At 36.6% G+C, this 72,089-nt stretch overlaps 1 protein-coding gene across 1 annotated transcript; it reads right to left on the reverse strand.

Annotated features, from left to right (window-relative positions):
- Positions 1-5,318: 5,318 nt before the first annotated feature.
- ISX (intestine specific homeobox) lies at positions 5,319-36,441 on the reverse strand. The gene is made up of 4 exons (XM_087935493.1): positions 36,261-36,441; positions 12,762-12,913; positions 8,634-8,750; positions 5,319-5,414 (listed from the first exon to the last, which is right to left on the reverse strand). The coding sequence occupies exons 1-4, from the start codon at positions 36,439-36,441 to the stop codon at positions 5,319-5,321; spliced, it is 546 nt and encodes a 181-aa protein (XP_087791619.1).
- Positions 36,442-72,089: the final 35,648 nt, after the last annotated feature.

The following is a 72,089-nucleotide window of genomic DNA, read 5'->3' on the forward strand; positions in this document are numbered from 1 at the left end:
TAAGGCTTAATCATGTGTCTGATTTTTGTGGGCTGGGATAGTACAGGTATGTTACAGTATTTCTCACCATTTCCTGTTTTTATAGATTAAGTTCCTATTTTCTCAAAGACTTTTTTAAAGCATTTAACAAAAAGATTATTAACTGAAATAATCTAATTTGCTGTGTTTGGGTTCTACTATATCTTTGTTAGCCTTACTAGGTTTCCAGACAGGAGACATGACCAGATGAGCTAATTCTACATTATTATAAAGCTACCTTAATCTTGCAAGTCTGAAAGGACTATTTTCTCCCAGTCCATATAACAGCCTGAGAAATTAGGGAGGGTCTCTTATTAGCCTCTTGCTTCACCCACTATCCATCTTTTATCTGACTGTCCCTAGGCAGTGTCTCTGGGTCCAATCGTCCAAGTTCTTTCTCCCATATCATTACAATCTATAGCTTCCTGTGAGTCATTAGGATTTATATAGATTCTATTAAATACGAGCTTTCTTAAAGTTTATCATAATTTATTGAATTAACATTGTCCAATGTATAGATGCAATTTCAACAGATATCTTAATATTTAAAAATCCTATTAAGTCTCAAGGGTAAGATTAATGTTATTAAAATGAATATTACATTAAGATTAATGTATATCTTTAGAGGGCTTCCAAATTAATTCTTATTAGATATTTCACACAGATAGATAAGTTAATGAGATTTTTTAATGGCACCCTAAAGCTTTAGAATATTTTTGGCAACATTGTGGTTATCTTATGAGAATAGTGGATTTAGTTTGCCAGATGTTCAGTTATATCACTAGATTTTCATTTTAGTGTCTACATTTTTCCTGAATGAGACTTATTATGGTTACTTTCCCCTTTGGACCATTTGGAGAACAAATATGTTACATTTTTGAAATTTTGGTAAGTTTTACTTATTCTTAACTTGGTTCTTCATTTCCTGCAATCATCTTCTGCAATCCTAAATTGCATTAACAGAGGGATACAATCAATATCAAGGGAGGTACTAATACCACTCTATAAAGTCTTAGTAAGACCACACCTAGAGTACTGCATCCAGTTTTGTTCACCACATTATTAAAAAAATGTTGAGACTCTAGAAAAAGTAGAGAAGAGCAACCAGGATGATTAGGGGACTGGAGGCTAAAACATACAACGAACGGTTGCAGGAACTGGGCTTGGCTAGTCTAGTGAAGAGAAGGACTGGGGAGACATGATAGCAGTCTTCCGATATCTGAGGGGCTGCCACAGAGAGGAAGGGGTCAATCTATTTTCTTAAGTTCCTGTAGGCCAGACAAGGAATAATGGATGGAAACTGAACAAGGAGAGATTTAACTTGGAAATAAGGAGAAACTTTCTGACAGTGAGAACAATCAACCAATGGAACAGCTTGCCCTCGGAAGTTGTGGGAGTGCCATCACTTGAGACTTTCAAGAAGAGATTGGACTTCAATTTGTCAGAAATGGTGTAGGGTCTCCCGCTTGGGTGGGTGGTTGCACTAGATGACCTACAAGGTCCCTTCCAACTCTGATTAACTGTTATCTGTTATCCTATCAAATTTGGTATCACTATTTGCTTATGTGCTCTAAAGATCAGAAGATTGCATATACATTTTGCTATGGTTTTAATAATAAGCCAAATGAATGAATGAATTCCACACAGGTATTTATACAGTATTTATTATATGTATATTTCTGTTGAACTTGCTTTGGAATGTTTGTTTTCCCCACTCTGTTGGAATAATTATCCTTCTGGGTTCAGTTCCAAGTGGGGAAGAAAGACACTGGAAACATGGTGACTGCTTGGAAATATGGTTTAATGGTGGATGGGATCACATGCCTTGGGTGAAGAAAGAAGGAAAAAGGCTGAGATGCTGAGAGTCCCTTAATTATATACCCTCGATTTGGGCCCCACCTTAGTGTTTCCTGTTCCTGTGCAAGAAATGTATCCCATTGGCTGACAGATTCCCACGGGCAGGCGTCTGAGCTAACTTTGTAGGCTTTGTCTGGACTGCCACATGGCTTCACCTGAGTGCTGGCTGATGCAATCTTCCCAGCCAGGTGGTGAGATGGGCAGAGGCCTTTATTATGTAGAATACTCTGACCTAGGCCTTAATGGCCCACCCATTAACAAAGGTGAGGGTGAGCTTCTGCTTCTGAGTTTCTACTCTTTTTAGGGGAAATATTCTGCCTTTTTAATATTTCCTAGGATATTTCTTTTTTTGTAGGAGAAGGGTGGGTGCTAACTTCCTACATCTCTATAATCACTAATTAATGTGGACTCTTCCTTGGTATTTCACTGCTTTAACAAGAACTACAAAAAGTTATCAATTTTGAAAGAAAAGGGAGATAAATTTCTTCTGGGCATTTGATGTAATTCCATACATCCTCCAATCTGTTTCCATTTCCAGTGCTCTTTTATATCTCAGAAGGCTATGAGCAAATTATCCCAGCAATCCAAACTAAAACCCCAAAGAATTGTGAAGGGTGAGTTATTTCCAAAGAAGTTCTGGTTGAACAGTTTAGTCCAATGTTTTTGGTGTCTTGAGTTTTAAAGTTTTTTTTTTTTAAATAGGCTAAATCTATCCACCACAGGTTTGCACCAATCTCAACACGAAGGCAGAGGGTGAGGGACTATAATGAACCTCACAGAAAATCTGATGTCTCCCAAGGGTGATATTCATGACACGAAGGGTTGTGGACTAGGAAGTTTGTCACCTCTCAATTGGAGCTTTGCCTTTCCTGGCTCTTTTGAGAGATAGACAGATATCTGACTACATCAGAGAGCTCAGCAATACCTCTTTGGAAGAGCACATGGTATTGGAAGAAACAGTGATATATTTCTTCTTAAAGAGATTTTCCTTGAGTCTGACCCAGTAACCCCCCAAAGTGTATGCTATAGAAAGAGTGGTGGGCCTTCAGTTGCAAGTGCCATAGAAGAAGTGAATTACAACATCATTTTTATTCAAGTTTTAAGTGTGGGAATGGGATAAAAATAAGATGATTTCACCCTGATGCAGCAAGAATTGGATATAAGCACTGTGCAGCTTTTTGCCCTGTTAATTTTCTCAGTAACATCACTATAACAGTTTTACCCTGGACCCTTAGGCTACAGTAAAGGGAGAATTTGGAAGGCTGGAGGTCCTTTTTTACATTAGATCTACTTCTATCTATGCAGTTTCAGATATATGAGGGAATCTATCTGTAGATCATGCCAAAAAGAGGGAGACAAGCTATTCTCCAAAGCACCTGAGGGCAGAAGAAAAAGCAATGGATGGAAACTAATCAATCTAGAACTAAGAAGAAATTTCCTGATAGTTAGAACAATTAATTAGTGGAACTACTTGCCTCCAGAAGTTGTAAATGCTCAAACAGTTTTTAAGAAGAGATTGGACAACCATTTGTCTGAAATGGTATAGGGTTTCTTGTCTGAGCAGGGGGTTGGTCTAGAAGACCTCTAAGATCCCTTCCAACTATTCTATTCTATTCCATTCCATTCCATTCTATTCTAATGCTTGGAACCATAGGGTTCTTTTCTTTCTCCCCAACTGTTTAACATTAACATGAAGCTGTTGACTGCAGGTGTATGTCCAGAAACCATCTAGAACATAAGCATTCCAATGATAGTTCTGGATGGAGTAGTGCGCCATATGAAGAAGCAGTATCACTTGGGATACCCCTAGACTCATAACAATTGCTTGTAATGCAGACCATGGTTAATGGACAATTTATGTAATTTCAGCTGGTATGGCAGTTGTGACCCTATTTGGAGGAGGCAGAAGGTGAGTGGCCGCACAAATCAAATGAATGAATAAATAATATGCATATGATGTGCAAATCCGCTATGCTGTTAGAGATAAAACTGGATTCTTTCAGCTCATTTAAAAGCCCATATGTTCTACATTCCCTCTAGGTGCAGTGCTGAATGTAAAAGACCATTGTTCTGATTTAATATAAGCCAACTTCCTAAATTCTATAAAAGTGCACAGACATATTTGACTTATACATGCTGAGTTCTGGATAAATTCAAATAGTTTTTCCAGTACTTTATCTTCATTATGGCTTCTACCCACACTACTTGTGGCTCCTGGGTTCTTTTCTTATTCATTAAAAAACAACATCTAAAGTGTTTTCCCTCATAAATGTTTTAATCATTTAAAGAAATCCCTTAAGAGACCAAACCAATATTTCATCCAATATAATTCACTGTTTCTCATTCTGTCTGTCTCCCACGCATGCCATCTAATACATTAATATATAATTCATTATTGCACACTTGGAAAATAATAAAGCAGACACCTCAACCCCTTTCTTCAAAGGTAAAAAATAATAATTAAAAGCTACTTTTGGTGTTTCTTACCCTGGTCTTAATTTTTGTATACTTCGTCAAAAATAAAGCTAATGTCAAAAGATGGAGAATGAATGTTTAATACAGTTTGGAGAGTCCAATCTGATCAATTAAAATGCAACAATTTTCCCTGCAGAGAAGAGTAGAATATGCTACTGGCCAATTAAAAATTGATCACTCCTAGTTTGCAATTGCCGGTCACTTAAGGTCTCAGCTCTTCCATAGAGGATGCAATATAATAGTTATTTATTATCTGAGAATGTATATCGTTTCAAGCAGAATATAATTAACACTGACTTGTTGAACTTTGATGAAAAATTGGCCTTATCATTTGCACGAGGTGTATAAAAAGGTTGGGGACCACTGATTTACACAAAGTTCCACTCATTGTTCAAAGCCAACATGAACCTTTTAAATTCTATATTTGAAGGAAAACTTTTGTCTACAGTTTTAATATTCTACCTATAGAATATAGAGCACTACTTGGTACTTCTTTACAGTCATTCCAGTGAAAATAAACTGACAAAGAGTAACCAGATTCTAATAAACCCGTAAATTTCATAGCCATGGGAATTATTCAAAATCCCACAACTATTTACTACATAATACTGGTTCAGTGAAAGAATCTGTTTAGAACATGGGTGTCAAACCTGCCATGTCACATTGCTATCTCATGACATATTGCAACATTTTCCCCTTCATGCAGCTGGGGTTGACGTGGCCTGTGCATGATGCATCTGGTCCATGGGCTGCCAGTTTGACACCCCTGGTTTAGAAGAACCAGACATTGCTTCAAAGATGTTTACACTTCATCCTCTATTTAGTGAAACTGATAGTACCACACCCCATTGCTGGTTTCAGGAACAGAGGGTGAAGAGTATAAGGGGGAAGACAGTCAATAATTAGAGATGATTTTGAAAATGCCAAAGAGTCCATGGGCAATGGGGCCAAGACAGCAGGTCTAATAGTTAGGTGCGCATGGAATGCTCTTGGATCAGTGTGTAATAGTACCCTGAAGGAGGGGTAATACCAGAAAGGCTGTTGCTGGGCATCATGGAAAGGTCCTATTATAAGATAAAAATAATGAATGAAAGAGGAGTTAGAAAGGCAAAATTATATAAAATACGTTCAATATGTACAATAATAATAAATAGAATTTTATTGCAGTTTTAAAAACAAGATAAAAACAATACAAACTGATATAAAGTAAGAAAAATAAATAAATAAAGTGAATTTTTTAGTGGGAAGATTAGGTATCAAAGCTGCTGATATAAAATCATTATCTGCTGGCAGATTCCAATGTTTAGATTGCATTAATCATAGTTTGTGTTGATGGACACCTATTCCCAACTGTGGCAAACCCCAGAAAAGGGAAAGATTAATTACTTCCATGCCACCCCCCAAAAAAAATTTAGGAAGGAAACGAGGGAAATTGAATGTGTCCTTAAAATTTAACTACTGCTATATTGGCACAAGAAAATAGCAGTTGGGATATTCAAGGTATCTGATTTAAAGGATAGGCAAATGTTTTAGAGCACTGGACAATTTAGGAATTTTAAATATATATGGTACTTATTACCCTTTAAAAATGACTGCATTAATTCTTCCTCAAATGGCTGTCATAATCAGGATGGCTTGTTACAAAATCACCACGCAGTAACATATGAATTGTAATCTTCTGTCTGGGCAACTGAACTTATATTCAAACAGCACTGGATTACAGCAATCCTCGAGTTTATTGTCTAGGCATACTTGTTAGGTTATGTAGGACACAAGAGCATTCTTAAAAATAGGATTGGTGCCAGAAAATAGCAATTTACTTTGCAGGAGGTCAACTTCCTATTAATTTATTTATCATTAAACTTTGAAATTAAAGTTAAAGGTGAGTACACATACAATCTAGTAGGCACCCATAGAATCTACTAGTAGGCATAAAGCTGCCAGCACATTCACATCTGGTTGGGTTGAAGTCAGACCTGAATTAAATCCTGGTTCTCATGAGAAATTGACTCTGGGAAAATATTATTTAAAAATGGCAGATGAACTTTGGGGTTGGGTTGGATGGGGGGGGGGGTTTAAAACTAGTTGAAAAGGGGATAATGCTTTAGAACATCTTAGTGCTCATTACATTTTTTGAGAGGTTACAAAATCATATAGGTAAAGGTAAAGGTTCTCCTCACACGTATGTGCTAGTTATTTCCAGATCTAGAGGTTGATGCTCATTTCTGATACAAAGCCGAAGAGCCAGCACTGTCCGAAGAAGTCTCTGTGGTCATGTGGCTGGCATGACTAAACGCCAAAGGCGCATGGAACACTGTGCTCCCTATTTTTCTACTTGCATTTTTTACATACTTTTGAACTGCTAGGTTGGCAGAAGCTGGGACAAGTAATGGGAGCTCACTCCGTTATGCGGCGCTAGGGATTCGAACTACCAAACTGCCAGCCTTTCTGATCGACAAGCTCAGTGTCTTAGCCACTGAGCCATCACGTCTCTACAAAATAATATACCGTGGCTCAAATCTGAGAAAAGTCAGTCAGAATATTTGTATATTTCTCAATTTGGATCTAATTCATAAGAAGTATTATTCAGTCTTCCTAGATATGAAAGTGGATGTTCAAAAGGGGTGGCTATCTAATTTCTATACATTATTATTCATATATTGGAGTAATAATAAATGTGAAGGCATAAATGTGAACATTTATCATTTTAGCATTTCCACTTGTGACTAAATATTGGTTTAATGTTCTTAATACAATTAAAGGTTTAATAAGAGAATAAATATCAAATTGAAAGGCACTAGTGGATTGTCACAAAGAGATTATGGGGTTTTTTTCCTTTAAAAGAGAGCATAGTAGTATTCCTGTGGCTGATTTGAAAAAACATATTTGCCCTCATCTTTTGAACTGGCTGTCTATCAAACAATGAAATGACTAAAATGTTTAAGGTTTTACTTTGTTGATTAAAATGGAATATTTCTTAAAATATATAATTGTTAGTTGACCTGCGGACTTGATGGACACACTTTAGGTTGAAAGTGACAAAGAAAGCACCACTCTGCTGTATTTGAACCTTTGCTTTTTAGTCTTTATTTAATTCTTTAATTGTTCTTATATTTATAATTCTTTTTATATTTGTACTTTTATTACACAGTAAGCCACTCAGAGACATTATGAATATCAAAACAGCCAATGTGTAAAACCAATAAATAAAAAATAAATTGCCTTTGTATTGTAATTTCTTTTTCTATTTTTAAAAATTTGATTAGTACTTTCTGTCTAATTTTATGATTTTACATTTTTGCATTTTGTACTGTATATCTCTATTTGGTATTTTTGATAGTACATTTAGAGAATGTTTCATTTCATGGAACTGTTTCTTTTTAAATTACAAATGCATAGAGAACCTGTCGGGCTCCGAGTTCACTTGGAGCCCATCAGCTCCAAATATGCCTTGCAGCAAGTCAGCAGGCCATGTCACCTTATCTCTGCTGCTGCTGGATCTGTACTTCTGCTTGTGTGCTGGCCAATGGCTTTTGAATGACTCAGCAAAGCTGAGTATGGATTCTGCAACAACTGTGGGAATGGACAATGGAATCTGAAGGAACTGCAGGGCTGCAGGATGTATTCTGAAACAACTGTGGGGCTGCTGGAAATGGCTCTTTTCATGTATTGATGTGGTGCATATTGTTAAAGGGGGTTGGGGCACATATAGATGGTAATTAAGCCTTAGGTTACAACATGGTGAAGGTGGCACCAGGTGGGGATCAGTCAGAGGTGGTATTTAGCAGGTTCTGACCAGTTCTGGAGAACTGGTAGCGGAAATTTTGAGTAGTTCGGAGAACCAGCAAATACCATCTGTGACTGGAGATTTTACAGTATCCTTCCCCTGCCACGCCCACCAAGCCACGCCCACAGAACCAGTAGTAAAAAAATTTCAATCCCACCACTGGGATCAGTTAGTGAGGGTTGGAATAGGGTAGGGATGTAGACACGTTATAGGTTAATAGCATTTAGGGATAATGAGTTAGGCATAGCCAGAATTAGAACTGCATATAGGCCTGAGCGTGGTGAAGTGTGTTTCATGATAATGGTAATAAAAGGAAAGGGAGCAAATTCAAACCCAACTCTAACCTTGCCTGGCTTTTAGCCTTTCTTGTCAGAGAAGAGTATTTGTTGTTTGCTGAGCTAATGAATAAACCACCATGGTATGACAAAGAAGCTGGAGTATGTATTCATTTCATGACAAATCTTGAATACTCAAGGACTGGCTGAGAGAAACTCACACTTACCTTTGGTTTTGGAACTGAAACAAAGCCAGCTTCAGTCTGATGCTTCAGGCCTGCAAAAGTGCTAAATCGTTCATGTTTCCTCCACTTTGCTCGTTGATTCTGGAACCAAATCTATGTACAAGAAAGAATCAAAATTTTAAAATTTGATTAATGACTACTAGTACTATTGCTGCTTCTATTTGTTAGGAGAAATGTTTACAGAAAGCAATACCTTCTGATTTGCCCTAAGATACCAGAAATATAAAAATAGGTATTTGACATTAACTGACAATTGGCTTATATTTTCAGTATTTTTATATTATATAATTTTTATATTTGTATATTAAACATACTGATACATCCAAACAAAACTTGGTGTTTTTGAATCCTGATTTCAAATTTTAATTGGAATTTGGAATTCTAACTTTATTCAGAATTCTGAGATTGAAATTAAAATATTTGGAGGAATAGGATTTGCCTGCCTCACTTCTGCCTTGCAGAGCATTGTGTACTCCCCTGGTGAGAACACACTCATTCACCTGATCTTCCATAAGGGCCTGAAGACCTGGCCCTACTGGTTGGCCTGGAGCCTCAGCAGGAATGTACCAGTCTGGAGGTGGCTATCGGATTAAGATAAGACTTTACCTCTCTCTGTGTACCTTATGCTTCCTTCCCTTATTTATATATATATATATATATATATGTCATTCGGCTTTGCTTGGGTATTTTCCCATGTCATAGTAGTTGTGCTTTTAAAGTTGTAGCAACGTTTCGGCAGAATCCCATCTGCCATCATCAGGCTTACCCGCGAAAACTTAAGAATCGATCGTTCGATAGATAGTAAATATTATATATATATAATTATTATATTTACTTTATTCATTAAACATGAAACTCAGTCAACTGAACATTCAAAAATGCATCATAAATACCATTGACTGGTGCTAAGGGTTGATAGGGGTTGCTGCCAGCATCCTACGTATCAACCAAGATACAAGATTGTTCTACCATATACAAGCTGTTTTCCATCAGATCATTGAATATTAAATTTGCCAGTATTCTTGTAAAAAGTTTGGACATTGTTGGCAGACAAGTAGGCAGTGGACGATAGTTGCTTGGTTCTTTGCCTTTTTCTGGATCTTTCATTATCAAGTATGTTTGGCCAGCTGTTAACCATTTTTTGTTTGTTTCATTTTGAAGTATTTCAGCAAATTGAATGGCCATGAGATGATGGAGGCTGATCTGGTGTTTTAGCCAGTATCCATGCAGTTGTCCAGGCCAGGTGTGGTCCAGTTCTTGATTTTCTTTGCTTGTTTTGCAACCATGTCAGTTGTTATTACAATATCTTCCATTTTTGTTTCGTGTTGTTTGTTGTTGAATATATTTGATCCAGGAGGCAGTTTTGTTGTATTCCACTGGGTTTTCCAACAGTTCTTTCTAAAAGTTCAAAGTTTTTTCTTTACATGGGTGAACATTAGTTTGGACTCTATTTTTATCAAGGGACTGGTAGAAGAGGTGTTGGTTTCTTCTGAACTGAACATTTTCACGATATTGTTTTATTTGTCCTTTGTACCTTTCAATTTTCTTTGCTGTTGCTATTACATGTTGTTTTAGTTCTTCCATGATGTCCATTATTGGTTTTTTTCTCCAGGTTGTATTTTTTTGTATAAACTATTTTTCAGCTTTTTGTTCTTTAGTTTTCCTTCTTTCAAGTACTTTAAATTGCTGACATCCCCTCTTAGGTTTTTTATTTTATTTTCAAATCGAATTTTCCACTTTGGTATTCCAGTGGATTTCTTTTTTGGCATTTTATAACCCAGTTCTGCAGTTATAATGGCAGCTGTGCTATACATTAGTTGGTTGGTTTCATATAGTGTGCTAGATGGGATGGAAGCTAAAATGTTGTTCACATCAATTAACAGATCTTTCACTCATTTGCTATGCACTTCATGAATGGTAGGTAGTCTTTTTCTTTCTATGCTTTCTTTGATGTGGTTTTCAATCTTTTCTTTCAGCATTTTTGCTAGATCACCTAGTTCTACACTTTCAAGTTGTTGCACAGGAAGATCTTCATCCTGTATGTTGGTTTCTTACACTGGTGGTCAGTTTGCTAAGGGATTGAAGCAGTTTCTTCAGCTTGTTCATAATTACGTGTTTTCTTTTTAGCCAATATTTCTAGATATTGCATTTCCACATCTATGAAAACTTTATTATGGATGATGAAACATCTTTAATCCATTAATATTTGTTCAGTTTTGTCACTTTCTGGGTGTTTTTCCTTCCACAGTTGCATCATTCTTTTTGAAATTCCCTGGCTGTTGGTTCTGCCTGGTAGTGATATTTGATGATTTCTCAATTTTCTTTGGTTGTCCAAGTTTTGCGCTTTTGTTCCAATTGCTTTGCAGTTGTACACCCTGGTTCCCTAGCAATAAAAACTGACCCTGTAGCCCCTTTTTTGACAGATGTCCAGGAGCCATAGCATCTGACATGGCCTTGTTGACCCAGGCAATGACTGATCCAGTGTGGAATTTTGTTTATTTCTTGTCATCATTAGTAATGGTAGGTGCCTGGGTTGGTTCACAGTGGCTAAGCCACTACCGATCTAAAGATTGTAATCCCATAACCATAGGACCTGCACCAGATAGCTGAGTATCATTGTTACATGTTTCATCCATAACTGTTTAGTTTCGATGGCCAGGTCACAATATTTTGTGATTTTTTTCCAGTACTTTTTCTTCGATTCTGGCATCTCCTGGTGCAGCGCTGTCAATAAATTGTATGCTTTGGCCCTTGACAGCCATAATATTTGGCGTGTTGGCTTCCAAATGGTGATGTGTCTATATTCAAAAGTCCCCCAAGATCTTCACTGTCTCATTTTCAACAACTTTTTCCACTTTATGTTCCCATTGCTTTTTGGAAACAGGTAGGGCATATTTTTTACACAATGACCAGTGGATTAATTTAGCAACTCGATGATGATAATGATGATGATGATGATTTCTTTAATGAGATTCATAGCCTTTGGGGCTGGTTGGTAGCTCAACAGCTCGAGTCCTAACCAAGGACCTAGGAACTGTTCAGGTAGTGTTGGATTATTATTATACACAAAAATGATAGTATACACAGCAAACAAGATAACTATGCTGGGTTTTGTATCACAAATCACTAGTCAAACACTTCCCAAGTGTTTAGGACTGATGATGATGAAGATGATGATTGTTGCTGTTGTTGTCTGTTTTAATATTTACTGGTTTTTAATTTTGTAAGTTGCCCATACTTGCCTCTAGATGAGATGGGTAGCACACAAACCAAATAAATAAATACCTTTTAAATCAGAGCAAATTTACTTTTCCTGACATTTAATTCATCTGCTTATTTTATTCTTGAATTTTGTGTGTGAAGCTTAGATTGAATGTATATATACAGCTAAAAAGTACACAAAGATATGGTAAATATAATTAAAAAATGGTGTTTAACAATCTACAACTTTCCTACATTTTATACAAGAATAGAAAAATACTACTATTGAAATGATACTTTGTTTTATCTGACCAAAACCCAAAAGATGTATTTTTAAAATCTGATTTAAGAACTTATAAATCAATAACTGTGTAATATGTTTTTTACTTTCCTTTGCTTTCAGTATCTGTAAAATTGGGATTGCTTTGGCATGTTAACAATTTTCTGAGGAAATTCTATGTGGTTAAATTTCCAAACTAATCTAAAAGTAGAAATCATTGTTATTTTATGAGGTTCATTGCTTTGCAGCTAAATGAAACCTCACTTCAGGGGAATGAATTCAGTTACAAATACACAAAAGTGGCAATTGTTTATTGGGAAATCAATTTTTGTTACAGAGAATCTACTTTTCAAGCTTCAATAGCAACAAAAATAGAGTTCTCTGATGTATGATAACTGGCTTGTATTTAATTTGTTGGCATTGCTTCATACAGCTATCGTCAGAATCTTTCATAAACCAAAAACTTTTTTTTTGGTTAGTAACAGGGAAATATATATTATGCTATAGTTTGTTGTAATCTGACTGGTACTTATCAGTTTTACACTTTTTGTTAATTTATCAATATTAAGAACTAATCAGCATCCAGCTGCATTTGTTCTACATTAGAAGGAACTAGAAGTTACCTGGATTCTGGTTTCAGGAAGATTAATTTTGGCTGCCAGCTGGTTGCGGATGTTGATATCTGGATAGTGTGTAGCTTGAAAGATTCTCTCCAATTCCTTGAGCTGCTCTGCTGTGAATGTGGTCCTAATTCTACGTTTTATTTTCTTGTCATCTATACAAAAAGGCACCACAGATTTTAAAAGAAAAACAAACCCTTAATACGGAGAGGAAATCTAAAGGATGCAGAAGAACCAGGTGTATGTCAAGTATTTTTGGCAGATTTACTGTATCTGCCTCCCATTCTGTTTCAGAATGCCTGCACAAATCTTGAGAGTTTGGTTTTGTAAGTGAAACTGAGAGTTAAATCCAGGCCTCAACAATGCTGCCATCAGGCCTAATCCATTGCATTATGATGAATGCAAAATGGTTTCTATGCCTGATCAATTGTTCATCAGAAACAAGTTATCATTCCTCTCTATTCTGGGTTGGTCAGACAGAAACCATAATATTTCTTCCAGATCTGGGTGCCATATTTTAGAAAGGACATTGGCAGACTAGAATCTGATCAGAGAAGAGTAACCAAGGGACCTGGATAAGAAAAAAATTAGGAGAAGTGATTTGAGGCATTTTTTATGATTAATCTAAAGAAGACTGGTGAGGCCTAAGAGCTATCATCAAGCACATGAAGGTTAACATGTAGAACATCTGCAGAACTATTTAAAGCTGTTATTTAGAGAAAGAAGGGTTTGAATTACAGGGAAGTAGACCAATTTCCAGTTCTAATTTCAAGATGGTCAGACTCCTTGACTGGTCCGGGCAGCTTACAAATAAAAAGAAAGACAAGTAGAATGGTGGCAAAAGCTATCCAAACCATCAATAGGACCAACTCCTTTAGTACATTCCTCATTGGAAGTGTTGATGGCCATCTGTCAGAAATGTATTTCTGCACTAGGTAGAGAGTTGGGGAAGACAATCTCCAAGATTCTTTCCAAAGTATATATTCTATGCTTCTAGAAAGTCCATAAGATTGAGATCCAGCACAATTATAAATTGTAATCCACAAGTAGCTTTATTTGCCCTAATGTGTTTTGGAAAAGCCTATTCCATAGAAAGATTTTGGGGAAGTAGGCAGTGGGACAAATAGTACAGTTGGGGTTGTTCCTACTGTGACCTCATGGAATCTTTCACACATAGTCCTAGGATGGGGAGAAAAGTATGAATAAGGTTAACCCAAAATTATTGAATTGTCAGACACTTAACATTAAAAAAGCAGTTTTACTTGGTTCCATATATATTTATTTTATGCTGTTTTAATTGTTTATATAATGTACATTGCCCAAGTCACTTATTGAAATGGCAGCTATAGAAATCAAAGACATAAATAAATTCAAGAAATGACATAAACCTCTGGAAGAAACCATGGACATTCTGGAAGATCAGTTCAGGGAAGCAGGCAGACCATGTAGATAGTCTACAACTTGTTACAAAAGAATGTATTTCATTTGTTTTCTAATGATGCCTAATATAAACTTTCCTTTTGATTATTTTGTCACGTACACTTTCATAAATCTTTCATAGATCTATCTTCAGTTATCTGGTTACTAAGATGAAAAGTGGTATCCACAGTTATCATGTGTATATGTCTTTACAAAATAACAGGCTTCAAAACAAACAGACTTGATATGATTTATTGTGATAATACAGAATTGAAGTTAATTGGTGATAACAATCTTTTCAGCATAGGATTCAATATATAATCAGTTGGGTAGAAAGAGGTACATCTGTCTTGATCTATGCTGTCATTATGATCTTAGCAAAGAATAAAGAGTCAGATTGATTGATTGAATGAATAAATACAACACATTACTAGGAAGCTCCATCTCAAATCCTTGAACCTTTAATATATCACAGGACAAGTCATTAGTTACTTCTCCCTTGACAACTTCCAAGACCGTCAGTCATGCTGAGTCTTGCTAGCATCATGACAGCATTTAACAGTCCCCCCAATACTTCTAGCCATTGGAGGGTCCTTAAGACCTGCCTTTTTACTGAGAGCTGGAATAGGATTGTCTAGGTAGATAATATGGAAGGAGGGCAATAGAGGTGACTATGGGGGATTCTAAGGGTACAGAGTTTTGTTTAATTATCCTTTATTTATTATTTACTGATTTTGCTGTTTTATTATTGTTTGATGTATCAGTTTTACTGTTTTTTTAGGGATAGCCAGAATTAGGCAGAATTGAACGGCTATATAAATATTCTTTAAAAGAAAGGAAGGAAGAAAGAAAGAAGGAAAGAAAGGAAGAAGGAAAGAAAGACAGAAAGTGATGCAGTGATTAAGAACTGAGCAAATGTTCCTTGTGTACATATTAAAAGCAATAATCCTGAAGCTGTAATATTATTGAAATAAATTGTTTTAGAAGAAAAGTTTAATCTATATCATCTAACTGATATGCTTCTGTATTGTAGGAAAGAAAGACATTGTTAGGTATTCTTGTATGGGACCAATAGCAGGAATCCAAAAGAAAATTCATTGGGTTTTCATATTTTTTTGGAGGAGATCTATAATGATGCAGATATGTTCACAGAGAACATCCAATTGCCAGTAGTTTTGTGTGGGGTAGGTATTGAAAAAGAGAGGGCTGCCCCCATCTGTCATGTTTACTATTAACCAAGCACCACAAAAACTTCTTTTATGTACCAGCTGCACCAGTGGTGGGATTCAAATTTTTTTATTACTAGTTCTGTGGGCGTGGTTTGGTGGGTGTGGCAGGGGAAGGATACTGTAAAATTTCCAGTGAGAAGTGGCATTTACTGGTTCTCCAAACTACTCAAAATTTCTGCTACCGGTTCTCCAGAACTGGTCAGAACCTGCCGAATACCACCTCTGAGCTGCACTAATTCTGACTAATCAGTTTCAAGCAGCAATGCAGCCATATCATTTTAGATCAAAAATTTACAGAAATGTATGTCCTCAGTACAATTGCTTTATATGACAGATGGTAAAGGACAACTAGTTCATATTTGACAATATGAACTAGTAGCCGAATTCAATGGATTTCTCTTATATTCATGTGGCTTGTGTGTATGTGTGTGTTCTTGATCAGTAGGCTTGAAAGATCTTTATTAGCACATGTATTGTTACATTTGCATTGAGCAAATTAGCATATGCATTGGCACACATGCATTGAGACATTTCTGACCTATTACCTCTTGTCACTATTCCCGTCACTTTTGACAGGAATAGTTATAAGATTTCAGTGCCAAAGCTTTATCCTACTTGCACCACTTTTCAGCAAAATGAAAAGCTTCAGTTTTCAGTTTACTCTGGGTATCATGTTGTTGGAAGAAATATCTTTCTGGGTTCAGTTCCAAGTGGGAAAAAAGACACTGGAAACATGGAAGCCACTTGGAAAGATGGTTTATTGATGAACAGGATGGGTTCCTGGGCAGAAAAGACACACAGAGTGGAGAGAGTGGGGGGGGGATATTTATACCCTCTGTTGATATTTGAATTTGAACTTGTATTCTGATTGGTTGTCAGACTCTCATTGGGTCATGAAGGGGTAACTCTGTAGATTGTCCTGAGTCCCGGGCTTGGTTGAGTCTTGCTGGATGATGATGTAATGAAAGAGCTTTGGGCAGTTCCTATTATGACTCTTTGTTATGTAAAATAGTCTGGCCCAGGCATTAACAAAAGTGTGGTGGGGGGTGAGTTTCTGTCTCTCTGAGTTTCTACTTCTCTTTTAGGGGAAACATTCTATCTTTTTTAGTATATCATAAAATATTTCATTTTTCTAGGAGGGGGTGGGTGGGTTTTAACTTCCAACAATGTGATTTCTTGATGCCACCTTGAGGGAATTTAGCCTTGATCTTTGGAATGGCTGTCTGGCATTCAGTCTTGAGAGGGAACTTTATGGGTGTTCGGATCAGGAAGAAAGAGAGAGAAGAACAGAGGTGTACTATACTCAGCGACCCTGGGTGGTGCTTCATATATGAGATATCTACCTCCTATGTCCCCTGCAACCAATTTTTAAAACAGGTTTTGTTGTTGTTCTTTTAAGATACTGTTGATTCTTGATTACTGCTTGGACAAGTTTCTGTAGTTTTATTGGTAAGATTTTTCAGATGTGGCTTGCCAATGCCTCCTTTCCAAGGCTATCCCTACCCCTACCCCTAATCCTAACCAGGGCTGAGAGAGAGTGACCGGCCCAAGGTCTTCATCCCTAACATGGAATTAGAATTTAGGGTCTTCTGATTTCTAGTCTAATGCCTTAATCACTACACAAAACTGGTTCTGAAAAGTGTTAGCAAGGATGAATCTGGTGTGGAAAATAGAAGGAAAATCTATTCTGCTCCATTCCTGGCTAATAAATTGGAGGACAGATCTGGATGCTAGCCAAGAATTTAATTAACTGCACAGAATATACTAATAGAAAAGCATGTTAGGAATTTAGAAATAATTTGCTTGGCTCACCAAAGCTAGAGAAGAGCAACAAAGATGGTTAGGGGCTTGGACGCTAAAACATATAAAGAACGGTTGCTGGAATTCGGTATGTCTAGTTTAATGAAAAGAAGGACTAGAGGTGACCTGATAGTGGTGTTCCAATATCTCAGGGGCTGCCACAAAGAAGAGGTAGTCAAGTTATTCTCCAAAGCATCTGAAGACAAGATGGAAACTAATCAAGGAGAGAAGGAACCTAGAACTAAGAAAAATTTTTTCTGGAAGTTAGAACAATTAATCAGTGGGACAACTTTCCTCCAGAAGTTGCAAATGCTCCAACACTGGAAGTTTTTAAGAAGAGATTGGACAACCATTTGTCTAAAATGATATAGAGTTTCCTACCTGAGCAGGGGGTTGGACTAGAAGACCCCCAAGGTCCCTTCTGACTCTTCTCTTCTCTTCCCTTCCCTTCCCTTCCAGATTCCAACTTTATAACATAAGGATAGATTATTCCACCATCAAACATATCAAAGAACAGATTTGCCCCAAGAATAGTTAGTTCTCCCTGCTCTGCCATACCAATTTGTCTTCTTATAACCTCTCCTCATATATTTGATTCTACAAAACTTTTTCTCTATACAAGGTCACAGCAGCAACAACAATACAAGGAATTTGAGTACCTGTCCTGCTGAGCAGTTTTTTAAAAAACCTGGATCACTCAGATTATAATAATAAAATAACCTGAGGTTAGCTGCAAACCAACAGAGACTGAATGGATTGGCTTTGATTTCAGCTGTAAATGAAATTGCTGCTGCTGTAGTTACCGTGAGCTAATCAAGAACATGCTGGTAAGAAAATGAAAAGGTGTATTTTTATTAAACTTAATCATAATAATATTTCTACTTCCAGGGAGGGAAAAGGAAGAAGGGAGGAAGGTGTGTATACTGCCCTGAACAGTGAGTGATAGCATCTGCCTCATGCACCAATGGTAGTGACTGCCTCATACACTGACCATTCAGTCATGACTGTGATGAACAAGCAATGATGAAAAAAGTAATGAATGGAAATTAATCAAGGAGAGAAGCAACTTAGAACTAAGGATAAATTCGTCTGACAGTTAGACAAAATCAGTGGAACAACTTGCTTCCAGAAATTGTGAATGTTCCAACAGTGGACTTTTTAAAGAAGAGATTGGAAAACCATTTGTCTGAAATGGCATAGGGTTTCCTGCCTGAGTTGGGCATTGGACCAGAAGATCATTTCTATCTGTTAAAGTAATTTTTCAACCAATCCTTAAATTTATGATTTTCCCAAGGCTGTAAAGCAAAGGAAAGCTGAAGTAAGATTATAAGCACAGTTGTGGTTTTATTTATTTATTTAGTTGTGGTTTCAAAGCATAGTTGTGTTTTGTTTAAAGTTTTAGTTACTAGTCCCAACTGGTTAACTAAACAAGAACTACTTGCATATGAGAACTTGGATTTACAGGGGCAAATCTTCATTAGTGTTCACCTCTAAACCGGTACAATTTCTTACAGCGCCAAATATTTGCAAGCAACTTTGAGATCTCAAATTAAGAGATCACATAGCAAGCAACAGTACACAAAATCATGGTATAATAATGAATATGGAAATTATAGGGTTATAAAATGTTAAGTGCAATGGTGGTTTTAAGAATATGGCTCTGGGGAAATTACACTACATTTCTTACTTTAAAAGTTTCTTTATGTGATTACTTAGAATTCTTAGTTTCTTTTTTTTAAAAAAAATAAATTGATTAAGTTTCCAAATTTTAAAAACATAAAATAAAACTTTAAACATTGTTATCAACATCAAGACATCTTTTGCATCTCTTCACATTTTTCAGTATATGTATTTACTTATTCCTTTACCATTACATCTTACTCTTACTATAAATCAATATCTTTTATCCTTACATCTCAATCTTCTCCATGGTATATTTACATATTCCCTCATTCTTTTCCTAATTGCCATTTTATTTTCTTTTTATTTCTAAACCACTCATACCAGGCACCCCAGGCCCTATAATAAATTGAATCTTCTCTGTATTTTATTTTCATCATTAGCCTGTCCATTTCTATACAATCTATTTTTTTTTTATAACCATGCCTTCCGGTGGAACCCTTTTTTCCTTCCAGAGTTGTGCGTATGAATCCTTGCAGCAGTTAATATATGTGACATAATATATCCATCTGTTTTATTGCATTTTTGTGTTATTATACCTAATAAAAAATTTCCAGATTAAATTCAGTTTTCTGATTTGTGATTTCTTCTATCCAATAAGCTTCAACAAGAAACAACTACAGAGTAAGATGGCGGAAGAAATCAAATTGATTTTCATTAACATCAACGGTTTAAATTCACAAATTAAGAGGGAAAAAAACAATAACTAAACTACAGAAACTGAATTTAGATATTATATGCCTTCAAGAAACACATATCCAGAAACATCAAAGTAAACTGTTAGAAGCACCAAAGGTAGGAGTTTTATAGGTATCTCTAGCCCAACAAAAAAAAGAGGGGGATAGCAATATACATTAGGAAACATTTACAAGCAAAACAGGTATATGCAAACGAGGAGGGTAGGATTTTGATGTTAGAAGTTTATATAAATTATAAGAAAATGTTATTGATAGTGATATATGCGCCGAATGAGAAACAAGAAAAAATTTATACCAAACTATACAGAAAATTAGTAGAACAGGAATGTGAGAACATATGCCTGCTAGGTGATTTCAATGCAATAGCAAATTTAGGAAAAGATTACAATAATGGAAATCCAGGGAAAAAAAGGAAAAGGAAAACATTACCAAAAGTATTCTATCATGGTGGAAGAATTAGGATTAAAAGTTATATGGAGAGAAAGAAATCCAAACAAAATCATTATACTTACTATTCAGCACCACACACATCATGGTCAAGATTGGATATGTTATGGAGAAATGGGGAAATGGAATGTAATATAAAGAAATAGAAATTGAATCTAACACATGGGCAGACCATAATCCCATTAAAATAATTTGGAAAGGATTGAAAAAAAACAGAAGATGGATGCTAAACAAGGAGATCCTAAAAGAAAAAGAATGGGTTAAGATGATGGAAAAAGAATTGGAGTTCTTTCTGAAGGAAAACAAAGAACAACAAACATCAATTCCAAACCTATGGGACACGACTAAAGCATATAACAGGGGCCTAGCAATTTTATATAATACACGTAGATATAAGGGAAAAAAGGAGAACAATCTAAACTACTAGATACTCTTAAGGAGTTAGAAAAAACACTAGAAAAAAAACACCACATAATAAGACAGCAAATATGGAGAGGATAATGACTAGACATAAATTGAATATGTTAGCACAAGATGAATGGTTACAGGACATGAAAAAGATAAAACAGAATTATTTTGAACACACAAATAAGCCGGGAAGGTGGCTAACTTATAGATTTAAGAAAGAAAAAGAAAAAAAAGCAATTCAACAATTGAAAGACGCTGATGGTACCCTACAACATCAAACTTAAAAGGAAAAAACATATTGTTAAAAGTTTTTTTTGAGAAATTATATAGTAGGGAAGATGTACCAGAGGAAAATATCCAACTTTACTTAGAAGGAAAAGGGCTACCTGTGATCCTGGAAGAGGATAAAGAAGAGGAAATAACAGGGAAATAACATTAAGAGAACTGCAAGAGGCAATCCTGAAACAGAAAAACAATAAGACACCAGGACCGGATGGTCTCCCAGGGGAACTTTATAAAACGCTCCAAGAAAAATTAGAAATGCAATTATTAGAACTCTATAATGAGGTACTGATGACAGCAAAATTACCTAAATCATGGGGGGAGACATACATAACATTGATCCCAAAAGAAGATTCAGACCATCAATTAATTCAAAATTATAGGCCCATATCCCTTTTAAATGTTGATTATAAAATATTTATGTCCGTAATGGCAGAAAGATTGAAAAAAACCCTTAATCAGATCATTCATAGCGACCAAAATAGATTCTTACCGAATAGACAAATCAAAAATAATACCAGAATGGTATTCAATATAATGAAATATTATGAAGCAAACTCAGGAAAACAATTGGCAATGGTCTTCCTCGATGTGCAAAAGGCATTTGACAAAGTTAATTGGCAGTTCATAATACAACAATTAAAAAGCAATTTGGCAATAAATTTATTAAATTGATTTTGACAATTTATACAACACAGATGGTCAGTGTAATAATGAATGGTGGAAACATTCAAGATCAACAAGGGAGTAAGGCAGGGATGCCCACTGTCACCCCTTCTCTTTATTCTTACCTTAGAAACTTATTGGAAAATGTTAGGAAAAATGTAGAAATCAAAGGGGCTTTAATTAAAAAGGAGCATTATAAGCTACAGACATTTGCCAACGATATAGTATTTTTTTGGAAGATCCAGAGGACACAGGAGTAAAATTAATAAAGGAAATAGAGGAATTTGGCAAGGTCACAGGCCTTAAGATTAATAAAAACAAAACAAAATTATTCACTAAAAATTTAAAAGATAAGCAAAAAAAAAAAAGAATTAGAAGGAAAATTGGGAATGCAAAGTGTGAAAAAGGTAAAATATTTAGGCATTTGGTTAACAGCAAGATGCACTTCAATCAAGAAAGATAATTATGACAAATTAATAATACAAGTCAGAAAAGAATTGGAAATGTGGGGAAAATTACAGCTATCACTACTGGGGAAAATTGCAGCAATTAAAATGTCTACCCTACCAAAAATGCTATATCTTTTTCAAACTGTACCAATAAGATTGGATAAAACCTTTTTTAGAGAATTAGATCGAATAATAAGTGAATTTGTTTTGGATGGGAAAAAAGCTAGGATAAAAATGAAATTGTTACAGTACAAAGAGAAAGGGGTGGCTTTGGACTCCCTGACTGGGAAATGTATTATCAGGCTGTGGATATGGTATGGATTAAAGATTGGATCAACCTGGAAAATAGGAGAGTATTGTCGATAGAGGGTCACGACTTGCAGAGAGGATGGCATGGTTTCCTATGGGATGGGAAATGTAAACAGCATGCATATTTTCAGAGACACATGATTAGAGATTCATTAATTCGGACATGGATTAAAAAGAATCATTATACTAAAATACTGAACTGGCTGTCAACTATGGAAGCACAAATCTACCCAAATGCAATGGATCTGGAAAAAAAAGGAGTTACAAAGACCTTTTAGATACACAAGGAAGATTAAAAGCGAGACAAGAATTACAGCAACAAAATATAAAGATAGATCGGTGGCCATACATGCAAATTCAGGCAAGATATCAGAAGGACAAAGAACAATTAGGTTTCTGCATGGAAAAGCATCAGTCAGATAAAATTCTACAAGAAATGGAAAAGAAAATGATTTCAAGAATAGATAACTTTCTACCAGATTTTAAAATTGAAGAGGAGGTGGTCAAAGAGACGGTGGTGGTATGGGTGAAAATGTTGGCCACGGTATAGACTTAGAAAATTGGGAGAGAATGTGGGGATCAAATTACAAACTAATTACATCCACAGCATACAAGGAAAATCAATACAAAATGTTCTACAGATGGCACCTTCCTCCCACTAGATTGGCAAAAAAGGTTAACTCAGACCCAAATTGTTGGAAATGTGGAAAAGAAAAAGGCACTTATTTTCATACCTGGTGGACATGCCAGGAAGTGAAAAAATATTGGAATACAATTAGAATTCTTACTTTCTTTATAAGCTATAAAAAGTGTTTAGAATAAAAACTAAAAAAAAACCTGAGAAGGTCCTTTTAGAAAAAGTGATTGTTAAACTTCTTGCAATAGTTCCAGTTTCTTAATTAAAAGACATTTTTATTACACAGTTAAATTATGAGTAGATTCAAAATGAAGAATTAGGGCATGAGGATAACCTTTACATTTTCAAGAGATATGGGAAACAAAAATACAATAGTAAACTTCTTATCCATGTTATTTCCATTTCTCTAGTGTTTGCTTGCCTCACAGCAGAGTGGTATTCAGTAGGTTCTGACCAGTTCTGGAGAACGGGTAGCAGAACTTTTGAGTAGTTCATAGAACCAGCAAATACCACATCTGACTGGCCCCGCCCCATCTATTCTCTGCCTCCTGACTCCCAGATGATTGACTGGGTCTTCTTTTGTTGCCCTGCAGAGGAGAACAGAGTTGGAAAGCAGGTTAGTGGCGGTGGGGAGGGAATGGGATTTTGCAGTAACCTTCTCCTGCCACACCCACCAAGCCATGCTCACCAAGCCATACCCACAGAACTGGTAGTACAAATTTTTTGAATCCCACCCACTGCCTCATAGTATTTTGCTTTTGAAAATAATAAAGTAAGAAGGTCAATTCTATCTAGGACAAAAATCCCTGAAAATCTAAAAAAGGACAATGTAAATTGCTGAAGAAGGTCTTCAAAATTATGAAATTATTGTTCCATTAATAGAGAAGGTGACTATGCCTGAGAGTGAGCTACTGAGAATTTTCAAGGACAGAAATGTACAATAGAGTTCTCACACATAGCTACCTTGAAAGGCATATATTATTTTGCTGTGCATCATAACTAGCAACTTCTGACTTGTGTCAATTCAAGCAGTGCTGTCTAGTTCTCCTGCTGTTCTTCATTTCATTCTAAGCAATGTCTTCCACTCCAATTGATAAGCGAGCACTGTGCAAGAATGGCTCTTCCCCTCTACACATGGCCTCCAAGGCCATTTATTATATTTACAAGTTCAACAATGGGATGGTGAAAAGTTGGTGGAGTCTTTTTTGATGGGAGTGGGAGGGAAGGAATTCACTGATGGAACATGTGATGATGTATTTTTTTTTTTAATCAAGAGAAATTGACAGTCAGGGTTATTACTCACTCTAACCGAGAATACAGGAAAAATGGTAAAACTATAAAGTTTTCTTTCTTCTTTGTGTTCACTTTTAGGAGTAAAGTAGCAGAAAAAAATCAATCATGTTAAATATGGTCTAGATGGAACACTAGGCCCTCAATGAGGTCAAAACAGAAGAAAAGGTTGAAATCTGAAAATGGATTTTTTAAATTGGCTTCATTTTGTTTCCAGAGCAAAAGTTGAAGGCTACAAGGTGGATTATATGTAAATACCATTTTTAAAAAAATTATAAGGGAGAATGATAGAAAACCCTTCAACTTTTGCACTTATGGATTCTCTGATTGGAATATCTTCCACTTTGCATAAGTATAATCTGTAGGATAACTTTATGGAGTACATCAGGCATAACATGAACCTAGCACTTCTTCGCTACTACTTAAATCAGCTACATCTTTTTTTCCAACTTCTATGCAAGCCTTAAAAAAACATTCCACTCTTTTAAGGTGTCTATATATTAAGGTGACTCTTAAAACAGTGGGACCTGTTACAAGAATACACAGGGGGGCATTAAAAACATGTTTCTTCCTTACTGAATAACAGAAAAAAATGTGCCAATGCTTACTGTTGAGGTATTCCCCATTAGGAGAATGAGTGCACTGAGGGAAACATAGTGAGAGTGATGTTGAATAACACACAACCAGCATACTGATACACTGAATAGTAAAATGTAGGTTTTACTTCCAGTAAATGGGTAAATGAAGTCCAACAAACAGTCCAAATCATACACGGTCAAAGCAGTTAGTATCAGTCCAGGGATAATCCAAAAACGAAGTCAAGTATCCTAAACAAAGTTCAGTAAACAGAGTTTGCTAACAGTTGCAAGACTCACAGCAATCCAAGCAGAACCACAATCAGACAACATGACAAAACAGGAAATGCAAGAAGAGAGAAACCAGGTTTCTGGCTCCATCTTATGGCCATTGGAGAAACCTCAGCCATTTACAATTACAGCATTCTCTTAAAGATACAGCATTAAATTACTATCCTGGTTTATATATTGCCAACCCAACTATTAGGTGACTATCATTCCTAACACTTACATGTAATTTCTTCCAAATAATTTTCAAAGTATACACAGCTCAATAGTCTATGTCCTCACAATATATTTAATTTATACCTAGAGATGATCTGAAGAGTGAGTGGCATTTGGAGAGATGATGATGATGGATGATGACGATGACAATGATCATTGATTCATGAGTGATGTGAAAACATTGGCCTTATCATGAAAACATTGGCTTGTTCATTAGAAAAAGAACAAAAGGAGGACGTATGGCTTCTCTAACTAACTAAAGAGTCTATTTATTTGATTATGAAGAGACTTGGAATTGAAAATATGGTGCCGTAGCTAATTTTTATCAGAGCATCTTCTCACCTTTTATTACAAGAATTAGTTTAGATGGGAGAATGGTTCTAATTGGATACATACAAATAGCTCAGGCTAGAGCCTTCTGCCACAGAAGCATCGCATTTAGCTTCCTGCTGATATCTATTGGGGCACTGAAGAAATGGAGCAGCAGGACGCTGGAATGTTTAAAAGCACCATTTAATTTCTTTTAGACCAAAGCCTTTCAGACAAAAGCTGCCTTACCTAGGCACCAATCACAGACACTTAATTACTGAAGTGGATGGCTGCAATGAAGAGTAGAAGAAAAACTTCTGGCATGAAAAACAGGAAAGCTTTACACACACACAAAAACAAGTGATTAAAAATATCTTACAACAAAAGTGAATGATAAAAATTGGAGTGGGTGAGCATGTATTATAAAACTCAGTGTGTGTTTGTGTGTGTGTGTGTGTGTGTGTGTGTGTGTGTGAGAGAGAGAGAGAGAGAGAGAGAGAGAGAGAGATCCCTCTCATGAAAAATCTATTCAACGTTAACTGTGTTTTGAGAGGTTTCTTGCTGAGCTGCCAGTGTAATGAAAGCAAATGAAGCATGGAAGAAAATAATGTAGGAGTCCAAAAAGAGATTGAATGCATTGCAAGCAAAGATTTGATGGTAACTGATATGGAGAAGCTTTATTCAGTTCTGAAGAGATTACAGCAACATGGCTGAAAATAACTTAGTTAACCTTTGTGCATTAGCTGACTGTAGGGTTTACTTCTTGCAGGTTTCAGTTCCAGGTTTAACACTTGCCACTTTTTTAAGAAAGGAACTATTGTTATTATCCCAGCCATATACTATCCTAAGCATATTTCCTAAAGATCTAGATTTCTGAAGTTCAGAATTCTACTTCATATATTATACTGTCAGGAGACTACTTAATATCTGTTATTGTCTATACCCAACATGAATAATTTAAACATAACATTAAATATAAAGAAAATGAAACTAATGACAACCGGTAGAACATCAGAAGAAAAATTCTGCACTGCAGCTGTAGAGGACCAACTCCCATGGGAAAGGCACACGCAAACAGACTAACAATGGGATTACCCAATGCATCCTATTCAGGGGTGGAATTCAATTTTTTTAACAACTGGTTCTCTGGGCGTAGCTTGGTGGGTGGGTGTGGCTTGGTGGTCATGTGACTGGGTGGGTGTGGCCAGCTCAACATCACTCATGTCAAGGGGTGCTTCTCCTCGCCTGGGGATGCTGCAGCGGTCATAAGTGTGAAAAATGGTTATAAGTCACTTTTTTCAGTGCCATTGTAACTTTAAATGGTCACTAAATGAACTGTTGTAAGTCAAGGACTACCTGAACAAAAATACAAAAAGCTTCTTTGCTTGCAAAAAGCTGCCCCAAATATCAATCATTAGATTAAAAATACCTGCAGGCCAGAGTTACAAATCAGGCAGGGTGCCAGTGCACCTTGAGGAATGAAAATAGTTAAAATGCAGTGATAACTATCAAGCAGCCAACTCTTGCTCATAAAGTGAAACCCTTTAGCAGAGAGCTCATTTAAGCTCTCCAGAAAAAGCACATCCAGGAAAAGCAATCCTTAGATCCATTTGCACCATTAAAAAATACCAGTTGGTCTCACTCACTTTGCAAGATATCCTAAGGAAATCACCCAGATTTAAGGAATGGTCACATGCCAGCCCGCCCATCCCCAGAAAGGCAGTAAAAAAATAAGTGCCAAGCTTGCATCCTGCTTCTTGGAAGTATACCCCAAAAGGACAGTGCCAGATACCACTAAAGCAGTGAAGGAACACCCCCTCCCCAGATAGAAAAAGAAACAATGAGGCAGGACAAAATTCAAACACAGTACAAATAATTAAATCATAACAGTAGCTGTTGCTTGTTGAAGCTGAATAGGGAAAATCATCCCATCAAGAAACACAGGATTAAACATCAACAAGCACAGAATTAACCTTCACTAAAAACCAGTTTTAGACCAAAATTCAGAAAGGGTATGTAAACTCATGTTTGAATGTCAATCTTTCTAGCTAACCTAGAAGTCTTGCTGAATGTCACTCATCTTGGTTCCCTGTCACTAAAAGCTATGCTTCATTATTCAATTATTTCTTCAAAGTGCTGATTGTCCAGGGAAGTATTTTCTCCCCACAGCAGTGTAAAAATCTTAAAACAACCCTTCCACTTTAAGAAAGCCAAGCCTCAGAAGCTCCGGAGACAGGAAGTCTAGGCGTACTGGCAAGAATGTAATAAGGATGTAATAAGAATGTAATAAGGGAAAAAGCAAAACAAAGGGAGATTGCTTCTAATTCGGTTCTCCAAACTGCTTAGAAAGTTAACGAGGGGTTCTATAGACCAGGCAGAATGGGTAGAATCCCACCCCTGATCCTATTGCCAATTGTTGCTATTACAACACAACATAGCATTGAGATATTGAGGAGAAGAAATTTTGATTAAGCAGTGGGAAGTGTGCTGCCCCAGCAGTCAAATACAGGTAATCCTTGATTTACAATAGTTCATTTAGTGACTGTTCAATGTTAGAACAGCACTGAAAAAAGTTACTTATGACCATTTTTCATATTTATGACAATTCCTATGTCCTAAGGTTGTGTGATCACCTTTTGCAACCTTCTGACAAGCAAGGTTCACTTAACAACCATATTATTAACTTATCAATTGCAATTATTCACTTAACAACTGTGGCAGGAAAGGTCGTAAAATGGTGCAAAATTCATGTAACAAATGTCTCACTTAACAACTGAAGTTTTGGCTTGATTCTGGTTGTAAGTCGAGGACTACCTATACATCCCCCAAAGAAATAATAGCCTGTCCAATCCTGTCATTTATCAGGAATTTTAAATCATCATAGTGATGGTCCTTGAGAGGAAAAAAAGATTAAAAATACACAGCTTGAAGTTTTTTTGTTAAGACAAACTGAATGATACAAGGATCTGCAAACTGTACGATCTCTAGAACAGGGGTCTCCAACCTTGGCAACTTTAAGACTTTGGACTTCAACTCCCAGAATTCTTCAGAAGGGTCACAAGTCTTAAAGTTTCCAAGGTTGGAGACCCCTGCTCTAGAACATTTAATTAAGCATGATGTTATCATCATTCCAGAGAGGAAAAAAGCAAAGGCTTCCAGTGATTAGGCCAGATATTTCAGCCATGAGATCTGTACTTCAAAAGGAGTCATAAAACCATCTGGAAAGTGAATGCACCCTCTTGTATTGTGGATTTAATTTTGCCTGGTAGGTTTATCTTGTTTGGGAAACTTTCCTTCTGGACTCACTGACCATTGCTTTATGGGCTAGCATTGGCCTGCTTTTGGCTGGACTTAATTGGAACAATTGTGGGTTTTTAGTGAAGGGAATTGCTAGGGAATAATAAACCCATTAACTCACCACTATGAGTGAGTGAATGGGACAGCACATAGGTTGTCCAAGAAGTGTTAATACTGTTTATAATGCCTTGGTAAGACCACATTTGGAATATTGTATCCAGTTTTGGTTGCCACAATATAAAAAGATGTTGAGACTCTAGAAAGAGCTCAGAGAAGAGCAACAAAGATGATTAGGGGACTGGAGGCTAAAACATATAAAGAAGAATTGCAGGAATTGGGTATGTCTAGTTTAATGAAAACAAGGAGTAGGAGTGATATGATAGCAGTGTTTCAATATCCTTGGGGCTGCCACAAAGAAGATGGAGCCAGCCTATTCTCCAAAGTACCTGAAAGCAGCACAAGAAGCAATGGATGGAAACTAATCAAGGAGGGAAACAGGCTACAACTAGAAATTTCCTGACAACGAGGACCACTAATCAGTGGAACGGCTTTCCTTCAGAAGTTGTGGGTGATCCATCATTGGAGGTTTTTAAAAAGAGATTGGACTGCCATTTGTCTGGAATGGTGTAGGATCTTCTGCTTAAGCCGAGGGTTGGACTAGAAGACCTCCAAGGTCCCTTCCAACTCTGTTATTCTTCTATAGGAAGAATAATCCAGTATGCCTATATCTCATGAAGAGAGGGAACTTTGAACAAGAAGAAACGGGGGGCGGGGGGGGGAGGTGCAAGAAAAAAACTGTGATAAGAATTTTGTTAAAAATATTAGCCAAGAAATAGCCATGGTTGAAATATGACTCTTTTTAGGTGATTACAAACTTGTGAGGATCCAAATATAACTGAATACAAGCCAAGCATGTGACCTTTTCAGATTTGTGGTCTGGCAATGAAATAAGGAAAGGAAACACATGTAATAATAATTAAACAGAATGACATTTCATTTCTTTTTGACAACCATTACTGATTATTTCAGTTAGTTTTAATAATCCATATAATCTGTAAGTGTCGTTATTCATGCAGTGAAGACAAATGTCAGAGCAACGTAACATATTTTTCATTTTACCTCTCTTCTGGGTCAGTTGTTCAGGATAAAACATATGTGTTTACTTACTTCTCTTTTTAGAAACTAGAGCTAAGACAAAAATCGGCCTGCCCTACTTTCATTGGGTTTGCACCCAATGGCGATTGGGACAATTAATTCTAATAATTCTTGGTGGTTGTGCAATAATAAGGAAAAATGATTTCAGCTATAGCTTTCTCTGGTAAAATGAGACTATTCTGAATTTAGTAAAGAGTTATAGTAAGATAAAGGATCAGTGTCAGAATGAACAATTTTCATTATGGTTTTATTATCAACCAAACAATGGTTTTCTTGCCATTCAAAGCAACAATTGTGGGTGGATACATTTTCTTTTCACTTACATCAATGATTTTCAGACTTGGACACCTTAAGATGTGTGGACTTCAACTCCTAGATTTTCCCAGCCAGCATCCAAAGGGCAAAGCACCTAAAGTATTAGTGAACCATAATTGTTAATTTAATTCCTCTTAATTTTAAGAGGAAAATTATTGAATACTGTACATCAAGTTTTTTTAAAAATAAAACAATAATTAAATCTCAGCATTATTCATTATATTTGGGAGTACAGCCAGATTCAAAGGTCAAGCCCTGTACAGCATTTGGTCTGTAAAAAAAAAAAAGTGGCAGTTCTTGTTTAGCAATCACAATTGGAACCAGCAAATGGATCATGAAGAAAAGTGATTAAGTGAAATGGTCACTGTGCTTATCTTACTTAAGCTTCCCTTTGTTTTACAGATTTGTGAAGGTCATAAGTGTAAGGATTGGTCATAAAATCACTTTTCCATCATTGCGGTAACTATGAATAGTCACTAAACAAGACATCACTAAAGGAAGACTGGAATACATGTGTGTCAAAAAGTTCAAGATGTAGTCATCGCTGTGATTTTAACCACAATGTAAAAATCTGGACCATCCAATTTACATAGGGAACCATAGTCCTCATCTGAGGAAAGCTGGTAATTACGATACTTGCAAATGTTTCTGATTTTAAGTTTATTACCCCACCTCCCCTGCACTACAAAAAGGTTAGACAGAAGAGAATAAAAACCTGCTCTGTTTCCATTGATTCCTAGTGAATCTAACAAGATGCTCATTTTAAAAGTACATTTCCTAGGAGAAATTAGCCTTTCCTTCTGGTGAATCCAGTATCTCTGTGCACTTAAATGCTTAGCTCCTGAAATTCTGCTTGCCATATATGCACAAAAGGTATATAAAAATGGCAATTCTAATAAATTAAAGTGACCATAGAATATGCAAAGACTCTATAATTTATTCCATATGATCTCCCCAGTATTTCTCACATTATGAAGATGCCAATCTCCTCAATATTTTTAGTAGCTTCTTTCTATCGAAAACAAAAACAAATAGGAAATTAAGTTTGGTTGAAAACTTTAAAACAATCTCTCTAAGGGAAAAAAGAATAGGTAAAAACCGAGATATTGAGAGTGGGAAGATGGTGTTGAGAAAGGGGCTTTGGAGACAGAATGACATTTTCTTTGGTAAATGTAGCATTTGACTTCCAGTAATGGTGACATTTTAGCTTGGTGCAGACTGAGGAAAATGTTAATAATCGATTGAGAAATGGCTTCAAGGTTTGGTTCAAACTGCTTCAGCATCTACATATGCAGTAAGATGCAGAGGGAAAAATATAAGTAATATAGCTGAATTCACTCTAGGCAAAATTATTTCAAAGAAAGATTAAAGACTGATAGCCAGATGCAAAATGCAGGGGAAGGGGATTCTTCAGCAATTCAGTAAAGAATAATAGTAGACCTTTTAAGATAGAGAAGTAAGGCACACACTCATAAAAATGTAAAGGCTGTTATACATATTCCAACTTTAAAGTGTACATTGAAAATTTTCTGTAGGCCTGCATAATAATGTGAATGACAAGCATGCCTTCTAATGTGATAGAGAGCTTGCAAAAGGCTGCAACAAAATGCATATTTCACAGTAATATAGATGTGAAGGTCTAGCAGAAGAATTCAAATTATTGCTGATTCACCCCAACTAAGATAAAATCCAGAACTATAGATTAGACTGGGAAGTTGAAAAAAATATCCAGAGAAGAGCAATGCTAAATACTTTATTGCTGTTGACAGGAAAGCTTCATGGAAGTAGAGTTGAATTTGACTCAAAGGAGACATTTAGCATTGTTTGATGCCTATAGCTAATGCAGCATCTAAACCAATCTTGCTTGCCTGATCTTAAAAAAATGAAGAAAGTTGAATTCCATAATTGGATAGGAAACTACTAGAGTTCTAGTTAAAAGTAAAAAACAAACAAACACCTGAAAGGCAATATATTTAGGCATTGCTGCCACAAAACTACACATCTATGCAGTTATTATGAGTTAACCTTGATCTGAGCATCTTTTTTCTTTTTGTAGGAAAATATAAAGTATTTTATATTAGGGCCCAAAGATAAAAGGTACTGTGCTTTTGGCTAAATTTCAGATAGCCATGGAATTTAATGGCAGAATTTCAGCCACAAAAAATAGAGCCTTTGTTCAACAAAGAATGCTTGGAACAAAACTGCTTTATCTGCAGGAATATGATATGTATTCTTATTGCATATAATATGATTACTTATTGCAGTTTGTATGCTTCTTAATCCAACAAGATTCAAAGAGGTTTTGAATTAAAGTAGTTCCAGGGTAGTCTTTTTCAGTGACTACTTTACTCTATCATTAAAATACATTACTGAGTAACAGCTGATACCTAATATGCTTGTACTTATTCTGTTGCTTTTCCAGTTTAGAATATCACACTGCCAAAAGTCATGTTACCTGAAAATATTTTCATTTTTATCCTACCCAGCCTATATCTCTAATACCCCTGCTTCAGAGGTGGTATTCAGCAGGTTCTGACCAGTTCTGGAGAACTGGTAGTGGAAATTTTGAGTACTTCGGAGAAACAGAAAATACCACCTCTGACTGGCCCTGCCCCCATCTAGTCTCTGCCTCCTGAGTCCCAGCTGATTGGCTGCGTCTTCTTTTGTTGCCCTGCCTAGGAGAATGGAACTGGAAAGCAGGTTAGTGGGGTGGGGAGGGAATGGGATTTTCAAGTATCCTTCCCTTGCCATGCCCACCAAGCCACATCACACCCACCAAGCTATGCCTATAGAACCGGTAGCAAAAAAATTTGAAACCCACCACTATCCTGTTTTCTATTTTTTCCCCACAGCAACTACTGTGGGGTTTGGGCAGAGAGAGAGTGACAGGCTCAAAGTCATCCAGCTGACATTCTTATTGTAAGTTATTATCCTGAACTGCAATTTTTAAAGGATCAGTTTAACTTGTGGGAGTTTACAAAAGTAATGGCAAAAAGGAATAATGTGTTTTGTGTGGAAGCAGGTAAGATTGTAGATCTTTTCAACTGTGATTTAGGAGCGTTGTTTAGCTAAAGGATTAAGGTTGTGTTTTTTTTAAAAAAAATTTCCCTGAGCACAAATAGGGGTACAATTAAGTGTAAACTGCTTTTTTGGTGAACCCCACTATATTTTACATTCTAAAACCTCTAATGAAGTTTGAGCAATCTGTAACCAACTAGGAAAAGGAAAAGGATCTGGATCATAATGAATTACGGGCACACAATAAAGGTATCAACAGAGCACAGCAGAAAATTCCATCTTATGGATCATCAGGAATGAGATGGAAAATACAAAGAACAACAAATCTATAGATGCATCTAGCATTCTAGTCATCACATCTGAAAAAAAAGTATAACTAGAAAACAGGAGAAGAGGATACCTGACTTATGAGAAAAGTCTAGAAAAATTGGGACTGAGAGGAGACAAAAGCCTTCACGACACAGAGATTTTACAGGAATGCCTTTTTCTCTCTTTTGACCAATGAAGTTATCCAATAAAGCTGATATGAAAGAGATTTAGAACAGGTAAAAACAAGTAATTCTTAACACAGAAAGTAATGAACCTTTGGAATTCATTACCCATGAGAATGATGGTAATAATGAGCTCAGATAGTTTTAAAAAGGAAATTCAATAAATTCATGGAGGATAGGCCTATCAAGAGATATTAGCCTTGGTTTCTCAATAACTTGTTTGAGCTTGAGGAAGCATGCTTCTACATACCAGTTGCAAAGGAATAATAACTGGCAAGGGGCAAGTTCCTAGTGTCTTCTTGTTAGCACCCAGAAGGCTACTTTGAGAAATCAAATGCTGGATTAAGTTAGGACTGTTCAAATACCTATGACAATGGATGTTATTAATAATTAAATATTACAAATACTAACATTTTTGGTTTGTTTTTGGAAAAGATGAAAAATGTATGAAGAATAGAAACTTAAACGAATAATTGCATAAAATTGCCCATGAGTACTTCTTAATGAATATGGATGTTTTTCGTCCCTTGGACATTCTTCAACTATGTAATCTCCCAGAAATCCCCAGCCAGCCTGGCCATTGCTGAAAATTCTGGGCCCTGAAAGCTATATATCAGGAAGGATCCCTTAGGGAAGATAAGAGGATGGTGCATATCTCACACATTTCTTCCACTTTTAGACTCTAATTGCATTCAACAATTTCAAAGCATGTGAGGAGGAGCTATTACATTAAATTACCTAATTTAAATAACAGAAAAACACATTAAAATTTAAAACACTTCATTTTCAAAACATTTGAAGAGATTTTAAAATGGGCTTGAAATGGGCTTCTCCAACTGACATAATATTGTCAGTTTCTAAAATATTGGAATGTGGAATTATATCATAACCACATAATGCATCTGCTGGGAAAGAAATTTTTTTTCTGTTTCCCATTTTCATCTGTATCTGTAAACAAAGCACAGTTTGCATGAAGGTAATTCACAATGTTGCCTTAACAGTGCAAGCTTTTATATAGAAATTGTGTGTTTGAGAGCTCGGGTTTACTTTCATAATAAAATTGGCATTTCATAGCTTGTTTAACCAGCAGTGTAGATAAATGCTTTGTGCACATGAACTAGCACAGCAGATTCAAGTACAACTTCAGTTCTGAAGATTAGTACAGACTTTCCATTTTAGTAGCTGCTACAATGTTTATACATCATCTCTAGACTTAAAGCACATGTGCACTGTAACTGCTTCCCTACATGTGCCTGTTAGCTATGGGCTCTTCCATAGACTAATAACTTGTGCAATTTCCAGATGACATGAAGTGGTTTAAACTTGCAGATTTCAAACTGGCCCATAATGAGAAGATACACTGTCAGACTTCATCTCCTCCTGTTTTCTACTCCTTCATATTTAATCATGTGGAAACTAAGCACGCTTTGCTTAGAATAATATAAAGGAAGTTCATGATGGCGCTCCTGAAATTCCTAGAGAGGTGTCAGCTGAAGAATTGGACTGCCATTTGTCAGAAATAATGTAGGGTCTCCCGCTTGGGTGGCGAGTTGGACTAGATGACCTACAAGGTCCCTTCAGCTCTGATTATCTGTTATCTGTTATCTGCCTTACAATTAATAGCAATGTCAACATCGATTCTCTATTTTCCCAGAAATAAGGAAGAATGGACTTAAACTTCAGGAAGAATATAACCATGGAACCAATTGTCTAGCAAGGTGGTCGACATTAAAAAAAAAGCTGTACAGCCATATATTGGAGAAGTATTTTAATATATCTGTTTTTCTAAATTATCTGCTAGATAGTTGCTTCATTTTGTAGGGTTCCCATATTACTTAATGAAAAACTATGTCTTTTGTCCTTATTAGAATCTATATAATTGATATTTTTCCCATTAATACTACTTCAATAACATTTCTTCCACAAACCTATCAGATGTTCCTTAGGGATCCCCCCCACACACACACAATTTACAAGGCAACAAATTAATATGTTTAAAGGGTGTGACATTAGGACACAACATTTTAAAGAAAAGATATTCTTAAACGCAATTTGTTCAAATTTCGTCTAGAAAAATTGTCCTTAACAATAAAAAGACACATACACTAAAAGCTTCCAATTTTTGCCCTACTTTAAAACAGAGAAGGGGGAGGGAGGGGAGAGAGAGAGAGAGAGAGAGAGTGAGAGAGAGAACCTGCATAAAAACAAAGTGTTCTTATTAAGTGTATAATATATCTATCTATTAAAATGTAAAAGGAAAAGAAAAGTAGGAAAGCAATCTGAAAAATTTTATGGTACCATTTTGTTATCTGAAAAATAAACTTTACTTTAAAATGTTATATGTCATAGTCCTAATGTATCAAAAAGCAAGCTCAAAATTTCCATAGAAGCCATAAAAACATTAACAATTATGCTGGAATATGAATTCAATATACTTCAAGTATTTTTTAAAACAATCAACTTGAAAGTCATGCAAAGGGATAAGAATGTTCATATGTTTCATAAACTAGAACAAATTTCCTACCTTTATACCTGTCCAAAAGTGGCTTAGAACTGAATGTTTTAGCCACTTCAGATTGGCTATTGCAGGTCACCATATTGTAGAGGTAAGCCTCAGTAGATGGGTTTTTTAAGATTGCTTCTATAGAAAAAGACAAAATAGGCTTCTCCTTCTTGTCACATTCCTTGGAGCAGCTCATCTTCATTCTACAATAGTAAACAAAATATTCTTGGTATAGGTTATATTCTTTTGGTTGTTTATTTTATGTAAGGAAAAGGCAAGTAGAAGTTGATTTTCTCTCCTTTCTGAGTTCTATTCTTACATTCAAAGGACCAAATAAGAAGAAAAATGCCCATTTCCCTCTTGGAAATTCTCCACAAAATTTAGAAATCTTAATTCATGATCATTTTATTCTGAATTGAAATGTGTTCATCCTCACCTATACTAAAATGTACCTCCTCTTTACAATTTAAAAAGTTTTAAGGATCTTCATATATTCATTTTCTCATCTTAGTCCCAATAGAAGTGTCTTTCTTTGGACACACTTCTAGGTTTTTTTAAAGCTATTCTTTCTAAAATATTAGGAGTGATGGATGGCAACCATAATACAATCAAGGACAACTGAAGGGGAAAAAAATCTTGCTTTTCCCTTAAAGGACAGATCTGTTTAGGAAGTATCCCAACAGATAATCATAATGTTAGAGGTCTATTAGAACTAACTTTTCCTCCTATTCCTTTTAAATGCTCTTCTTACTTTAAATTTAGTTATGGATATATTTTTTTATAAACCTTTTTTTTAAAGTAGAAATTCTCCAGAATTTTTTCTTACCTTCAGAGGTTACCTTTTTAACTCCCTTTCCCTTGCTGCTACTCGCTGCTTTATCCTGTGATTGTACTAAAAGACAATTTCTTATTGGCCCAATTACCTGACCACTGGTGAGTTGATATTCATTCCATCATATCAATCGTTGTAAAGCTCTGGCTGAAATTACTGTGTAACCAGAAGGCAATAAAACACACCTGATAAGATGAAAGACGGTTGGCTTTTTCCAAGGACTATGAAGTTATTGTGCAGGAAAAGAAATAAATATATCATTATCCAAGTATAATAGAATGTTGTAAAATGCTTTTATGTTTACTCCAAACAGTTTCCAATGCATTCAGTGGACCTTATTTATAGATAAATATGCACAAGATTTCAACCAGACAATGTAATCTTATACTTGTCAGTTCACTGGATCAAAAGAAGCTGCCTTGTTCTGAGTTTCAACCTTGGTTTAACTTCTTAGCCTTTCTGCTAAGTAATGGACTATTATCCATCAAATATTGCTTCCCATAGATACTGGGAATTATAGCTCAGCAATATTTGGCTGGCTGCAAACTTTCTATCTCCGGTCTGTAAAAACTAGAAGAATAGGACTTGCACAATTCTATGTGGAAATGCCAAACACTAGGTTTTTGGAAACAGAAATATACTTTGCCATGTGTTCCTTCCTGAAGCCTGCAATCCTATAAACTACCTAAGTCTAAGCTTGTCTTTACCATGTAGTACTAAAACTCTTGCTGAGAGTCTATGGAGATTTTCAGTCATCCAAGTCATGGTTGTCCCAAAGGTGCTTTTTCAGTTGCCTGAAAAGACCAGCCTCTCCGCCCTTCAAAAAATAAGTATAGACCAGTGGTGGGATTCAATTTCTTTTACTACCAGTTCTGTGGGCATGGCTTGGTGGGCCTAGATGGGGAAGGATACTGTAAAATCTCCAGTCAGAGGTGGTATTTGCTGGTTTTCCGAACTACTCAAAACTTCTGCTATCAGTTCTCCAGAACTGGTCAGAACTGCTGAATACCACCTCTGGTATAGACTCTTGAAAATGTTGTATTTCAAAAGGAATCTTTTATTTGAAGAGAGGAATAAGCAGGTCAAAATTCAAAGCAGGATCTGAGGTCCCTTAGGCCATGCAACTATGATAAAGGGAATTAGAAACCCCTCCTAACAGTCCTATGTGGATTCCACCAATCCGCAGGTGTGAAGATGTTATTTTACCAGCACCTCTGGGAAAACAGATAAGGAAAGGTTCCTGGGGTTATCTTCCGGTGCTGCAATCCACATTGTCCTTTCTATCCTTGCATCTCCCAGAATTTTCCAGGTATCCAGGGCACCAGGCAATGGTTGTAAATCGTGTAACAGTTTATATAAAAGACAATGTAAGAAATAGGATATTTAGGATACATAGGGAGGCAAAGAATTAAATGTATCAAATCCACCACCCCCTTTCACCGAAGAATGGCAGATACACAGATCTGACATTGCCTCTTGAAAAAGCACCTTTGAGACTCTTGCGGAGAGGTAAATTGAGTTGTACTGGTCATCTTAGGGCTAAAGAAGAATTGATCTCTTACCAAGCTATTGCAAGTGGTGAGTGGTTAAAGAAAAGGAAAGGGGAGAGAAAGAGGATAGTTGCTTTACTTCTTTTAATTTGAAGGGGAAAGCCTTATGCTAATACCAATAGCAAGCTCTCATCCTATAAATAGTCAGGGATTGTATTTCCTGAAGGAGGAAAAGTAAAAGCTGTGTGTGCTACGAATATCCAAAGTCTATCCAAAGTTCAAAGAGGAATAGATTGCTTTTTTTTCCTATGAGGTAGATATTGATGCTTCTTTAGAAAAGAAGAAATACCTCTCACCATCTGAGTCTGCACATGAAACAACATTTTTATATTAAAAAAAATGAAGAATAGGAAGAAACTCTTTGGCTACATACTGCAAGTAATAACAAATATCCTTGCCCACTCCTTAAGAAGATTATCATAGTTCTTGCTAAAAAGATTTTGCTTGTCTAACAGTAGTGATAAAAAAATGAATTATGGAATTAGACCAGTTATTCAGCCTTGATAGCTTGAAGAGGTGTAGGCTTCAAACCTTGGAATTCCCCAGCTAGTGGGTTTTCATAGCCATGGTTGAGAAAGTTTTGAGTATTCTCTAGGTCAGGGTGTCAAACTCAATTTCATTGAGGGCTGCATCAGGACTGTGGTTGACCTCGGGGGGGGGGCAGGTGGGTCTGGCTGACTGGGTGGATGTGGCCAACTGGGTGGGCATGGCCAGCTTGACACCACTCCCCAAACTGCTGGCATGTTTCCTCTTTGCATTGCATAGATCAGGCCAAATCCACGCTATAGGATGGTAGGGCATTCTGCTTTAACCAGAAGAGCACACTGGTAATATCTGGAGAATTGGTTGAGGGGCTATGATAATTCACCATGGCCAACTCACTACAGCCAACTCACCATGGCCATCTTGCTGTGGCCAACTTGCAGCCAACTTGCCACCGCCAGCTCTCCACAACCAACTCACTGTGGGACTGCTCACTGTAGGACAAGAGTTTATGTATGCTAATATCAAAGAAATGGTGGAATAGAATCATTTAAGAAAGGATGCAAAAGGAGGACAGGATGAAATGTGAATGACAAAAATTAAAACCATTTTTTATTTATTTTAAATAATTAAATTGAATTGTTAAATTGTCCCATGGCAAATTGTCCTGTGGTGAGTTGGCCATAGTGAGTTGTCTGTGGTGAGTTGTCCCATTCTTATTGGCCTAAAAGCCATATGTTGAGATATACTATGTTTAGATTTGAACTCTAATAATTACTTTTAAATCACCTTCTAAATGTGCAAATCATCATATGCAAAGTCATCTTTCTTCAGCCAGATCTTTCATGCTGAGATGGCTGAAATTTTCCTCACCCTACTCTGTAAGATTTATAATCTAGATTTACTTACATTTGTAGTACATATTTATTCTTTAGTGTTTTTTATGATTCTTGACCTCTAGCAAAAGGCCAGGGATAATAAGCATACAGTCTAGGGCTCTTTGTTTATCTGTATAAATGCTTCTTTTGATATGTACCATGCTGCTTTTATCACATTCCTTTGGGAGGCAAAAGTAACTCATCCTTAATTATAGATAACTTAAAGTGACTCTACTGCAATCTTAGTTCACCAGACAATGTCTGTGCTAAATTGCAACATGGGTTAAATTTGCTAATGAAATGTTCAACCTGACAGAGTAGAACTGCTTCAGAAGACAGGACAAGAAATTACAAGGCAATAGATCTCATTTAGACATAGAGAAAAATTCCTAATAGTTAGTGCCATTCAGCTGTGGAATAGTCTGCTCTAGAGATGGACTTTCTTGTGCTGAACATGTTTAAATAAAGGCTCGATGACCATCTCTTAGGAACAATGTCATCACTGTATGTCAGAAGGTTGGATTAGATGATCTTTAAGATTCTCCAAATGTTATATTCCGATTCTATTAGAATCTGAAGTAACCTTAGAAGCCATCTCCTGCTCAAAGATAAATGAAATCTGTAATGCAGAATGAATTAACCGCAGCTCTGACCAATGGCCGTCCAGTTTTTATTTAAACATCTCTAGCACAGGGAGGCCTATTATTGCTTTATGTCATTGAACTCATCTTGCAATTAAAACCCTTCCTTACAATCCTTTCTGTTCCTTATTCTAAGAAGTCATCTATATATAATAGAGGGATAGAATCAAGATCACGTAAAGTCTTGATACTATTTTATAATGCCTTGGTAAAACCATGCTTGGAATACTGCATCCAGTTTTGTTTGCCACAATGTAAAAAAGGATGTTGAGACTCTGGAAAGAATGCAGAGAAGAGCAACAAAGATGATTACCAGACCGGAGGCTAAAACATAAAAGAATGATTGCTGGAATTGGGTATGTCTAGTTTAATTAAAAGAAGGACCAGGGGGTGACATGGTGGCAGTGTTCTGATATCTCAGGGGTTGTCATAAAGAAGAGGGAGTTAAGGTCTTCTGGTTTGAGCTTCTTCGGTGACAGACCAAAACCTTATCTCTGCAAGGCTTCGATCCGTGCTCGCCACTGGAGTGCCCGAGCCAGCTGGTTTCGGGGCTAAGCCACCCCATAGAGGTGGTGAAGAGGGGGGAGTCTGCCTGCAGGGTTGAGGAGAGCCGCATCTCTCCTCCCCAGCTGGCCATTACTCCCTTTCCCAACGGTAGTCAGAAATGTCCACCACAAAGAAGAACTCAACCGGAAAAGAATGTGCAGGAGGAAAATAAGAAGAAAAAGTTTTAGTTGACCAGGTCAAACATCAAAAGCAACAATAAGGTACCCTGGAATTTAAACTATTTAAGAAAAAACCAATAATATTGTTCCCTAAGAAGATTTTTAAGCTGCGAAGGAGAGAGAAAAGGGAAAAGATTTGGTTTATTTTTCTCCTTTTCTTATACTGACAGCTAAGAGACTTAAGGAAGAAATTGGGGAAAAAAATCTACTTTGACATTAATAGGCATTTAATGCTGAAAATAAAAAGTCAAAGGGATAATAAAGATTTCTGGATAATCAAAAGTTTTTGAAAACAGGAAAGGAGAGAAAAAGAATAAAAGGGCAGGATCTGGAAGGGAGGAGACTGCCTGGAATTAAAAAGAATTTACAGCAAAATCATAACAAGACTTCCAAAAGATACATTTTAACTGAAATATCGCAACAAAAACCCCAGGAAGAGAAAGTGGAAAAAGAAATAAGAAGAAATAAGGATTACTTGATGATTTCTGGATTTTTGGTTATTGTATTTGAATGACTAAAATCAATTGGGTGGTTGTTTAAAACTGTTTAAAATAGCTCCACTTTTAGAAGAACTGAAAATGGAACTTAAAAAGTACAAAGAAGATGCACAAGAAGGGAGAGGTTTTTTGGCTTCATATTTCAGTTTTTAGAAGTGGAGATTTGGAATTATGAGAAATAACAAGAAATGCCTGCAGAACAAGAAGATTGTGACAAAGAAGAAGCCATCTTTAATGAACAAGTAATCTTAGGTGGGAGAAAAAAAAGAAACAGGGGAAAGAGAATGGAAAGTTTAAGATTGGGAAAAACAAACCCCCCCCCCCAAATAGAGTGAAAAATAAGTATAAAATCAGAAAGCAACAGAAGAGGGAAATGCAGAAGAGAGAATTAGAAGTACAGAGATAAGGGGGTAAAAGGGGAGGGAGAAGATGAGAGGGAAGAAAGAAAGGAAAAGAAGTTATAAAGGACAGAAACAAAATATAGAGAAACAGGGCCTATTTAGAGATAATGGGTGAAAATTTAATGGAAAAAGGGATTATGCAAAGGTACATAAGATAGTATTATTATATTAGAAACAGAAATAATTTTAGAAAATATGAAACAATGTATGATTAAAATGTTTGATAAAATAGCTATCATAATTCAGTGGAATGCTTGTCAATAAATAAATGTAACAAAATGAATATTTAATGATTTACAAAACATATGTGAAGAGAAATAAGGGAAAAATTAATTATGGAGATTATATGTGTCTTTAAGGAAGTATGATATTTAATTGAAAAGAAGTGTTTTAAGGTGTTAAGATTTTAATGATTATTAATGATAGAACTGAATTGGAATGGAATGAGGGTTTATAATTACATATATTTATAATCTTTCAATTGGAAGTTATGTATTATGTATTATATTGAAGGTCATAACCTTAAGGTATATATTGAAGTTTAAATAAGAGTTGAATGGATGTAATTAAAAGATATAAAGGTGTCATACTCCAATTAGTAACTACAGGAGAAAATTTGTTTAATGAGAAAAGATAATATGAAATTCTGAAACAGAATAGACAAAAGTATAAATATAATGATTTGAATTGAGATGAGATAATCAAAATAAAATTGAGAAAATTAAAAGAGGGGAAAAACTATATAGAAAATGTAGAATAGTATAAGATATGGAACAGAACACAAAAAGGAGCATGAAATTGAGTTTTGTGTCTGTATAAAGAAGTTCAACCCCGGGACCAGGCTATTTTCAAAAAAGATGTTTCACTTTTATTTTGTATGTGTGAAAACCCAAATAAAACTTTATTAAAAAAGAAAAGAAAGAAGAGGGAGTCAAGCTATTCTCCAAAGCACCTGAAGGCAGGACAAGAAGCAATGGATGGAAACTAATCAAGGAGAGAATCAACCTAGAACTAAGAAATTTCCTGACAGTTAGAACAAGTAATCAGTGGAACAATTTGCCTCCAGAAGAAAACACTAGAAGTTTTAAAGAAGAGATTGGAAAACCATTTGTCTGAAATGCTATAGGGTCTTCTGCTTGAGCAGGTGGGTGGAGAGATTACCTTCAAGGTCCCTTCCAACACTGTTATTCTATATTCTACATTTCCTTCCACATTACCTTCCTTTTTAAAGAAAACAATCTCATCTCCCCTTAGTATTATCTATCTATCTATCTATCTATCTATCTATCTATCTATCTATCTATCTATCTATCTATCTATATTTGTTAGACTTCCAGAATTTTTGACAATGGCACATTTGTATAGAAGTTGAACAGTAAGTATCTGGAGGATGCCCAATGATTTATATTTAATAAAAAGAAGGAAACCCTTTCTTTACAACACTTTCCCAGTTGCTGTTTGTTGGCACTGAAAAGGGAAAAACTATTCATTTTATGATTCATAGGTTTATAAAAAAATGACAATCCATCGTTAAGAAAGCTAGGCTTGGTTGCTTATCAGTTTATAGGAGAAATGGCAAAATCCTGCATTTCCATCCAATCTAAGAAGCTAGCTGTTTTCTCAGCTTAAAATAAATGCAGAAAGAAAGCACTGCAATTCTTCTCTTTAGTGTGAAATATAACTTCTGTATACAACTTGAGTGGTATCCAGAAAGTTTTTTTAATGCTTTGTGAATTATAGGAATTTAATGGGTGGCTATTCTTTGAAGAGAGGAAAACAGACTAATACTTTTTTTCCCCCAGTAAGCACAGGCTTTGATGAATGACAAGCATATAAAATTTAATCAAATTTTCTAAAGATGAGCAAGTTTTCTTTGATAAAATATCTTTTCTGAATGATTCCTTGAGTTTTACTTTCTCATCTTTCTACTTGAAAATAATGAATTGTAGAAATTCCTCCAAATATTCTGTATTTTAAAGTATGACAATAATTAACTTTGTTACAGATGCCAAGCTCCTATTAGTCTTAGGTCTCATAGATAGGCAACTCATTATAGGGTATGTAAAATAGAGACAAGGCTTGTTACACCAATGTCATTGACCTTTGAAGTACCGTGTAAAACAAATAAACCTGGAGGAAAAGAAGAAAAAGTTTTGTGAGGTATTGGAGATTCCTACGGTAGAATATATTAACAATAAGAGGTTCATAACCTCTGTTCATAAAATAAGAGGTTAGAATTAAGTTTTGGAATTTCCAATGTCATGAGTAATTTGACATTTTGATAACCTCACTGTCTCATCCTTCTGGTTTTAATGCAGCACCCAGGGCCATTTCTTTGAACTTTCCCAAGTTTAAGAATTAGGAAAAAGTACATTCAGCCTTCCTTGGGAATTTATTACTCTCATTGTCTTCGTTAATGTGCATGTGATTCAAAAATATTAATAGAATGCCACAGTAGGTTTAAACCTTTAATATTTATCATGGTCTTTATGGAATAATTATTATCCATTGACATTTAAGACAGTCATGTAATCCATTGAGGTGACATGGCCTATTGCTTCAAGATAAAATAATAATTTTGTGGAAAGATAAAGAGGAATGGGAAAGTGGGTGGGAAAGGAGAAAAAATTCAATAGTCTAACTCTAACTTGCATTGATTGTGCAATATTGGTAATCAGTTTTGTAACAGCATCAGTTGATGGCAGACAGAGTTTAATTTATAGTTAGAAATGGTGGCAAATGTTTTGTTACCTTTGCTCTTTTGCAAAGAGTAAATAGAGAATGAATTCATTTCATTTTAGGCTCTTGTTTCATATATAAAGACTCAATCCTTTATGCAAAATATAACTTGCTGTAACATCCTTATAAGAGACATTCTTTCATAATCATTCCTGGTTCTACTGATGGAATTTATGTTAACATACATTGTTATCTTGTTCAACTTCAGAAGATATTTGTTGAAACGGAAAGGATTCTGAACTCTCTGTGGCTAGATATATTTTTGAGTATATTCTCCCCTGCATGCAGTGCACCCATCTTCAGATAATAAATTCAAGGTCTATTGATTCATTCCCCACAGAGGCTCTTTACTCCTTCACTAACAATCTAAAGTAGAAAGAGCATATGCTTGACAATTGGACTGGGTAGTGTGCCAGTGCTTGAAACATTGTAAACACTTCAGCTCTGGGAAATTTTCTTGAGAATTTGTATAAGCTCTTATTTAAATTCATTTAGAAAGTTTCTTCAGACTACCGTAAATCTTCATTCTTGTTTTACTTTTAAGTGCTGTTGGGAGAAAATTATGCTAATGCCATCAGGGCTTATCCTTGATGAGGTATTTGATTAAGAAGAGACCAGAGGTTGAACCCAAAGCTTTCAAATTCCATGGAAGAAAGCAGATGGTTTGTATGCCAGCATTTCTGAAGGAACGTTGAATACAAATGCTTCAAATTCTAGACAGCCACAAACTGGCAGCAGTGACAATACTGAGACAAATGGGCCAAAAGAAAGAAGGCACCTGCTTATACTTCCTCCACTTCAATCCAATGCTTTCGAGTAGTTATTTAAAATATATGGACTGGGCACATGACAACCAATCATCTCCAATCACATTTGCCATGAATCTCATCATAATATAAATATTTTTTCCACATTTGTTCTGGTAAGGGAATGCTATTCTAAGAAATCATAATTGTTTTTTTTCAGAAACAGTAAAATTTGTACTTCTTTATATCATGCATAATTAAAGATGGTAGTTGCTACCACAAGATGTAGAGATGATCACCAGCTTAGGGTGAGTTTTAAAATTAGACCAGGTTTTGTGAATTGGACCGTCAAAGGCTGCTAATAGCTAGACAGGTAGCATATTTTAAATACAGATGATGCTTTACAGTATTATCCCATGCTCATATTTGTGATGTTCTTGAATGCACTTTGTTGTTCCCTGCATGACAGAGAATGGTGGTCATGGTGTCCTTGACTTGAAGAAAGAGGGGGTCTTCTTATGTTCTTAAGGAGCATAGAGACTATAAAACATAGACAGTCACTCCACTGGATTAATTTTTGCCACTAAAGTGTTAATATCTTCCAGTTAACCAATTTATTAAGAGATAGAGTCAAAGTAGCTGGAGCAAGAATGCTTGCTTCTTCAGCATAAAAGTTCCTAAATTATTGTTTTACATATGCAGTATTATGAAAATTGTAGCTATTAAAGCTAAGTTCAGGTACAGTAGAGAATGCTATAGTCCATTAGTTCAAATCTAATGATTTTAGAGCACTTAAAAACCTAGAAAGGGACGGTGCACATATTATAGAGTTACAATAGAATGTGGCTCTTTCCTTCATACCTTTGAAAATCAATAAAGTGCCATGAATCAAAGGCACTCTTTGGGAATGGAAATTTTAAATTCAGGGAAGGTGTATCTGCACCCTTACCTATGAGCAAACATCATAGTTGTGCAATGACAAATGGTGCTTATGCTTTGTGGTAACCATGTTAAGTCCGCAGTAGTGAAATAAATGAAAGGTCTTAAAGAATACAAAAGATGTAGCTATATCTTTGTACCATAAGCTGTCAGACTTAAGCTCCTTTGAAAGTTTTTCTAAGCTGACTGAGGTACAGGTAGTTCTCAATTTACAACAGTTCACTCAGTGACCGTTCAAAGTTACAATGGCTCTGAAAAAAGTGACATGGCCATTTTTCACACTTCTGACCATTGCAGCATCTCCAAGGCCGTGTGATTTACATCTAGATGCTTGACAAGTGACTCACATTTATGACGGTTGCAGTGTTCTTGGGTCATGTGATCACCTTTTGTAATCTTTCAATGAGCAAAGTAAATGGAGAAACCAGATTCATTTAACAACCAGATTACTAATTTAACAACTGCAGTGATTCACTTAACAAATGTGGCAAGAAAAGTCATAAAATGGGGCAAAATTCACTTAACTAATTTCTTACTTAGCAACATAAATTTTGGGCTCAATTGCGGTCATAAGTTGAGAACTACCTGTATATGTATAGAGCTGTACAGTGGAAAAGGTGGCAAGTGGAACGGTATCATTATGGAATTATGCAACATTGAATATATGATTATTACATTGAGATATAATCAAATGTTAAATGCAAATCTCATCCATTTGCAACAGGTATAATTGGAGAGTACAACCTAAGAAAGATTAATAACACTTGTAATGGACAGGATACTTTTGTTTATATTTAGACCTAAATAGAAGTAATCAAGGTTGAGCAATTCCAAGTGAAGTCTTACTTTAAATAAGATTTTAAAGGAAGGCCTTGTGATTAAGGTTGTAATCTTTCATGTAATTTATTTTGGGATGGCAGTTGGTTTCATATTTCATTTCAAATTTAGTAAATATATCAGCATTTCTACATTGTGCTAAGTGGTATCTTGTACACCAACCTGGTGAAGCTGCACATAAAAAAAACAAACAAAATACCACCAGTCCATTAATCACTGGCAAAAAAAAGGGGGGGGAATATACCGAAACCTAAATCAAAGAAATTAGCATCAGAAAAATTGCCATCAACAGCATCAGCTATCGTAAGGTCTATTCTTACTTTCTTCTGCTGTTGAACCGTTCTTCCTACATGCTATGCTTCCTCCTTATGGCATTATCAGATGAAGCTTGCATTGTCCTTGACTCTATGGACCCAATTATTTTGCTTACATTTTAATGGTGCCAGTTGGATCTCTATTTAATACACTTAAGGAGGAAACCTGCTTTATTGAGCCCCTTCTGCTGGCAGCACAACATGAATTATATTCTTTGTCATATTTTCATGCTTTTGGTATCCCTTGGGGGACTATTAATCAGCTTTCTTGCCTTTGCTTTTCAGAGATAATCTGAAAACTACTGGAATAGGAAACAGGGAGCAAGTTCCAAGATTATTGCTGCTGCAGATGTCTTCCAAATGCTGAGAACTCGATTCCAAGGGACAAAAGGGAAAGTAAATCTATCTTCAGAGGAACGTAGTGCATGAAATCCAAGTAGTTCCCAATGTGATTTACAGCTGTATTACTATTATCTTCATCATCTTTCCTATTATCCTCTCCTATTGGTATCTTATGATTTATCACTGTTGTTTGCATCTGCTTATTTATGATCGTACTTTATGATTTACAATTTATGTAAAGAGAGCTTATGTTTGTATAGACATTGTATGTTTGTTTGTACTGTATGGTTGTATGTCCACTGAAAGTTTATCCACCTGGACACAAATTCCTTGTGTGTCCAATCACTCTTGGCCAATAAAGAATCTCCTCTCCTCTCCTCTCCTCTCCTCTCCTGGATTGTATTTCTGAAATGTAATTTTTTATGGAAAGGAGATACAATATTTCCTCAACTGGCTGCCCATTTCACGTGTAGAGATGAGAATCTCAGGATTGTCAGTCTGTACATCTGACAAAGACCAGATTGGATAAGGCTTATTTGTACAGGCACTGTTTAGCTTTTGAGGCTGGAGGAGCAGGGCAAGACAAGGGTGAGAACTCAGCTGAAAGCCAGCACTTGTCAAAGTAGAGATGTCAGTTTTGTCAGCAGTCAACAGCTGTTCGTTTTCAAGGTTCTCAAATGCACAATAAAGAGTCAGTTAAACATGAAAGGTATGGTGAAAAAGCAGTAAGTTTGAACTGCTATGGGCATAAGAGGGAAAGCACCTTCACATTGACAGAGGTTAAGTAACTGTCCCATATAACAAATGTTCTTACCATGCTATATTATATGGAATATCTTTCTGCCAAGTTCTAGCCTAGCAGCCTAATTAAATGGTATGAAGGTAGACTCTGTGATTTATAACTAACTCCTGGTCTGGGGAACCTGATCACTAAGCACATATCACTTAGACTCCTATCAAACTTAGTTTATTTAAAGTAAGTGATATTGGATCTAGGGAATGATGGATATACCTCTGAATAGTAAAGTGGAGCCAACAACCTTAAGGCAGGCAATAGGCTATCTTCTCTAGAAATAACTTTTTATGGACCCAGAGAATTAGAGCAACTTGTTACTTAAGAAGGTAGTATCTTTCCACTTGAAATATATTTGGAAGACACCAGTGACCTTGATCTTTTTCAGTCTGGCAATAGTCGTGATTTAGGACATAGCTGGCTGAGGAATTCTGGGAGTTCAAGTCCACAAGTCTTCAAGTTGCCAAGTTTGGGGACCCCTGATTTAGGATAATATCCAGCACAATCAGATGATTTTCTGTGGAGGACAGAAAGACTGGAGTATGACTTTAATGGTCCTGCATAAACTCTCAGAAGATTTTGGTATCATCAAACATGATATTTTCCTGAACAGACATGATGTATCAATTCTAATAAACTGAGACTGTACCCTGAAAAGACAGAGAACTAGTGGGTGAATAGTTAATTCCCAGTTATAGAAAATTTTTCTGGCTCATCATTGTCATTGGAGATCCAGGTGAATGTTGTGGTTGATTGTCAGCTTCAGTTGCTATAGCAACTATACCCTTTTCCAGACAAGCTTAGCCTAATTACAGTTATTCAACTATTGATTATTATGAAAATGTGCTCTGTAGGGCGAGACCCCTCCATCTGAATCTTAAAATGGTAGCTGGAGCAGGAGAATTGTAGTCAGGTTGCCAAGAGAAGCACTTGAACATTGCTGACCTATGCTGATGCAAATGTATTGACTGTAAACTAACTGCACATCCAGTTCCAATGTTTTACCTTTGATATATAAGCCCCTAATAACTTGACAAAGTCCCTATAGGTTGCAGACCTGTAGAGTCACTAAATTCTTCAGAGGAAATCCTGCTCTATATAGAGAGACTTAAAGAGACTGAAAGAGTGAATGTTTAACTATGGCCTTCCATGTGGTAGCTCCTGCTGTCTAGAATACTATCCTTCTTGATACACATGACCTATAACCTATATCTATCTATCTATCTATCTATCTATCTATCTATCCATCCATCCATCCATCCATCCATCCATCACATAAGTGATTCTGGGTGGCATATAAGGATTAAAAATATAGACCCAATAACATATAACCCCTTGTGCCCAAGGATGAACAATAATCTCAATCACAGTAAGGAAAAAAAAACACCAGCAGGGCTCATCTAACCCTGGTCCAAATACTTTAGGAAGCCACTTCTTCAATGCCTTACAAAATGCTAAGGCGCTGGGGTCTTCCGAATCCTCTGGGGCAGTGTTTCTCAACCCCAGCAACTTTAAGATGTGTGGACTTCAATACACCGAATTCTCCAGCTAGCATCTTAAATTAGTAAGGTTGAGAAACACTGCTTCAGGGGATGCTGTTTTCATAGAGCAGGTGAGAAGGCACAACTCTAGGTTTCAACTAGATGACATTGTGTGATAGGAAGGACCTGGAGCATGCCCTGATCTGCTGGGCTGAGGAGAAACAAAGTCAGGTTGATCCAGTGAGTACCCTTTTAGCTGTCTGTTGAAAGTTCATCTCTTTACTCAGATCATCCCTGAATGAATATTTCTACTTTATCTGTGGCTTTCCACTCCAACACTTTAAATAGATCTATTTTTACATATTTGTTGTCTTCATTATTTTAGTATAAACCTTTTGAGATGTCAAAACAGTGTAGATATATATTAATAATTTCAATCCTCCTCTAGCCTCAATCTGGATGAAAAATAGAGAATCATAGTTCAGAAGAAAATAATTTGCCTAACCTTCTTCGCATACTCTTGCCCTCTGGTATAGCTCTCAAAGTATTGATTCTTGTCTCATATATATAATGTTTGCTCATTATAACATTGTTATAATTATAGTATCTCTTTGAATGACTCTTTGCACCAAATGTGTTAGACTGTAGTTCCCTCTTCCAGCGCAATCCTGATCACGTTGGCTGGAGATGATGGTAGATGAGACTTTCTTCAGGCAAAGCAAGCATGTGATCCCAAAGGGTATCTTCAAACACAAATTAAGTTCACCTTTCTCATTTCCACTTGGCACAAAAATCCACAATTTTTTATACCTTGCATTGGGATGGAGTAAATAGGAAATATGAATATTTTCCTTGACAACCCAAAAATATATCTGGAATAATGAGGCTAAGTAGTAATTGACTGTGTTATAAGGATATTTTGTTCTGGCTTTTGCCCAGATTTCTCTGTCCAGTAGCATACCATCTGGGCCAATTGGCTCTGTCTTGAATGGGACGACAGTTTAAGACAACTTGATTAAGTTTGCAGCTGCTGTACTTCAAAGTTGGTGCCTTCACAACTGAGCATGTGGCTTAGAATCTGGTTAATTGCCTTTCTTGACAGCTAAGTAAATTCCAAGTAGGGATGTATGTCTCTCTGCCAAGTTTGTTTAAGAGATGGAGTGCCTAGAATTAGTTCTTACTGTACACAGCAGCAGCCTCAGCTGGAGAAGTTTCCCATCACAGTTCTGGGGATCCTTAAGCTAAAACAATATGCAGTCTGACAAATAACAATGCAGTCTGATAAAATAACAATGCAATGAAGTTTTGTTTATATCCCCAGCTGTGCTTCTCACAAGGATGCTTTGTGCATTTTTGCACACAATATTTATATTTATACACAAACACACACATGTCTTGTGCATATAAGGTATTTCGAGTGGGGAGAGAAAACATGGCATTTTAGAATTATTAAAATGAACAGTATGACAGCAGCTTTCTTCTACCCGCAGCTTTCCAGAGACATAGATTTTCAACTCTTGCTATTCCAATTTGAATAGACATTCCAGCTGAGAAAGAAGAGACCAGTAGTACACTGTACCTTGGTTACAATTCCAATAGAGTCTTTAATCAGCTCATCTCAGTCCATTAGATATTGCAGCTGGTCAAGGTAAATGTAGAATGTGAAAGATCACATTCATTGTTAGAAATGAGTTGCACTGAAGGAAGGGATATGAAAGTGATGTCCTGGCAAATGTAGCTGCACTAAAAGTCCTAAAATTTCTCTTGACTGATCAAGCTGCCATAGGCAGCCAGTTGAGATGGGATAGAAAGAACTAGCCTTTCTTTCCCACAACATCACTGTATAAATGCTCTATTTTGCAATTCTCTCTTGCTCTCCAATTTTATTTTAACTCTGTTCAGAGAATATATGAAGTCAAAGTTTGCTAAGTATGGTTTACTGAATAAGTTCCAATTTACTGGGTTCATCACATTTATTTGCTAAGACAAAAACAAGCTACAGTAACCACATTTTATCTTAGTGTGTGGTCTGAACTCAGTTATAGTCATACAATTTTGAACCTCAAGAAATGCTGTGCTGGTGATATTAATGGTGAATGACAAAGGATCTAGTGTTTATAGACCCTAGAGTTCATTTAGGCTTGCAGATATGTCCCAGAATGATAAAGGGAATGTGATAAACAGTGCATCCGGTGGTGGATTCAGCTGGTTCTTTTTTTTTTTTGAAAGTTTTATTTGGGTTTTCACAAGAACAAAATACAAATAAAAGATCTTTTTTGAAAATAGCATGGTCCCAGGTTATCATTTCTTCATACAGACACCAAACTCAATTTCATGCTCATTTTTATATTCTATTCCATATCTTATTACCGTTTTATATTTTCTACATAGTTTTTCCCCTGTTTTAATTTTTTCAACTTTATTTTAATTATCTCATCTCAATCAAATAATTATATTTATACTTTTGTCTGTCCTGTTTCAATTTCATATTATCTTTTCTTATTAAACAAATTTTTCCCTGTAGTTCAAATTGGAGTATGACGCCTTTATATCTTTTAATTTTATCCATTCAAACTCTTATTTAAGCTTCAATGTATATCTTTAAGATTATAGCACTCAATATAATACATAACTTCGAATCGAATTCTGCTTGGTACATTCTTAAAATACACACTATATTCACACACACACACACACACACACACACACACACACACACACACACACAATATATATATATATATATATATATATATATATATATTTGTTTTCTGATATGGTATTTATATGTAGATCTTTGGTTGTTCGGTTTTCTCCCGCGTAAGATTCGAAGTATCTAGGCAACGTTTCGATGAAGTCTCATTCATCATCTTCAGGCTTCTGTCTCCGGCTCTGTGCTTCTCAGAGTAATGGAGATTGCAGCTGCTTCCTCCTTTTAACTGCCAGTGGGGTGGGACTTGATTGGGTGGGGGCTTGGCTGTGTTCTGATTGGGTGGGGGTATGTTCTCATTGGTAGGGGTTTGGCTGTGTTCTGATTGGTAGGAGGGTTAGCCGTGTTCTGATTGGTTGGAGGCGTGTTCTGTTCAGGTGGGGGCTTGGTTGTGCTCAGGTTAGTCTTAGTTGCTGGGGATTTGAGCTTGTGAGCTGTGATCTTGCTGTTTGGCTTCGAGTTCGTGGTCGTGCTGCATCTTCATAGTGGGTGTCGGTTTGCTTCATGTATGGCTCGGAGGGGTTTGAAGTGGGTAGTGATGCAGCTGCAGTGCAGCTTCTGGTCCATGGTTGTGTCTCATCTTCTGAGTGGGTGTGAGTCTGTTTTCTACATGGAAGTGTGGTGGTGGCATCTTGTGTGGCTCTCATGGGTGTGGGTCTGGTGTCCTTCTTCATGTTAGGTACTCGTCTGTTCATGAGGGCGGGTTTTCCAAATGGCTGGAAGGCGGGAGGTGTCATCTCGTTTGTTCATGCTGTGTGGGCGTTTTTCTATCTCTATGGCTTCTCTGATTATTCTGCTGTTGAAGTGTTCGGTTTTGGCGATGGTTCTGGTATTTTTAAAATCAATTTCATGTCCTGTGGCTTTGAGGTGTTGGACCAGGGAAGAGGTCGTTTCTTCTTTTTTGATTGAGTTCTTATGTTCTTCAATGCGTGCACTTATTCTTCTGTTAGTTTGTCCAATGTATGTGGTAGGGCAGGCAGTGCAGGGGATTTCGTATACTCCTTGGTTTTCTAATTCGATTTTGTCTTTGGGGTTTCTTAGGATGGTGGATATTTTTCTGTTTGTGTTTTTGGAGGATCTTGCTAATTTTGTCTGTAGTGCCTTTTATATATGGGAGGAGGGCTTTGCCGTTTTCTTGTTCTCTGTCTTGGATTTTGGTTGGGGTTTCTTTTTGGATTAGGTGGGTAATCTTCTTTCTTTGGAATCCATTGGCTGTAAGTACGTTGGTGAGAGTGTGTAGTTCGGTTTTTTGGTGTTGTTCATCGGCTAAGGATTTTGTTCTGGAGATGAGTGTCTTGGCTACGGAATTGATCTGTGCTGGGTGGTGGTGTGAGAGTGCATGTAGATAGCGGTTTGTATGTGTTTTCTTCTGGTAGATGGTGTGTCCTAGGGAGCCATTGGATCTTTTGTATACCAAGACATCTAGGAAAGGAAGTTGATTGTTGGCTTCTGTTTCCATGGTGAATTGTATTTTGGGGTGTAGGCTGTTGAGGTGTGTGAGGAAGTTGTTCAGTTTTTCTTTCCCGTGTGGCCAGATTATGAAGGTGTCATCTACGTATCTGAGCCAGAGTTTGGGTTTGTGGTCGTATTTTTCTAGAGCTTGTGTTTCAAAGTGTTCCATGTAGAGGTTTGCGATGACAGGTGAGAGGGGTGATCCCATGGGTGCTCCTTCTATTTGTTTGTATTTTTGTTCATTGTAGGTGAAGTATGTATTGGATAGGCAGTGGTTGGTCAGATCTAGGATGTGCTTGGGGGGGTTGTATTTGTTTCGGATGGCTGTCAAGGCTTCTTTTATTGGTACTTGGGTGAAGAGGGATATGACATCGAAGCTTACTAGTAGGTCGTTAGGTTGTAAGTTTTGTTTCTTTATGATCTCAATGAACTGGAATGTTTCTTACATGTGAGTTGATGGATTCTGCATAGGGTTGTAGTTGTTTGGCAAGAAATTTGGCCAGGTTTTGTAGAGGTTTTGCCTAGATACTTCGAATCTTACGCGGGAGAAAACCCGAACAACCAAGGATCCACATACAATACCCGCGAGAACCTCAGAAAACAATATATATATATATATATATATATATATATATATATATATATATATATATATATATATATATATATGTTATAACTCCCCTCCAAAATTCCAACAAACAAAACAGAAAGCAGCCGTTTCAAATTAAATCAGACAGAAAGAAGTCTTACAAGATAACGGCTGGTAGGAAACTCAATCCACAGCATAAATCTTTACTCTGTCCGGCAAACCAGTCCTGGCAATAAATCTCTAGTCTCAGAGCTTCTTGCTGAAACGTCCTCACTCAAATAAGTCACTTTGTTCCTGGCAACTAGTACCAGCCCAGCTGTGTCCTTTTATACTCATTGAGGCAACGTGCTAATTTACTGACTCGCTCTCCTCATTCACTCCAGCTGATTTTGCCTTCTCAACCGTCTTCTGTTTTTTACATTTAACCACAAATTTTCCAAGTTCTCAACTCCACTAGAAGACTCTCTCAAAACTTCCGTGTCAGCCATTCCCAGCTGTTGATCAGATAAGGAACCAGAGGAGGTCAAAGTCCTGACAATTCTAATACAGCAGGTCTGTCGTCCTTTGTCACGTCCATCTCCTCATCCTGGTTACCAGTCCAATCACTGAGCCATGCCGGCTCATATTTTTCTGCCATGACCTCCTCACTTGAACTCATATCAGTCACAGGAGCTGAATCCAAGCCCAGAGCCACAACATACACACACACACACACACACACACACACACACACACATATATATATATATCATTCAGCTTTGTTCGGGTATTTTCCCACGTCATTGTAGTTGTGCTTTTAAAGTTGTAGCAACATTTCGGCAGAATCTCAACTGCCATCAGAAGCCTGATGATGGCAGATGAGATTCTGCTGAAACGCTGCTACAACTTTAAAAGCACAACTACAATGACGTGGAAAATACCCAACAAAGCTGAATGCCATACACACACACACACACACACACACACAAATAAAGCACACATTCCATTCCAATTCAATTCTATCATTAATATTCATTAAAATCCTAACATCTTTAACATTTCTTTTCAATTAAATATCATACTTCCTTGGGAACACTTACAAACTTTCCATAGTTAATTCTTTTTTCCCCATATTTCTCACTTATATTTTTATAAATCATTACTAATAATTAAAAATGTTCCCATTTAATTCTCTCAATCATTTTAATTCATTTATTTATTACCAAACATTCAACTACCTTACAATAAATATTTTATCCATCATTTTAATCATATTTTCTAAAATTATTTCTGTTTGTAGTATAACAATGCTATCTTATGTACCTTTGGAGACTCCCTTTTGCAATTAAATTTTCACCCATTATCTCTAAACAAGCTTATGGTTACAATCCTTATATTTTTTCCCTGTTTCTCCATTTCTTGTTTCTGTCTTATACAGCTTCTTTTCCTTGCCTTCTTCCCCCTCTTCTTCTCCCTCCCCTTTTAACCCCCTCGCCTCTCTACTTCTAACTCTCTCATCTGTAATCCCCTCTTCTGTTGCTTTCTAATATTATACTTATCTTTCAAATCATTCTTCTTCTTTTTGGTTGTTTTTTCTAGTCTTAAACTTTTCACTCTCTTTCCCCCCTTTTCTTCCCCCCCCCCTTAAAATTATTTGATCATTAAAGATGGCTTCTTCTTTGTCCCAATCTTCTTGTTCTGCAAGTGTTTCTTGTTGTTTCTCATAGTTCCAGATCTCCATTTCTAAGAACTGAAATACAAAGCCAAAAGAACCTCTCCCTTCTTATGCATCTTCTTTCCATTTTTTAAGTTCCATTTTCAGTTCTTCTAAGAGTGATACCATTTTAAAAACTTTTAAACAACCACCCGGTTAATTTTAGTCATCCAGATGCAAAAACCAAAAATCACCAAGTAATCCAAATAATCCAAGGCTGTTTTTTCTGCTTCTTTTTTCCACTTTCTCTTCCTGGGGTTCTATTATTTTGTTACCAAGTTTCAATTAAGATGTATCTTTAAGGAATCTTGCTGAAATTTCACTGTAAGTTCGTTTTAGTTACAGTTATGTTCCTTAGTTCCAGGCAGTCTCCTCCATTTTTCCAGATCCTGCCCTTTTATTCTTTTTTTTTCTCCTTTCCTGCTTTTAAAAACTTTTAAATATCCAGAAACCTTAGTATCCCTTTGACTTTTATTTTCAGCTTAGATGCCTATTAATGTCAAAGTGGATTTTTTTCAATTTCTTGCTTAAGTCTCTTAGCTGTCAGTATAAGGAAGGGAAGAAAAAAGAACCTAATCCTTTCCCTTCTCTCTCTCCTTCGCAGCTTCAAAATCTTCCTTGGGAACAATGTTATTAAATTTAAATTCCAGGGTACCTTATTTGTTGCTTTTGCTGTTTGACCCAGTCAACCAAAACTTTCTCTTCTTATCTTCCTCCTGCACATTCTTTTCCGGTCGAGTTCTTCTTTGTGGTGGCCATTTCTGACCACCGCTACAACCGCCTTCGGGAAAGGGAGTAATGGCCAGCTGGGGAGAAGAGATGTGGCTCTCCTCAACCCTGCAGGCAGTCTTCCCCTTCTTTACCACCTCTACGGAGTGGCTTAGCCCCAAAACCAGCCGGCTCGGGGTGCTCCAGCGGTAAGCATGGATCGAAGCCTCGCAGAGACAAGGTTTCAGTCTGTCACTGAAGAAGCTCAAACCGGAAGCCTCCAGATTCAACTGGTTCTTAAAAGTTCAGGTGAACTGGTTATTAAATTCACACACACACACACACACACACACACACACACAATCAAGTGGATCCTGGGCACTGCATTGTGCTGCAATGGAGAAATGGGCAATGGAGCGGTTGGTGCAAGGGAAGGAGAAGGCTGCTTTCCCTCCTCCTTCCCTTGTGCTGGCTGCTCCATTGCCCATTTCTCCATTTCAGCACAGCACAGCATCCAGGATCCACTTTCATAGTGGTGCGTGTGAGTAGTAATTTGCCTGGCCAAACTAACCTTGCAGTCTCCCTTACATTGGGCCCATTTTCGATTGTGCAACTTAATTCCTGCCCCTCTCACTTTTGCCCGCAGACTGACCAACATCCCCTGCACACAGCTCCACGGGGAGGGGGAAATCCTCCCTCCACTTCCCCACAATTCTTTATCTTCTCAAGTGAGCTCTCGGGAGCACCAATTCCATGGTAACCTTCCCTACTTATTCCTTGGAAACCTTGTCTCTTAAAGGAGCCCACATCCAAAAGGCTGAAACAGCCACGAGACCAATGTGCAGACAAGCACCCTTGGAACCGGTTTGCCCAGGGTCAGCTTGACCAACATGGGAGGCTCATCCCACATGTGTGGCAGAGCTGGAGGATGGGGATAGGTCATACCTCCTATGACAGCCAACCTGACTCTGAGCAAACCAGTTATTAAATTATTTGGATCCCACCCCAGAGTGCATCCTATCTGTGTATGATCATTAGAAAAACGTCTATGTTAAAATTATAATCCAACAGTATCACTTAAACATTTATAACAATAGACACTAGGCTATACTTCTGGAAGTAACATTTATTCTAAATATCTGAATATTGTTCTGAATATTTTTATGTTAATGAAGAGAGTTAGGAAGAAAAGTAGAGATTCAACATTGTTTTCAAAACCACATCTGCCTATAATGAAAAACAACATGCACAAAAAAGTTCCACTCTTCTTTATTTCATATTAGACCGCTTGCAGTATATAGGAAATATCCCAAAATTTGATTTCCCACTTGCTGCTTCAAGGATGATATAAGCAAAATCCTTATTGTTTCACTCTCTTGAAGAAATTCTTCACTGTACAGTTTCTCATGGAGCTTAGGTCAATATTCTGAGAGAGACTTGCGGATATTTTCTATCTGGAGGTAGGAATGCTTATGTGATGGGCCCCTAGCTTGCTTGACATACTGAAGAGATATTGAGAGATAACAAACATTTTTTCCACTATGCCAGGGAGTTCTGATAATACTTTTTCCTTTAATCTTTTTAGATTTCTTGAATCGCAGATATGCTTATTTTAGATGCCCTCTGCATCTATAGTAAAACTGTCTCACTTTCTCCCCTGTTCCATCTCTGTTGCTTAAATCATTTTTTCAAGGGGAAAAAAATACAAGGCACCGTTCCCTCATGCAGCAGATGGCAAGTTGAACTAGCATCATTTTGCAGAAGCCAGAAACAGGAAACTGAAAGTGGGGAACAGGTAAGCAGCTTTTCCTCAGAGGAAAACATCTCTCTTCTCTTTCTCTCTAAATACATGTGAGGTTAAATGAATCTTAACACACATGCAGATTTCTTAAAATGAAAATCACATCAGATGTGGTAAACTGATAATTAGTGGGGATCAAAGCAAGCCTGTGGTGGAGGGAATGTAATGCTCCCTGCTAGATTGCAATTATGAGGAAAATTGTTCCTCTGAAGCTGTTCTTGTACAGTATCGGGAAAAGAATTCCCCTGTATGTGTTTTGGGGGTTTTAATATCCCAAATGCAACAATAGCATAAGGAGAAGGATTTTCCTCAGAACCACAGCAAAGAAGAAGGGGTTAAGCTCCTTTTCCTATATGCCAGTTGTGTTCTGCACAATCTCTTTTGTTGATATTATTTCCCTTTCTAAAAAAAAAGCACAATGACTGCAAAAATGCCTTTAGCATTACATATTATTTCGCCCCATGAAAACCTAAGATTGGCAGTCCATACACACCTTTCTGATCAACAAAGTTAATTATGTATGAGCCATCACTCATTCCAGGACCCCATCCTCCTCCATCCATTTCCCCCTTGGTGGTTCATTTAGTGTTCAATCTGTGATTAATTAAAACAGAATTTAATGAATATGCTGATACAATTTCATTTAGTCTACCTCCATGAGTTGGCCCTGAGAGAGGATGGATGGATGTGCTAGCACATAATAAAACCCCTAGGAACCACTGTAGGGAACTGTGCACACAGTCTCCAATGCAAACATGCTCCATTTCAAGAATCAGGAATAGTCAAAGATGTTGGAGGAATCACAAATTGTCTATATATCCATTTATCCATCTCCTATTTCATAGTTATTGAAAATGTTGCTGGCTTGTTCTGTGCTCTTTGATGGAAAAATAAATGAACAAATGAATGCTCAGCCGTGGATGAAACATGGATGACATAATTAAGAAGGACGGGGCTAGTGGTTTGGAAACATAGCTTAGAGCTTTGAATATGCTGTCTTCTCTAAGATTTCCAGGCTCCATCATTGTCAGGCAGGCTATTGGACAGCTGCTGTGGTAGTTGGGCTGTAGCATTACAATACAGTATGTTGTCTTACCACAGAATGACAAATGATATCTTGGGGGCCTGAGGTGGAGATGGCAGGGAGTCAACCAGGTCCTACAGAGCATTACCATCTAAGGGGGATTGGGATCACATGGGCAGCTAAGTATACATAGTTTTATGCTGCCTGAAATGGCCCAAAATGACTAGCTTCCTATGCGGCCACACAGATGGCCCCAAAATGAGACAAGACAAAGAGTAACATTGACTTGTGTATTGTTATAACTGTCATAAAATGTATTGTGCCTGAGCCTGAGAGGTATTAAAAGAACAAATCCTAAATCAGTTGTCTTCGTACAAGAAAACCCAACTGTATTGACAGAGACTAGATCATTTTCTGATCAAAGTTTTCATTTAGTGATGAGGTCCACATATGGAGATATAAAAAGTGGAGCAACTACAAAACTGCTTATGTTTTGCATCTACTTGCGTGTTCATCAACCTTATGGGATCGAAACTATTTTTAGACCCATTGCACTCTTGGAATATCCCTTTCATTTAATAAAATATATCAGGTTTTATATTGCTTTATCTGATAATCTTCCCTCAAAAATACAGGAATTGTAGTTTGTTGGTGAGGACATGGACATTTTATATTTCTATTTCTTTTCACAGAGCTTATGGGTATGCATGCATATATTTATTTATTGCAAAGATTTGTATGCCTCAAGATTCACAAGTACTGACATTCTTTGAGGTAAATGGTGAACATTAAACAAAGTTCATTGTATTGCAGAGAAACATTTGTCCTTCTATGAGTACCTTCCACAACCAGAGGCCTTTTAGAAACCTTGGAACTCTAATGGACATTATCTCTAGGCGTGTGACTGTGGTTATAAGGATTTACAAGCAAAGAACTTAGAGGGCAATCATATTTATGATATCTATAGCTAAGCAAGGTCTACATTAGGTTGATCTATACAATCAAAGCTGACACCAGCCAGAAAGGAACAACTCAAAAAAGTAGTGCAAGATCTGAAGATGTGGAGAATCCTTGCCCATAGAATCGCCAAGTCAGACATGACTGAATGGAAATATCATCATCATCAAATTAGGCTGACATAATGCTTCATCAAACCACTGACACAGAAAATGCCATAATTTGACAGAATTGCCAACAACGATGAATGCTTATATCTTAATGCTGTATTAATAACATCATTCGAATACTTTACTCTTGAAATAGACACATGCTTAAAGAAAGCATTTAGTAGGCAATACAGATTCTGCAGTGCAATATTATGCCTACTTTTGGTTTCTGTGCAATGTCTCATAGTAACTAATGTATAAGTAAAAAAACCTTCATGTACTATAGTTATTTGTTGCATGTATGTTAATCTGTAAATTATGTGAGATTGAAGACTGAAATAATGAAAAAACAGTATAAACTTCAGGTGCATATGCTCCTAATGCTAGTGTTCCATCCTTATGTCATTACTCATATCAGATTCTTTTCTTCTTTGAATCTGGGAAAAGCTTTAAAAATTAAGTATAAAAATACAGCCCATTGAAAAGGAATAGGAAATGTAGTGCCTATAGGCATATTTTAGATTATGTTGCCTATAAATACACAAAATACACAACAGTATCTGAAGAGTCATGTGTTGTTCCATCTCTGGTCTAAAATTGGAAAGCAAAAGATGTTCCTTTAAAAAAAAAAATCCCAATCACTATCCTAACATAGGGCAAGCCAGGGGAATTAATTGCAACACATGGTTACATGTGGATAACACAAAAAGAAAATAATGAGGGTATCATATAAATCATGTTTTGAAAAGAGTTTCAAGAGCAAGGAACTGCAGCTGAAAAGGCACCTGTCTCTTAGCACTACCTGTTTTATATAAATTAACAAGAAGATTGAGAATGGGGATTCAGAGGTTTATTTTATTTTAATGCTTTTGTTTACATGGAGTATTTGCATGCCATCCAGTCCCTTAATGATTAAAGAAGCTCATTGATTTTGAAAGCCAAGCAAGTTCATGTGTGCCATAGATTCCCAGAGCTTTCCCCATCTTTTTTGAAAAACATAATAGCATCTATCCTTGGACAGATCCAACCACATCCTTGTATTGATTTATATCACAGATAATTTTAAGTATGAGTCTACTTTAATCACAGTGCCATGTTGAATATTAGGTGACAAAGGTGTCTGATTTAATCTTTAGTGCATTGTCATACATTTGCCATATGAGAGGGCATTGTGAATAAAGAAATTGGTGAATTTTCAAGAATGTCATGTTTTTTTATGAAGCAACTTGAGTTTGTAAGATCAGGGGAAAAAAGGTGCTAGATTAATAGGGAAGTCAACTGATGAGCAACCAGTGAAACTATCTCCCCTGATTTTAAAAAAAAAATATTTCTCCCAAATTAAAAGATTGCTTACTGATATCCATGTGTGTCAAGCAGATGATTTCCTTTGTATTTCAGCAGCTTGAAGATCCTCATAAAATTCCAGTCAAAGGGCAATCAAGACCTTAGAGCAGAGGTGTCACACTCAAGGCCTGGGGAATCTGGCCCATGGCTTGCTCAGATCTGACCCTTGGGGCTTCCCTGGAAGCAGCGAAGGACCAGCCCACAGTGCCTCTGCCAGTGAAAATGGAACTCAGAAAGGCTGTGGGTGGCTATCTTAAGCTCAGTTTTTGCTGGCAAAGGGTTTCAGGAGGCCATTGCAGCTGAAACGGGAGCATGCAAGGGCTGCGGCTGACATTCCTGAGCTCTGTTTTTAGCTGGCAGAAGGTTGCAGGAGGCTGTCACAGCCAAAAAGGGAGCTAGGGAGCCCGATTTCACTGGCAGAGTTCTCGGGCTACTACAGGCACCCCCAACACAAGTGATGTTGAGCTGGCCATGCCCCCCCGGCCCACCAAGGTCAAACACAACCCTGATGTGGCCCTCAATGAAATCGAGCTTGACACCTCTACCTTTGAGCAAGGGTTGCCAACCTTTTGGACCTCAGGGACCACCAAACTCATAATTTTAGATCCCAGGGACCACTAACTGGTTAATTGGGCATGGCCTAATTTGTGAGTGTGGCTTGGTGGTCATGTGACTGTCTGGGCATGGCTTGTATGTAAAAATTATAAATATTTATATAAATATTGAATTTTTTATTAAAAAAGGAAAAATAGCAACTTAGCAGACAAGTTTGTCGGGTAAGGAGTGAGTGGGCGGGAAGGGTTCCCGGGGCCATGTGGGCAGTGCAGCCTTGTGTTTCTGCGCAGCCTGGATTAATTGTTTTTTGGGGGGGTGCTCTGGGGGTGAGATTTCTCTGTGGGCCATCAAAATTTTCTCACGGCTCACCAGTGGGCCACGGCCCACCGGTTGGCGACCGCTGCCTTAGAGGGACTTGGTTGTACTGATTTTGATAATTATGCAGACTTTGGTTTTCTTTATATTTAATCCCCATTTTGCAGAACTTTTTCTAGGACCGTTGCTACATTTCATAACTCTGGGAACCAAAGGAAGGGACTAATCCTATAATCACTGAGCACTGGTGCTGCTTGATGTTTCTTCATCTTGTTGTCTGCTTGGAACTGCAAAATGATAGGCATGTTTTCGTACACAAAAAAGAGTTTGTGAGGCAATTATCCTTCATCGACTGCCTTTGACAGCTCCTTTTGATGTGCATTTGGTAATTATGTTAAAAAAATGCTAAATTTGAAAATCCTATTATGTTTATATCTTATTAGGAATGCTTTACAAATTTACACATGGGCCAGTCCCTAAAAGCGTTCAGCAGGTCCACAAGTGATGGCGATTTGAAGATCAGTATAAATTTGGACTGCTTTATTCTTCAAAACAAAAGAATAATGTTTTGGTCTTTATGAAACATTAGAAAAAGCAGGTTCTAATAAAACTTTCCCAAATATCTGGAATGTTTACCTTTTTTTTCCCTGGCCTACATAATTGCTATTGTAGTATATAGCATTTGTAACTGAATTACAAATTTCTCCTATGCTATTATTTGTTACATGCATTTTGCTGCTGCTGATTTCTCAAATACCATTTTTATAAGGTAATGAAATCTTTGCTTGACCTTCCTCTTTTTATACATAAATCTTAGAAATAAAGGTTCTTTTTCTTTTTTTTTAGACTCATCTTTCATTAATAAATTTGGGAGTTTTAGTCTGGATTTTTGACCAGTGAAAGATGGATGTTCATATACTTGATTTAAGTTAGCAATCCATGTGATGGCAAAGTCTTAAAATCTGGAAGTCATGTTTATAAAGCATTAATGGTAATAATAACATGCAAATAGGATTGACAAAGCTGCTGTCTTTCAATATAGTTCTCATCAATTATAATGACAGTAATTAAAATTTGTGGTTGTTGTTCAAAACCTCTGAAGAGCTTTAAAGTTTAGGAAAGCTTCAGTTAACAGGAGCCTGCCATACAATATCTAAAAGTTCCAGGCTCTTCTATTTTTAACTCTATGTCATAGCATCCAGTTTCGCTAAGCTGTTATCACATCACTCTCTACAAAGATCACAACTGGTGAGAAAATATAGGATGCTTTGTTTGGTATGATGGACATTCAGTGACAGCAATTCCATCTTGCAACACATCATTGATTGTTAACACAATGCTTTTTTATTGTAAATATGTCTCACATATTACACAGTTCCAAACCAGGCTCAGTTATATTACATTTGTTTCTGCTATATTCACATCTAATAATTCACTGGACAGCTCTCATATTAAGAAAAGAAAAGGTTAGATGGGAACATCAGCTGGGATAAATTGCTGAATAATAATGCATTTTTTTTATTCCTTCTGTTAACTTGAGCAAGTGAAAAATCCATTGTACATTGAAAGCTTAAATAATCTTTGGTAATACTTAATGGATAAATAAAATGAGAAAATATAACATGTTCGGAACATGTTGTTTTTGAACACATTGATGCCTAGTCTGATCTTCTTGGCCAAGCGGTTTTGCAGATTCACAATTCTCAAAGGTAAGAGTAGAGGAGGATATTTAGGCATCAAATCCAGACCTGCTCATGGCAGAAATCCAAGTTAAAGAATTCAAAAGTGGTTGAATACAGCCAATAAAGGAGAGTTTGTTTTCTTTGTCTCTTCTGTAGATAAGTGGTTGCACTGTTCAATTGCTTGTACTGTTAAGGGCTTTTTTTTAAATAAAACTTTCATTAAAAATTTGCCTTTCTATATTTTAAATTATTGTCCCATGTTCTGCATTCTGAAACAGGTTTGGCCTTCTAATACATGGGCCTCCAAACTTGGCAACTTTAAGACTTGTGGACTTCAACTCCCAGAATTCTCCAGCTGGGAGTTGAAGTCCACAAGTTTTAAAGTTGCCAAGTTTGGAGACCTTTGTTCTAATATATGATGTCTTTTCAAATATTTGAAGAGTCTTTGCATATCCCGCTCCCCCAATCATTTTTTTGGTCATTTCCTTGTCTGGTTCCAAAGAGTTTTATATCCTTATATCACTGAAACTGACAGCTTCCATTACAGAAATAAGACCAAGTAGTAAACACAGAAGAAGTCAGAGATCTTGGAGAAAAGCAAACTTTCTCTTGCCATCATTTGCTTTGGTGTCTGAAGAAGGGCTCCTGAAATAGAATATCATAGCAATATGGCTGATAATTTCACTTTGTGACTAATGTCTGTATCATACAATGATAGAGCAGAGGAAAACTATCTCAATAGTTGTTCATTTATGAAGGAAGTAGGGGTTGGAAAAATGCATGGTGCTAATTCTAAGGTAAGGGTAAAAGGTTGTGTCCAGCTGTGTCCAACTCTAGGGGACCATGCTCATCTCTGTTTCTTCATCAAGGGAGCCAGTGTTTTCTGAAGATACTTGCATGGTCATGTAGCCAGATTGACTATATGCTGATGTGCATTTAACACTATTATTTTCCCACCAATTTATGCTTTCAAACCGTTAGGCAGGAAGAAGCTGGGGCAAGTAATGGGAGTTCACCCCATCTCATGGTGCTTGGGTTTCAAACCTGGGCCTTCAAACTCATTGATTTTAACCACTGAGTCACCGTGCCCCCAAAGTGCTAACTCTATAGTTTTGCTAATATCCTGCATGATGTGATGTCAATATTAAGAGTGGGTCAATCCATTATCCAGCGGCTTCATAACTTGGGATATGGAACCAAATTTTCGTAGGATGTATACTAGTCAAAATAGGCAATATTAAACTTTACAAACAAATAATCAGATTCAGAGTAAAGTTGGTTCAGAAAAATCAAAACATCAAAAGAAGGTTGGCCACTCAGAACACTCTGGTGAATCATGAAAGCAAAAAGGAAAAGAAAAAAAAAACCAAGAGAAAGCCAGAGAAGTACTCCAACCAAAATTATAAGTCATCAGAAGAATCAAAACTAAGATCAGGAATAATCAGGTTTTCAATTTTTTTTTTTTTAAGTCAAGAATCATAGTTTAGGGAGTAGGAAATTTCACGAGCCTAGAGAAAAATATGTACAAATGGAGCATAAGTTGGGAAAGAAGAGACCTAAAATACGAGGTTGTAGAAAGTATCACTTAAGCAAAACCCACAAAGCTGGTATCTGAATTGTATGGAGAAATCAAGCTCTAGCTTAGGTTAATGTGTACAATCCATATCAGAGATAAAGCAAACTCTGAAAAGATGGTCACTTAGAGAAATAAAACATCTTAGACCAGATGATATTCCAATCTATGTTGGACAATGTGCTCCCTTTTAGCACTGGATCACTGCTGCAAATCTAACTTTAAATTAAAAAACTGCCTATTGTTATTTATAATTATAATGCTAGAAGCCCCTCTAATCATTTACAGTGCAGCTACAGCAAATGATTTAACTGTATGGGCCTCTCTGCCCCTCACAGGAAAAGCATAGCTTGCACTATAGCTAATAAGAGTTATGTGCACATAACTTGTGAGAAATGAATAGACCCCCTTTGATAAGGTTATAAGCTGCAAGAGCCCATTATGATTAGCTCTAAAAAGAAGACCTCCCCATAAATCATAAATGTTACCTTATTGTTCTGTTCACCTTTATCTCCTTCTCCTGTGTGCTTCTGTGAATTTATATTTTGCTTCCAAGTGGGCACTTTGGATTGTGCTAGATGTCAGTCTTTCTTATAAAAATCTTCCTGCTTCTTCTGTGTTACAGGTAAAAGTCCACACAAAGTACCTGGGATGCCTTTTAATTTTTACTGTCACAAGATAACAATGTCCCTTTCCCAAAGTTCTTTTTTGTTTGCTTGTTTCGCATTATTAAGGATGTAAATATATTGGTTTAAAAACCCAAGGGGGCAAATATTTTTAAAATGTCTTCCTAAAAGTGAAAATGTATAGAGCCATGTTTTTCAAATTCTGCAATTTTAAAATGTGTGGACTTCAAATCCCAGAATTCCCCTGCCAGCCAGATTTTATAAAAAATACTGGTATACAGAATATTAAATGTAATAAAATTCTGATTTATCTACTTTCTTTAATGTTCTTCCTATTTGAACCATTATGTATGGTCCTACCATCTCTTGCTTCACATTTGAAGCAGGTTCTCTACCATTCTACATTTCTGTGATTTCTCTCTCTCCATAAAGACACACTTTACACACTCACACAGTCTCATTCACAAATCTCTGCAAGATCAGACCTGACCAAGGATCTATCTAGTCCAGAATTTTGTGACCCATAGTGGTCAACCAGGTGCCTCCAAGAAGGTTACAAGGGTATTGGACAGTCTCCTATGAGCCTATATTATTGATTTTGGCACCCTGCAAACTATTAACATATTAACAGATTAGCAGGGTTGGAAGGGACCTTGTAGGTCACTTAGTCCAACCCGCCCCCCACCCAAACAGGAGAGCCTATGGAACTTCCATGTGACAGGAGAAAAACTGCTTACTGGCAATTGTCTCCAATTCTCTCCATATTCCAAAGAAGCTGCCTCATGGCACATCTGCTCAACATATTGCTTGAAAAGTCTTGAAACAGCTGTGAGAACTAAGTTGCTGCATTAAGCATCTGTTATTAAGTCTTAATTGATCTCCCAGTATTATAGAGATCTGTGGTACCGATAAGCCACAAGTTGATCAGAGACTATTTTGGCTGTGAAAAAATATTGATCACCAAATACTGGTTCTCTAGTTTTGTATCACAAGCCATATGCTGTATGGTAAAACTGACTCAGTTGCTCCTGGGTGGGCATAGTTTTGTTTTCAGGGTGAAAAATGCTTGTTCCTAAGAGGGTTGGGAGGTGAGAAAAAGGAAAAGAAGAAGAAAGAAATTCTACCCAATAAAATCTATCAGTTCCTTGGTACTTCAGCTGTGTATATTTATTCCGCCCAAAAGCGCTGAAGTTTTCTCCCCTAAATTAAAATGCAAATTACCTTAATCGACACTTCCCATGAGCAAGTTTGGAATTATGCATTGTCCTGAATGTTTATTTGAAACTATTCTTTTTTTAAGTTTTAAAAACAATTTTATTTACAAATTTAAAAAATGTACAATTTCAAAAATACAGAAACAATAATAACACCTAATTTTTTACATTTGTTGTCGAATTTGGTAAGTCCTAAAATCATTATTGGCTAGTACTAGTCACATCTTCACTCATTATCACATCCTAAGTGCTAAATAATTCACAATATACTACATTTATTTTCACGTTGGTTTATAACTACTCTTCTATTATGAATACATTTATGTTTTTTAACTAATAAACACAAAAAATATTATAAATGGCTAATAATAATAATAGCAGTAGTAACAGAGAAAAGAAAGTTTAAAACCTTTAATTGTTTTAATGTACTTAATATATTATAAACCGCTGGATATAATTTGTATCTTAGGTTCATTTACATGTTTCCCCTTTTATTGTCTACCCACTTATACCATTTATCCCATGTCCAGTAATAATCTGTATCCTCTTTCCCATTAATTTTAAGCGTAAGCCTCTCCAATTGGGCACACTCATATGTTTTCTGAATAACAACCTGTATCAGTGGTACATTTGGGTTTTTCCAATATTGTGCTAGTGAAATATGTGCTGCAGTTAATAAATGGATGGTCAGATATTTTACTTTAGCAGGGTAGTCCCCTTTGATCATTCCCAACAAAAATAATTCCAGTTTCCACTCCAGCCCATGCTCTATAATTTCTTCTATCCACGTTTTATTTTGAACCAATATTTCTTTATCTCAGGACAAGTCCACCATGAATGAAAGTATGTACATTTCCAACAGCAAGGATTGGCTGTCGGAAATATTTTGGCTAATCTAGAGGGCACCAGATGCCATCTGTACATCATTTTGTATAGATTCTCCTTGTGCGCTACTGATTTGGTTAGTGTCAGGTTTTTCTGCCAGATTTCTTCCCAGGCATCCAGATCAATATTATAACCAAAGTTTTTTTCCCAAGCTAACATGGGACCTTTCACAATTTTCTCGGCCATTTCATATTCTAATAAATAATTATATAATTTGGAAATCGAACTTTTCTCAGGGTTTAAAAGTATTTTATCCAAATATGTATCTTTTACCTCAATTCCATATTCCTTTACATCTTTACTGTATCTCAATTTTATTTGAAAATATGACCAATTATCAATAGCTATCTCTTGTGATTCTAGTTCATGTTTCATTTTAATTCTTCCCTTGCTATCTAATATTTGGTAGTATTTAAGTTTTTTACTGATGTCCATCGTGATTAAAGGAAACATTGCCTCCATCATTGAAAACCACCTTGGGATTTTAGTATAATGATTCTTTCTTATATCAGTCCAAACTTTAATTAAAGACTTTCGGAATGCATGTCTAGTAAAATATAAATTGTTTTTACTATTCGGGTTCCATAGAAATGCATGCCAATCTAGCTGTAAATCATGTCCCTCCAATTGTAAAATCCTGTTATTCCTTAAATCAATCCAATCTTTTATCTACACTAATGCCACTGCTCTAAAGTATGTCTCCCAGATCCCCCCTGATACCTCTAGCTCAAACACACCCTAACCAGGCACCCAGATGAAACCTAGCTTCCTAATAAATGATAGCTGTCCATTTACTCGGAGCCAAGCTGCACTAAAAGCCTCCAATACAGGAACAAAATCAGTAAGATACTACATAGGCATCACATCAAGACTGCTTTCAAAATAGACAGAAAAATAGCAACCATCCTTAGAAACCCCAAAGATAAAATTGACGTGGAAAACCAAGGCATATATAAAGTCCCCTGTGCATCATGCCCTGCCACATACATTGGACAGACCAATAGAAGAATAAGTACCAACCTGGATGAACACAAAAATGCAGTAAAAAAGCTGGAACAACATGGGAAAATACCCGAACAAAGCTGAATACAAAACTGTATGTATGTATGTATGTATATATATATCAGTATTTAATGTAAGGAAGGTAGGAGAAAGAGAGGGAAAGAACAATTAATTATCTCATCTTTATATTAATCAATATATTAAGGTTATTAATCTATAGTCAATCAAATATATGTAATGAGTAAAAGAGAAGAAAGATATATATACTCCAAAGGGGTTAAATATTACTTACTTAAATTAATACCTATTTCAAATAGAAAGTGAGATTATACTGTTCCAATCAATTTTGAGGGGAAAAAAGAGAACAAAATCAACACTCAATGAGGAGAGGATTTACAATCTCCTTTTTTCCTAATGTTTCCTTAGTAATCCAATTATATCCAGAAATAACTTCAAGTCTCAAGTCTCAGTTCTCAGTTCAGTCTGGTACCTCTGCCACTTTGCTCTGCTACCCCTGTCACAATGTCTGCCTTCACGAATTGCACTCTCACTCCTCTGATCGCTTTCAAAAATTTCAAAGTTTCACAGTTCTTCTCTGCTGTAAAATACTCTCCAAGGTATATTCCTGTGACTGGAAATACAAAACTTTCCTCATCAATAGTCACTCTTCTTTCCTTTCCACTTTCCTTTTTTAAAAGCAATTTTCCACTTTATCCAGAGCTTTGGGTAAACAGTTCAGTCTTGCTGCCACTTTCCACTTTCCCCCTTCCACTCCGGCACTTCACACAATACCAATTACCTTTCAGATTTATCTATTAGTTATAATCCAACACCGATTCCTTTCGACCTCTTTCCCGGACTCTAAATTCGATCTTGTCTCTCTGCTTCCTTCTCAAAGTTGTTACATCGCATCTTCCAGCCAGCCTAGCTGGCTGACTTCTTTTGCCCTGTGCTTCGGGCTCCCTTCTTCACCTCCAGGATTGCACTTCCCATTCGGCTCCAAGAGTTCTTCCTCACTCGAGTGATCCCACCAGGATCTAACTTCGCCTCGAACGGCTGCCCACAAACAAAAACCCCAATGTAGGAGAGCAGATCAAGATTCTCCTACCTCGCCATGCCGCAACGTCACCCTATTTGAAACTATTCTTAGCACTTCTGCAAATGAATCTGTGTGCTTGTTTGCTGAGTTGTTCACCCACAGGAAGCCATAATGCACTTAAGGATGTGGGCCTCGCTATTGCCTTGATTTATATCCCCCTCCCCACTCATTTATCTGGGCTGAATAATGAGCTGTATATTAAAATACTGATGTAATTGCTACTATGTGAAGTGGACAATAGAAATGGAGGAAAAATTATTTGTTTCCATTTCAG

The sequence above is a fragment of the Pseudonaja textilis genome, chromosome 5 (genome assembly GCF_049901715.1).
Source record: "Pseudonaja textilis isolate UNSWEBS1 chromosome 5, rPseTex1.2, whole genome shotgun sequence".
NCBI lineage: Eukaryota > Metazoa > Chordata > Lepidosauria > Squamata > Elapidae > Pseudonaja > Pseudonaja textilis.

Bases quoted from the DNA above. Each gene is read 5' to 3' on its own strand.
- ISX (XM_087935493.1), bottom strand. From the start codon at position 36,441: ATGAAGATGAGCTGCTCCAAGGAATGTGACAAGAAGGAGAAGCCTATT. The intron at 12,914-36,260 runs GTAGGAAATTTG...CTTTTTGTATAG, and splicing joins ACTTTTGGACAGGTATAAAG to ATGACAAGAAAATAAAACGT. The intron at 8,751-12,761 runs GTAACTTCTAGT...TCTTGTACATAG, and splicing joins TTCCTGAAACCAGAATCCAG to ATTTGGTTCCAGAATCAACG.